Source organism: Salvelinus fontinalis, chromosome 18, assembly GCF_029448725.1.
Source record: "Salvelinus fontinalis isolate EN_2023a chromosome 18, ASM2944872v1, whole genome shotgun sequence".
Lineage (NCBI taxonomy): Eukaryota > Metazoa > Chordata > Actinopteri > Salmoniformes > Salmonidae > Salvelinus > Salvelinus fontinalis.
The window spans coordinates 32,560,330-32,632,418 of record NC_074682.1 but is presented as its reverse complement, the minus strand read 5'-3'; positions in this window follow the sequence as shown (position 1 = coordinate 32,632,418).

The following is a 72,089-nucleotide window of genomic DNA, read 5'->3' as shown; positions in this document are numbered from 1 at the left end:
GACAAAGAAGCTAAGAAGGCCAATGTGAGAGAAGATACAGTATGAGCCTCAAATCAGTTGAATTAAAGCTAAAGTGTCCTCTTAATGCTGCCCTTCATTCATGTGATCAGCACCTGTATAGCATTTTAGAGTATCTGGAAAACCTGATAATCACATGCTGTGTCACATGAACTACTCATAACATCTCAAGGTTAAGGACAATCATAACACTGATATGAATTACAGAATATCATTCTCAGTATCTTGCTTCATGACACAATATTCCTAAAGACATTGTAGAAATGCCCTTACAGTCCCTCTCCTGAACAGTAACTAACAGCCTTCTCTAACTCTTGGAACAAGTAGCCTAACTTCCCCCAACTCTGCCTGACTCCATCACCCTGCAGAGAGCAGAGGCGGGTGATGGGTACTCACTGTTTGTGGCAGGTAGTCTAGCGGTTAGTGTTGGGCGAGTAACTGAATGGTTACTGTCAATTGTGCTACCTCTTCGGCCTCTAGGTCACCAGGCTGCTCGATATGGCATACACCTGTCACCATCGTTACGCGCACTTGCGCGTCATCAGACTCACCTGGACTCCATCACTTCCCTGATTACCTTCCCTATCTATGTTACTCCCTTTGGTTCCTTCCACAGGCCTTATTGTTCCTGTTCCGGTGTTAAGGCTGTGCGTTGCTCGTGTTTTGTTGTAGGTTGCGTATATTTATTAAAACACTCACTCCCTGAACTTGCTTCCCGACTCTCAGCGTACATCATTACAGTTACTGGTTTGAATCCCTGAGCCGACAAGGTGAAAAAATGTATAAACAATCTGTCAATATGCCCTTGAGCAAGACATGTAACTCTAATTGCTCCAGGGGCGCTGTTCATAATGGCTACCCTGGTTGTGACCCCACTCTCCAAGGTTGTCTCAGGTAGAATCGGACATGAAAAATATACATTTCCAATTCACACATGCGTATAATTACACACTTGTACATGTGTGAAATAGGACAAGTATAATCACCCATATAAATTGTAGATTTTTGATTACAGGCAACTCTGTTTGAGCCTCTGGAACTCTCCAGTTACATTCCACCCCCAATGTCCTCTGACTGTGACAATTGAACGCTCATCACCACCTTTGACCCTCCCTACCTGTATCTCTTCAGGGCATCCGTCCAATAGTTAGGTGGGCCCGGGACAAATACAAGAGCACAGTCCAGTCCAGTCTGGGTTCAGTTCTCAGCAAGCAGTTGCAGAGTGAGGAGTGCTCATAAACCTCTGCCCTGCACACTCACAGCTGGGCCACAATCCATGGACCTTCCTCCTGCAGCCCTGAGGGGTATCCTACAATGCAAGCTAGATCTTACTCAAGGTTTTTCTAAAGGTAAACAGCTTCAGATATCTTCACATTCCACCTCAGGCTTCATCCATACTACGATGGTGGATATTGCTAGTCCGCTTGCTGCTAACTCTAGCAGGCTTGTAATTGCGCGTATGTCACACATGGCTAGTCGAACACCGAACTCTTCATTGAGACAATGCTGAAACATCAATCCATGGACAAGTCAGTGACACATTTTAATTTGTGACAAAATCAAGTCTGGCTTTTTATGGCTGTTTTGGAGCAGTGGCTTCTTCCTTGCTGAGCTGCCTTTCAGGTTATATCAGTATAGGACTCATTTTACTGTGGATATAGATACTTTTGTACCCGTTTCCTCCAGCATCTTCCCAGGGTCCTTTGCTGTTGTTCTGGGATTGATTTGCACTTTTCGCATCAAAGTACGTTCATCTCTAGGAGACAGAACGTGTCTCCTACCTGAGCGGTATGAGGCTGCGTGGGCCCATGGTGTTTATACTTGCGTACTATTGTTTGTACAGATGGTACAGTTTGTACGTGGTACTTTCAGGCGTTTGGAAATTGCTCCCAAGGATGAACCAGACTTGTGGAGGTCTACAATTTTTTTTCTGAGGTCTTGGCTGATTTATTTAGATTTTCCCATGGTGTCAAGAAAAGAGGGACTGAGTTTGAAGGTAGGCCTTGAAATACATCCACAGGTACACCTCCCATTGACTCAAATTATGTCAATTAGCCTCTCCGAAGCTTCCAAAGCCATGACAACATTTTTGGGAATTATCCTAGCTGTTTATAAAGGCACAGTCAACTTAGTGTATGTAAACTTCTGACCCACTGGAATTGTGATACAGTGAATTATAAGTGAAATAATCTGTCTGTAAACAATTGTTGGAAAATTACTTGTCATGCACAAAGTAGATGTCGTAACCGACTTGCCAAAGTTTTAATGACTCCAACCTACGTGTATGTAAACTTCTGACTTCAAATATATCACATTGCACATTTAGTAATTTCAGAATGCCTTTTAAACTTCACACAACGTAACACTTTCGTGTGACTTAATAATGAAGGCGGAGGTAGCGGTCCTGCTGCTGGGTTGTTGCCCTCCTACGGCCTCCTCCACGTCTCCTGGTAGCGCCTCCATGAGATGTACTGGCCTGTCTCCTGGTAGCGCCTCCATGCTCTGGACACTACGCTGACAGACACAGCAAACCTTCTTGCCACAGCTCCCATTGATGTGCCATCCTGGATGAGCTGCACTACCTGAGCCACTTGTGTGGGTTGTAGACTCCGTCTCATGCTACCACTAGAGTGATAGCACCGATAGCATTCAAAAGTGACCAAAACATCAGCCAGGAAGCATAGGAACTGAGAAGTGGTCTGTGGTCACCACCTGCAGAACCACTCCTTTATTGGGGGTGTCTTGCTAATTGCCTATAATTTCCACCTTTTGTCTATTCCATTTGCACAACAGCATGTGCAATTTATTGTCAATCAGTGTTCCTTCCTAAGTGGACAGTTTTATTTCACAGAAGTGTGATTGACTTGGAGTTACATTGTGTTGTTTAAGTGTTCCCTTTATTTTTTTGAGCAGTGTATAATAGTACATAGTTTGTCTTCACTATTATTCTTCAATGTTGAAAATAGTAAAAAATGGAATGAGTGGGTGTCCAAATGTTTGACTGGTACTGTACATTTTATACACACACATTTTACAGACAATGCATTTACAATAGTTATGTTTTTAATCCTATCCTTCAGATATCCTCAACGCCTCTCTGAAGACCATCCCGTTTGAATTATATATGCCAACTGTGGTGTGTCAGAAACCTATATTCTGGTTCACTAGCAGATTAGTTACAATATCTCATCCCATGTTCAAGAATGAATTTTTTTTCCAGATTACAACCTCACTTTCGGGTACAGTAATCCCTCGTTTATCGCGGGGGTTACGTTCCGAAAATGACCCGCGATAAGTGAAATCCGCGAAATAGAAAACTTTTTTTTTTTTTTACAATTAGCAACTATTACATGTATACAAATACAGTGACTCACGTGTAGGCCGTTTCACTGCTCTTCAGACTGGGCCGCTGCATCCTGACTGCGCTCTGCAGTGTTCTCTTCTTCTGAAGCCCGCGGTGCAGGTGTGTTTGTTCGGGAGAAGAACATAGTGATAGGCAGCTGTTGTCGCTCTTTTTTCTTCTTTGCAAAAAGATCCTTGTACACCGACATGCCACCATCGATTACGTTGGAGAACTGTAATGAACGGCTCATCAAAGGGTCCCATTCCTCAGCTACTCGCTTAAGTTCAGTGGCCATTCGCACCATGGTTGCTAAGCGACCAAGCGTTAGTCCTTCCTCCTCATCTCTCGTGTCCAATTCGTAGCATGTTTTGATACAAGAAGCGGGAGTGAGTTTTTAGCGAATCAGAATGCAGAGCACAATCCACCAAAAAAAAAAAAAAATGCATTATGAAAATCCGCGAAATAGCGAATCCGCGATAAGTGAACCGCGAAGTGGCGAGGGATCACTGTATTGGAAAATATCAAAAAAGTATCACTATTTATTAAAAAAAAGATAAATTGGTTGCACTTTCAGTTTAATCCACCAGAACAGACAGAACAGATAATACAACAAGGTGTTAAAATCAAATATACTAACTGAAAAAAAAAGTTTGGATTTCAGTATAACTTTATGACTGAAGCCTTTAGTGAAAGGTTGAATGCTTTGATATTTAATCATTTCTGCCCTCCCAATTCATTATATAAATCTCTGTACTTTCCCGCTCATCTTTCCCTCGATCCTAACTAGTCTCTGTCCCTGCCGCTGAAAAACATGTTGCCACCACCATGCTTCACCGTAGGGATGGGGCTAGGTTTCATCCAGACGTGACACTTGGCAATCAGGCCAAAGAGTTCAATCTTGGTTTCATCAGACCAGAGAATCTTGTTTCTCATGGTCTGAGAGTCCTTTAGTTGCCTTTTAATGAGGAGTGGCTTCCATCTGGCCACTCTACCATAAAGGCCTGATTGGTTGAGTGCTGCAGAGATGGTTGTCCTTCTGGAAGGTTCTCTCGTCTGTCAGAGTGACCGTGTTCTTGGTAAATTCCCTGACCAAGGCCCTTCTACCTCGATTGCTCAGTTTGATTGGGCAGGCCAGTGGTTCCAAACTTCTTCCATTTAAAAATTATAGAGGCCACTGTATTCTTGGGGACCTTCAATGCTGCAGAAATATCTTTGTACCCAGATCTGTGCCTCAACACAGACTCCTGTCTCGGAGTTCTACAGACAATTCCTTTGACATCATGGCTTGGTTTATGCTCTGATGTGCACTGTCAACTGTGAGACCTTATATAGACAGGTGTGTGCCTTTCCAAATCATGTCCAATCAATTGAATTCACCAAAGGTGGACTCCAATCAAGTTGTTGAAACATCTCAAGGATCATCAATGGAAACAGGATGTACCTGAGCTCAATTTGAGTCTCATAGCAAAGGTTCTGAATATTTATTTAAATAAGGTATTTCTGTTTTTTAATTCTAATTCTATTAAAAACCTGTTTTCGCTTTGTCCTTATGGGGTATTGTGTGTAGATGGATGAGGAAAAATATGTATTTAATTGGGGTGGCAGGTAGCCTAGTCGTTAGAGCATTGGGCCAATAATCAAAAGGTTGCTAGATTGAATCCCCAAGCTGACAATATAAAAATCTGTTGTTCTGCCCCTGAACAAGACAGTTATTAACCTACTGTTCCTAGGCCTTCATTGTAAATCAGAATTTGTTCTTAACTGACTTGCCTAGTTAAATAAAAGAATAAATTTTAGAATAAGGCTGTAACGTAACAAAATGTTGAAAAAGTGAATGGGTCTGAATACTTTCCGAATGCACCGTAATATAGTACACTTATCATAATTTGGTTGTATTCCAGAGAGGTTAGAAGAAGTATCTAGATCCTCTGAGGTGTAGAGGGATCCACATTTTATTTAATAGAAAACATGAATCATCGGCGTACAATGACACCTTTGTTTTTAAGAAATGGATATCTATCACCTTCATGTTTTTGTTGAATCTGATTTTAATTGCTAACATTTCGATGGCCATAATACATAGATATGCCGATAGTGAACCACCTTGTTTTAATCCTCTTGACCATTTAATACTTTCTGAGAAGTAGCTAGTATTTACTATTTTACACCTAGGGTTACTATACATAACTTTAAACCATTGTATAAGAGATTCTCCAAAATTGAAATATTCCAGGCATTTATATATAAAATCCAGTAGTACTGGATGTGTTCTACGGTTTCCAGTACTTGTCTTATGTTATCTCCAATGTATGATCCATGTAAAAAACCTGTCTGATTAGGATAAATAATATCCGACAATACCTTTTATATTATATGCACTATGCATTTTGCTAGAATTTTTGCATCACAACACTGAAGTGTAAGTGGCCTGCAGGGATTGTAGCTTGTACTGACAATACAATGCAACGATAATCCAATGGTATGTATACAGCTATTGAAATGTGTTGATAGTTTATGAAGGTTTATGTTCATTCTAAATACAACCACTATAACAACAAATTACAGAATGATATGCGGTTGTTTGTTTGCTGTGTTATTTGTAATTTTTCTGTTGCAAAGATTAATTGCCAAGACCATAGGAAACGAGTAACAGGGCGGCGAACCCGGGTCCTTGGTTTGAGCAACCCGGCGAACCTGGGTCCTTAGTTTGTGTGTGGTATATGGCCAATATACCACAGCTAAGGGCTGTTCCAATGTAATTAGAGTAGTATTAACCCAAAGAAACCGATTGGAAGACAACAAGTAACGACCTCATCGTCTTGAAATCTAGCTGGGTAGATTGCTCATTGGCTGAGGTAATTGGCAATATGTAATGTTTCTGTGTTGGAAGACCAACCCATGTAGTGAACTCCGGCGTAAAGACGGTCATTCGCCATTGAAGAATCATACTGGAAGGAGCCAAGCTCGTTACGCACAGCACTTTTTCGGTAACACGCATCTTCAGCTGTTTATATATCGAACATCATGGCGAATAAGTAAGGGAAAGCTAAATCTAAGACTAGAAATATGAATGTAGACAAAATTGTAGAGGAAATTGATCGTGAAAGTGAAACATATGCTTTTGGAAGACGACTCAGTTAGCGACCATGACTCAAATGGAAGCATATTTTTTTGAACGGAGAGGACATTGTTTTGGACTGGTAAGTTCTTCTCATGCTAATGCCGTTGTTTGAAATTAATAATATAAAATATTATTTGTGATTGTTTTTACATTTTATTTGCAATATATAAAAATGTAATGAAATCTGTAAAGTACACATTGGCTATACTTCCTCCAGCGGCATGCTTCCTCCACTCAGTCTACATATTATGGATTAGTGGGAGCATGGTCGAGATGCGTGTGTCTGCCGCTCCACCCCACCCCCACATGAAATAGCCTATTTGAGGCAGGCCCACAACAATGGCCAAAGTGAAATGGAACAGCACTTTATGTTCCCTGTACTCTATATATCTGTTTATTATAGCTGTTGATACAGGGCTCATATGTGATACAGAAACTGTTCTAACTGAGCATTTTCTTTCACAGTGACACTGACTCCGACTGGGAGCCCCCAGTGCCAACGTGTCCATCCCCCTCTGAGCTGGTTCATCCAGCAGGACCCCTGGTGTCTCTGGCTCCACACCTCCCGGCCACTGTGATTATTAGTGTCTGACCCTGCTGGTCATCTATGAACGTTTGAAAATCTGTTCTGTTATAATCTCCACCCGGCACAGCCAGAAGAGGACTTACCACCCCTCATAGCCTGGTTCCTCTCTAGGTTTCGGCCTTTCTAGGGAATTTTTCCTAGCCACCGTGCTTCTACACCTGCATTGCTTGCTGTTTAGGGTTTTAGGCTGGGTTTCTGTACAGCACTTTGAGATATTATCTGATGTACGAAGGGCTATATAAATAGATTTGATTTGATAGAGGACTGAGGGTCTTCCAAATATTGAAAGTGTGTAAATAGTTACCCATGTTATTTTGTAAATGTATATATATTTTTTCAATATTTTTTCCCCCATTTTTCCCCTCCATTTTTTGCGGGGGTGTGTTAGAATACCATTTTGGTATTTTGTATATAGTTATTTGTTTCAAAATGTATACCTTCACCAATTTGGCCACTTGGGTACATTTGGGCTACTTGTGTGGGACACCTGGGTGACTTCATGATAAATGTCATGTAGCACACTCATTTTGGAAGATATCATTCTGAAACTTTGCTACTGTTGCCCTCTTATGTTTTTCACTGAAATTGTCCCCATATTCATATCTGAATGTTTGTTTTATCTTGTTCATTTTAAAGATGATGATACAACAATTGAAAAGATAAAACGTATGTTTTTTTCATTGCATTATCTAAACCAGATCTATTGTGTTATATTCTCCTACATTCAATTCACATTTACACAAACGTCAGATTGTTTTCTTTCAAATGGTACCAAGAATATGCATATCCTTGCTTCTGGGCCTGAGCTAGAGGCAGTTAGATTTGGGTATGTCTTCAGGCAGAAATTGAAAGAAGGGGGGGTAGCTGTAAAAGGTTTTAATTGGGAGTTGCTCAGATCCCCACCAAACCAACACCACCACCCCTCTCCACCCTCCCCCACCACCACCATTCTCTTGACCACCCCACCTTTACCTACCCCGCTCCACCCCAACTCGCTCTGTTCCACCCCGCTCCATCCACACTCCCTGCCCTGTCTGTGTGCTGCAGCCTCCTGATGACTCAGCAGTTATGCTATAGTGGGCCTTAATAATAGGGCCGTGGAGGAACAGAGGAGATCTACAGTATTTAGCACTTAAACTGGCACCCAGCTCACCAACAAGAGAGAGTGAGTGTGTGAGAGCGAGAGGGGTGGAGGGAGGGGGGGAGAGGAGAGGGGAGGGGAGTCTGACATGGTGATGTCATATGCTGCTTGAAGTGATGTATAACCTTACACGCAGAGACGGTCACCCACACAAGGACCACAAGAACACAATCACACACATAGCCATCCACCCACGCTCAGAGTTCTCATCTGGCATTAAAGCACTTCTTTGGCTCTGATGTCTTGTCACTTATCTTAGTCACTGGAGGGATGTGTGCTGGGGATGGAGGGATGAGGAGGAGGATGGGAGGAGGGGGCTGGATGACAGAGATCCAAGCTCCATTTTGCTGACTGCTCAACTTTAGGCATCGGTGAGGGAAGATTAACAATGACGGCATGTGCTAACATCAATTCCATGTGAGGAATGAATTATTTTCACCACGTTATGAGTATATTTATAATCATCTAAAGTTAAGAGTATCTCAAAAACTAATACAGTAAATGGGCCCTTATATCACCTAAATATTTAGGTGATTAGTCTTAAATCTTATTTTATTGACTGTCTGCATCCTTTAAAAAAACGTAGTTTACTAAGCTGGTTCCAAGACACACTTCATAATGGAACAGCTTGTCTCGGATACTATTTTAAAATCTCTGTTCCACGACCAAAACATTCCTTCACTCCAACATCCCAGCAGTCTTGTACCATTGTCTTGTATCATTGTCATTCACGCTGAGTTCTATTACGGCATCCATATTAGGAAGTGTCTCAGTTAACAGATAAAACTCCCTCAGTTGTCAGTTGACAACTTCCGTCTGACAACTAAGGGACTTCCTACAATGGATGCCGTATTCCAGGCATCCTTTCGGCTCCTTGTCCTTGTTCATTTCCTCTGAACTACCTCATTCCCAGGTCTTAAAATATTTACTCCCACCCACATCTCAATTTCAAATCACTCTTGTTGTTCATTTCCTTTGAACCCGTTTCAGTGTGAGATGTTTTCTTCCCTCTTTTCTTTCTTTCCCTCTCTGTCTGTTCTCCCCGTTGTCTATGTTTACCTAGAGAGAGAAGAGGTCTATTTTAATAAGCAATGCTGTGCCATGCATCAACCACCCACACAGTGCGGGGAGAAATTGGTACATCTCATGCATTTCAGGAGGAGGGTTTCAACCCCCCCCCACCGCCCTTCTCTTAGTCCATCCTTACTACCACCTTCAATAGCACAGTCCATCAAAAGCAAAGGTTCAGCTAGCCTAGCGGTTAAGAACGTTGGGCCAGTAACCAAACGTTTGCTGGTTGGAATCCATGAGCAAACTAGGTGAAAAATCTGTTGATGTGCCCTTGACAAGGCACTTAACCCTAATTGCTCTTGTAAGTCGCTCTGGATAAGAGCGTCTGCTAAATGACTCAAATTGAAAAATGTGCACTGTCTGCAAAAGTTTATCGAATGCGCTGTATCTGAAAGCAGAATTTGTATCTCGCTGCTGGAGTCTGCAATGTTGTGAGATTGGGGTCTGGCGGTGTCTCCTTGAAATGCCATTGAGCACAGAGACATTGAGGAAGAAATTAAGCAACTCTGATTCTGCATAGCCAAATTATTATTTGTCTGTTTTCTCAATTATTAGTAAATGGTGAATATCTAGGTGCCTGAATTGTGATACGATAAGCTATAGTGCTTGTGGAAATGCTAATTATACCTTGCCGGTAGAAATCATCTCAGAAAATGTGTTGTTAAGCTAAGCTTAGTCTGAAGCCTTGCAGTATTGCACAGTGTGTGCTGCGCAAAGTAAAGTTATTGATTCAGCATGGATTGCACATGAATTCAAGTAGTCTTTGAAAAACACAATACAAATATTGACGTTTTACACAGAGTGGAACCAGGATGTTTATTGACATGTTTGTCAACATACAGTATGTGTGCAATATGTACTGTACCAGTCAAAAGTTTGTACACGCCTACTCATTCAAGGGTTTTTCTTAATTTTTTACAACTATTTTCTACATTGTAGAATAATAGTGAAATCATCCAAACTATGAAATAACCCATATGAATCATGTAGTAACCAAAAAAGTGTTTAAAAAAATCTAAATATATTTTATATTTGAGACTCTTCAAAGTAGTCATCCTTTGCCTTGATGACAGCTTTGCACACTCTTGGCATTCTCTCAACCAGCTTCATGAGGTAGTCACTTGGAAGGTATTTCAATTAACAGGTGTACTTTGATAAAAGTTAATTTGTGGAATTTCTTTCCTTCTTAATGTGTTTAAGCCAATCAGTTGTATTGTGACAAGGTAGTGGTGGTATACAGAACATAGCCCTATTTGGTAGAAAACCAAGTCCATATTATGTCAAGAACAGCTCAAATAAGCAATGACAAATGACGGTCAAATTATTTTAAGACATGAAGGTCAGTCAATCCAGAAAATGTCAAGAACTTTGAAAGTTTCTTCAAGTGCAGTCGCAAAAACCAACAAGCGCTATGATGAAACTGGCTCTCACGAGGACGGGTGGAAATCTGTCCTTTGGTCTGATGAGTGCAAATGTTAGATTTTTGGTTTTAACCGCCGTGTCTTTGGGAGATGCCGTGTAGGTGAATGGATGATATCTGCATGTGTGGTTCCCACCATGAAGCATGGAGGAGGAGGTGTGATGATGTGGGGGTGCTTTGCTGGTGACACCGTCTGTGATTTATTTACAATTCAAGCCACACTTTACCAGCATGGCTACCACAGCATTCTGCAGTGATACGCCATCCCATCTGGTTTGTGATTTGTCCCACTATCCTTTATTTTTCAACAGAACAATGACCCAATACACCTCTAGGCTATGTAAGGGCTATTTGACCAAGAATAAGATTGATGAAGTGCTGCATCAGATGACCTGGCCTCCACAATCACCTGACCTCAACCCAATTTTATATTTGTATTTTTTATGGATCCTCGTTAGCTGCTGCTGCTACATTCGCAAATTTCACAACACACTGTGTGCCTTCAGGCACCTACTTCACCACTACCACATATCTACAGTACTAAATCAATGTGTATGTGTGTGTATAGTGCGTATGTTATCGTGTGTGTGTGTGTGTGTATGCATGTGTCTGTGCCAATGTTTGTGTTGCTTCACAGTCCCCGCTGTTCCATAAGGTGTTTCTAATCTGTTTTTTAAATCTAATTGTACTGCTTGCATCAGTTACTTGATGTGGAATATAGTTCCTTGATGTCATGGCTCTATGTGTGCCTCCCATAGCCTGTTCTGTACTTGGGGACTGTGAAGAGACGTCTTGTGGCATGTCTTGTGGGGTTTGCATGGGTGTCCGAGCTGTGTGCCAGTAGTTTAGACAGACAGCTCGGTGCAATTAAGATGGGTTGGAATGAGTTGGACTGCAGAGTGAAGGAAAAGCAGCCAACAAGTGCTCAGCATATGTGGGAACTCCTTCAAGACTCTTTGTAAAGCATTCCAGGTGAAGCTGGTTGAGAGAATGCCAAGAGTGTGCAAAGCTGTCATCAAGGCAAGGCATTTGTTTAATTAACACTTTTTGGTTACCTCATGATTCCATATGTGTTATTTCATAGTGTTGATGTCTTCACTCTTATAATAAAATAAAAAATAAATGAGTAGGTGTGTCCTAACTATTGACTGGTACTGTATGTATATATGAGTACACCCTCGTATGTGACTTGTATGTGACTTGTATGTGTGAACGATGTGTGTGTGTGTGTGTGTGTGTGTGTGTGTGTGTGTGTGTGTGTGTGTGTGTGTGTGTGTGTGTGTGTGTGTGTGCATGCGATAATGTGTATTTGGCTGTTCATCACCTTATTTTTCTCCCCTCCTCTCAGAGAGACGAGTGTGGGATGACTCGTGGGACGAGCAGGCACTGGGCACACGCTGAGCTCAGGTAATGAGAAATGATGTTCATGTCAGTGGCAGAATTGTCTAAATCATTCCCAAGCTGAGTTACATAATGCGAATATCATTCCACCACTCTGCCTGCCCTTTATCCCTTATCTTCACCTTATCCTCTGGCTCCTTCCATCTTTCCTCACTCCCATTTCAAATATATATTTTTTCCCATATTCTCCTCCGAGGGGGGAGTGCAGGGATTTGAACAGGGCTTAAGTAACCCATCGGAGCAGAGCATGCTGGGTAAAAAGGCCCTTCGGTAAAAAGAAGAAGGGAAGAGAAAAATAAGAAATTCATATACGTGTCATTGTACCCAATCTGAGACCTGTTCACAATGATCATCTTCTTGGAGGTGGGTTTGATATTAAATGCTTCTGAACACAGTGATAGACAGCATAACTATATTGTTACTGACAGGTTGGAGTTCATATAGGAAATCTTTGAAAAGGTCTTGTTTATTTTCACAGTGCTAAGTCTTTCACAAACAATGCATCGATGTGGTGTCTACACGTTTGATCTAGTCTGACCTAGAGAGCTATTGGTGGTCAGCTGTTTCAAACGGAAATGGAGTTCACAATTGGTTTTTGGAATTTGAATGGAACTTTCTCGGCGGTCCGAGTCGGAATTGGAACCAGATTGAACCGAGATGCAGTTGGAATATGAACAGAGATGAAGTTGACCTCAACCTTTTCTTTTTTGTCCCTCCCCTTCCCACCACACCCTTCCCCTCCCCACACCACCCCATCCCAATCTAACAGCCACTTCTATGGCAGAGAAGAAAATGTACTTAACTGTGGAAAACTTTTCCTCACATCTTTCTTGTTATTCACACCCACTCATCTTTCCTGCAACTTTCTTTCACTCTATCTCTCAATGTCCAAATCTCTGATGGCTTGGCAGGCCTTATACCGTCTCTACTGACATTTGGAGGCTGGAGATATGGAGGGGTGTGTGGACTGGAGATATAGAGGAGTGTGTGGACTGGAGATGTAGAGGAGTGTGTGTGGACTGGATATATACAGGAGTGTGTATGGACTGGATATATACAGGAGTGTGTGGACTGGATATATACAGGAGTGTTTGTGTACTGGATATATACAGGAGTGTGTGTGGACTGGATATATACAGGAGTGTGTGGACTGGAGATATTGAGGAGTGTGTGACCGGAGATTTGAAGAGTGTATGGACTAGATATATACAGGAGTCTGTGGACTAGATGTATACAGGAGTCTGTGGACTGGATGTATACAGGAGTGTGTGGGCTGGATATATACAGGAGTGTGTGTGGACTGGATATATACAGGAGTGTGTGGACTGGAGATATTGAGGAGTGTGTGACCGGAGATTTGAAGAGTGTATGGACTAGATATATACAGGAGTCTGTGGACTGGATATATACAGGAGTGTGTGGACTGGATATATACAGGAGTGTGTGTACTGGAGATATAGAGGAGTGTGTGTACTGGAGATACAGAGGAGTATGTGGAGGGGTGGGTATGAGTGTGTGTTGAGGCGTAAAGGACCCTCTGCGCCCCTGGACAGGCCCCGTCCGTCCAACGGTAGTCCAGACGGTGTGATTCAGCTCTTCTGAAGCCCAGCCAACTCTCACTCACTCTCTCTGCCCCTCGCACACACACTCTCCCTATCTCTCTTTCCCCTATCACTCATTAATTCACTCACTCTGCCCTTCTATCCATCTCTCTCGTCACCCCAGTGAGACCACACAGGAGGAGGGCAGGGTGGTCTGTAGTGGTGGAGATGGTGTATGTGTGTCGGGGGGGCTCTCTGGTGCTCAAACCCGGGGCAAGGTGACCTTAGCCTGGCATATACCATCCAGGAGGGCCATGGGAAGGTGTGTGAAGGGGAAGGGGTGGTGAGCGTAGAGGGCGAGGGGCGGGGATTAAGGGTTATTCGTACTCCTGTCAAACTTCACAGGAAAAGGGGTTGTTCCTTCAGGGTCAAGTTCTATATTGAGATATGTGTACGTAACTCCAACCTTTTTAAACATATGCATGCATGATTTATGCAAGAGTCGTGGTCATGTATAAGTACAAAATTACAACCTTGGTGTTGTATGTGATGGAGGCCTATTAGGAAATCTGCGTATTGCAGTAATGCAGCAAACCGGTATAAATCGTAATTCCAATCTAACAATGTGTCCCAAGACTACAATTTCAGTGTGATTACATACCAATGTTATTGCTGTCTGTAGCATAACATCAATACTAAGTTGGTAACCTTCTGTGTACAGGATTCAATTTCAGATTGAGCTGACATCTGCAGCATTTTACTGTGAATGCTTTCGCTGCGAATGTGGTAATATTGCCTTTAAAAGCTGCATTGCTGTCAACCCGCAATAAGATTGAATCCTGGCCTAAATCTTGCAACAGGAAACATAATTGAAGAATACTTTGATGAAATACTACAAGTATTAGCTACTTTGACAACATGATGTTGATCTAGCAGTAGGTCATGTCCATCTTATGTCCTCACAAGGCATGACATCATGGTATGTGAACTACATAACCTTCTACAGTTGGCCTCATTGTGTCCAGGTAAGTTAGCATCTCCATGAGGTATAGGTTATGACAGACACCTGGGGTGACCTCCAGACATACTCTGCGTTCATGTCCCTCTACGCTGGCGTGTCCCTCTAAGGCACCTGCATTGAACAGACCATGTGAATCCTGACCTGTCATTTGCTCCTCGGTGGCATGTGAGGTCACATGCAAACAGGTCAACTGTTCTGAACTTTGACTGCGTGTGCGTGTGTGTGTCAGTGAAAGCTTCTCCGAGGGGGAAGGGCAGGACCATCCTACTCAGTGAATTTCAGAAAAATACTAAATAATGAAAGGTTAAAAAGTTATCCCTTTTAGATAAAACTATACAAAATACAGTATGTTCACATATCACCAAATTGTCACGTTCCTGACCTGTTTTCTGTTAGTTTTGTATGTGTTAGTTGGTCAGGACGTGAGTTTGGGTGGGCAGTCTATGTTTTCTGTTTCTATGTTTCTATTTATGTTTTCTATGTTTTCCGGCTCAACGTCTGGTCTCCAGTGCGTCTCCTCGGGCCGGCATGCATGGCACCAGCCTTACGCATGGTGTCCCCGGTTCGCCTACATAGCCCGGTGCGGGTTATTCCACCTCCCCGCACTGGTCGGGCGACTGGGAGCATTCAACCAGGTAAGGTTGGGCAGGCTCAATGCTCAAGGGAGCCAGTACGCTTACATGGTCCGGTATTTCCTGCGCTACCTCCCCGCCCCAGCCCAGTACCACCAGTGCCTACACCATGCACCAGGCTTCCAGTGCGTATTCAGAGCCCTGTTCCTCCTCCACGCACTCTCCCTATGGTGCGTGTCTCCAGCCCAGTGCCTCCAGTTCCGGCACCACGCACTAAGCCACCTGTGCGTCTCCAGAGCCCTGTACACACTGTTCCTTCTCCCCGTACTCGTCCTGATGTGCGTGCCCTCAGCCCGGTGCCACCAGTGAGGTCAGTGTGCCCTGTCCCTGCTCCCCGCACTAGGCTTGAAGTGCGTGTCTCCAGTCCGGTGCCTCCAGTTTCGGCACCACGCACCAGGCCTACAGTGCGTCTCAGCCGGCCAGAGTCTGCCGTCTGCCCAACGGCGCCTGAACTGTCCGTCTGCCAAGCGCCGCATGAACTGCCCGTCTGTATTGAGCCTTCAAAGCCGCCCGTCTGCCATGAGCCTGCAAAGCCGCCCGTCTGCCATGAGCCTACAGAGCCTTCCGCCAGACAGGAGCCGCTAGAGCCTTCCGCCAGACAGGAGCCGCTAGAGCCTTCCGCCAGACAGGAGCAGCCAAAGCCTTCCGCCAGACAGGATCAGTCTGAGCCATCCGTCTCCGCAGCGCCATCTGAGCCATCCGTCTCCCCAGCGCCATCTGAGCCATCCGTCTCCCCAGCGCCGTCTGAGCCATCCGTCTCCCCAGCGCCGTCTGAGCCATCCGTCTGTCCCGAGCCATTAGAGCCGCCCGTCTGTCCCGAGCCGTCAGAGCCGTTAGTCAGTCAGGAGCCGCTAGAGCCATTCGTCAGTCAGGATCTGCCAGAGCCGCCAACCAGACAGGATCTGCCGAAGCCGCCAACCAGACAGGATCTGCCAGAGCCGCCAACCAGACAGGATCTGCCAGAGCCGCCAACCAGACAGGATCTGCCAGAGCCGCCAACCAGACAGGGTCTGCCAGAGCCGCCAACCAGACAGGGTCTGCCAGAGCCGTCAGCGAGCCATGAGCGTCCAGAGCCGTCAGCCAGCCATGAGCGTCCAGAGCCGTCAGCCAACCATGAGCTGTCCCTCAGTCCGGAGCTGCCATGTATCCAGAACTGCCCCTCAGTCCAGAGCTGTCTCTCTGTCCGGAGCTGCCCTTCAGTCCGGAGTTGCCCCTCTATCCTGAGCTACCTCTCTATCCTGAGCTACCTCTCTATCCTGAGCTACCTCTCTATCCTGAACTACCTATCTGTCCTGAGCTACCTTGTCCCGGAGCTGTCCCTTATTTTGATGTTACCCGGTATATTAGGTGGGTGGAGTAAGAGGGTGGTCATTCTGAGGGAGAGACGTAAGCTGGGATTGACTATGGTGGGGTGGGGACCTCGCCCAGAGCCTGAGCCACCACCGTGGTCAGATTTCCACCCTGACCCTCCCCTAGACTTTGTGCTGGTGCGCCCGGAGTTCGCACCTTAAGGGGGGGGGGGGGTTATGTCACGTTCCTGACCTGTTTTCTGTTAGTTTTGTATGTGTTAGTTGGTCAGGACGTGAGTTTGGGTGGGCAGTCTATGTTTTCTGTTTCTATGTTGGTTTAAAGGGTGACCTAATATGGCTCTCAATTAGAGGCGGGTGTTTTTCATTTCCTCTGATTGAGAGTCATATTAAGGTAGGTGTTTTCACACTGTTTGTTTGTGGGTGGTTGTCTCCTGTGTTAGTGTTTGTGGCAACATACGGGACTGTTTCGTGCGTTCTTCGTTTTATGTAGTCATTTTTCCTGTTGTGCGTTCTTCGTGTTTTATGTAAGTTCGTATGTTCAGGTTTGTCTACATTCGTTTCGTTATTTTGTTAATTATTTCAAGTGGTTTCGTTTCGTGTTTTTCCCGTCTTGTTTAATTAAAATTATGTCATTTCAAAACGCTGCGCCTTGGTTCAATCCATGCTCCTCCTCTTCGGATGAAGAGGAGGAGGAACACCGTTACACAAATGCCTGATTAAAACCCACTGTTTTGCAATGGTCTACAGTAGTCTCAACAGTGGAAGAATCTCAATTGCATACTCCTCGCGTCCTCTCTCCTCACCTCCTTCTCAGAACCAATTGGAGGAGATGGTCAGAGGGAAGGGAGGTGAGGAGAGAGGACGAGAGCAGTATGGAATTTACATTCTCCTATTGACTTCAATACAAAACCTAGGAGGCTTGTGCTCCTCACCCCTTCCATAGGCCTACATGATAATTATGACGACTTCCAGATGAACCAATCAAAGCTTTTGCAGTATGAACTGACGTTGTCCATCCAATCAAAGGATCAGAGAATGAATCTAGTACTTCGCATGTGTGATTTAGAAGATTGGTGAGTTGGTGACATTGTTGGATAGATTGAGATTGAGATAGTGAATAGTGATTGCATTTTTGGGATATTGTTCAATTCTTCAAACTCGTTTCTTCAAAGTACAGGAGATGGAGGAGGTAGATTATATGTTTTCTTGCTTTTAGAACTTTATTTTTGTATTGAGTTAATGCATTTTATTTTAATTTGCCTTGCTAACTTTAGAAGCAAGTAACTAACCAGAGAGCAGTTTTTCTGCCAGAATGGATAGCTAACGCTAACGACAATGTAGTGCATTTTTGTTGAAGAACCCCTTTCACTGCCCATATCAGATTCAAGCTTCTGGAAAAAAGCTACATTGATCATGTAATGGATGAAGGTCTATGTATTCAAAATGCGTAACACAATGAGAAGGTCATGAAAAACAGAGATGTTCTTAAGCAGCTTATCTACAGTACTGCATTTTTGGGCATGTACGTTGGCTTTGTTGGCTTTTAGGAGGTACGATGAGAGGGAAAGTTTCACTAACAAGGGCTTCCAGAGGTAATTGCACGTTACAATGCTTACTTGCTATGCATATGGAAGTTTCTACTGCCTTCTCTGTGATCATCATTTCAGAGTGATTTGAGAGCTTCCATCGCATCAATTAAAATTTGACTAAAAGAGACGTTGACGCAGCACATTCTTCCTCATGGCAAATGGATGAAACCACAGACATCAGCTGTCGCTCACAGTTGAGTAGCCCTGTCAATGTTCTCTCATTACCGTCTGTAGAGTCAAACACAAATCAAATAACATTTTATTTGTCACATGCGCAGAATACAACTGATGCAGACCTTTCTGTGTAATGCTTGCTTACGAGCCCTTTCCAATGATGCAAAGCTTCAAAATATTAATACAACTAAAATAGTAACACGAGGAATAAAATAAAATACACAAGAATGGAGCTATATATAGGGAGAACCATTACCAGATGAATGTGCAGAGGTAAGAGGTATTTAAGGGTAGATACTGTACGTATATGAAGGCAGGGTAAAGTGACTATATACAGTACCAGTCAAAAGCTTGGACAAACCTTTTTCTTTATTTTTACTATGTTCTATATTGTAGAATAATGGTGAAGTCATCAAAACTTTGAAATAACACATTTGAAATCATGTACTAACCAAAAAAGTGTAAAACAAATCCAAATATATTTTATATTTGAGATACTTCAAAGTAACTGTCCTTTGCCTTGATGATAACTTTGCACACTCTTGGCATTCTCTCAACCAGCTTCATGACGTAGTCACCTAGAATGCATTTCAATTAACAGGTGTGCCTTGTTAATGCGTTTTAGCCAATCAGTTGTGTTGTGACAAGGTAGGGGTGGTATACAGAATATAGCCCTATTTGGTAAAAGACCAAGTCCATATTATGGCAAGAATAGCTCAAATAAGCAAAGACAAATTACAGTCCGTCATTACTTTAAAAGACACAAAGGTCAGTCAATCCAGAAAATTTCTTCAAGTGCAGTCGCAAAAACCATCAATCTCTATGATGAAACTGGCTCTCGTGAGGACCGCCACAGGAAAGGAAGACCCAGAGTTACCTCTGCTGCAGAGGATAAATTAATAACTTCACCTCAGCTTGCAGCCCAAATAAATGCTTCACAGTTCAAGTTAGACACATCTCAACATCAACTGTTCAGAGGAGACTGCGTGAATCAGGCCTTCATGGTCAATCAGGCCTTCATGGTTGTGCAAAGAAACCAATACTAAAGGACACCAATAATTTGAAGAGACTTGCTTGGGTCAAGAAATATGAGCCATGGACATTAGACCGACGGAAAACTGTTTTTTGGTCTGATGAGTCCAAATTGAGATTTTTGGTTCCAACCACCGTGCCTTTGGGAGATGCAGAGTAGGTGAACGGATTCCAGGTTCCCTCTGTGGAGCATGGAGGAGGAGGTGTGATGGTGTGGGGGTGCTTTGCTGGTGGCACTGTCTGTGATTTATTTAGAATTCAAGGCACACTTAACCAGCATGGCTACCACAGCATTCTTCCGAGATGTGCATTCCTGTGTTGTTTGCACTATCATTTGTTTTTCAACAGGACAATGACCTAACACACCTCCAGGATGTGCAAGGGCTATTTGATTAAGAAGGAGAGTGATGGAGTGCTGCATCAGATGACCTGGCCTCCAGAATGCCCCGACCTCAACCCAATTGAGATGGTTTGGGATGAGTTGGACCGCAGAGTGAAGGAAAAGCAAGCCAGCAAGTGCTCAGCATATGTGGTAACTCCTTCAAGACTGTTGGAAAAGCATACTGGGTGAAGCTGGTTGAGAGAATGCCAAGAGTGTGCAAAGATGTCATCAAGGCAAAAGGTGTCTACTTTGAAGAATCTCAAATAGATAATATATTTTGGTTCATGTAATGCTTTTTTGGTTACTACATGATTCCATGTGTTATTTCATAGATTTGATGTCTTCACAATTTTTCTGCAATGTAGAAAATAGTCAAATAAAGATAAACCCTTGAATGAGTAGGTGTGTCCAAACCTTTGACTTGTATTGTATATAGTCTAGTGAGTGTGGCTAGGGTCAGTGCAAGATATAGTCAGTGCAGATAGTTGTGATACCATTTATTGCCGATTTAGCTGTCTGGCTATTTAGCAGTCTAATGGCTTGGGGTAGAAGCTGTCTCAGAGCCTGTTGGTCCGAGAGCCGATGTTCCAGTAACTCTTTCTGGACAGAAGCAGAGTGAGCAGTCTATGGCTTGGGTGGCTGGAGTCTTTGGCAACTTATGGGGCATTCCTCTGACACCGCTTGATATAGAGGTCCTGGATCGCAGGGAGCTCCGCCTCAGTAATGTACTGGGCTGTCCGCACCGCCCTCTGTAGCGCTTTGCTGTCAAGGGCGGTGCATTTGCCATACCAAGCGGTGATCCAGCCAGTCAAGATGCTCTCGATGATACTGTTCTATAACTTTTTGAGGAGACACATTTCCACATTATTCAAATTATTACACATCAATGTGATTTTAATCCTTGCTTGGACTAACTCATTCTGTCTAACTGTGTTGTGCTATTGTTTTCCCAGTTCGATCCTGTCCTACCCTCAGTAGAAGAGTTGAGCTCTTCTCCAACACCATCCATCTATGATGAGCCTGACAGGCTGACTACACGCTCGTGTTGCAAAACACATTTAGAAATCTATATTATTCAATTATTGCACCCACATTGCTCCAATGAGCGTCTGCGTTGCCACGGGCTAAAATAGAAGACAGTTCTATTCGTGACGCAGATAGCGCTGCAAGTCCTGCCTCTCCCATCTCCTCATTGGTTTATAGAAGCAGGTACCCACGTGTCATCTCCTCATTGGTTATACCCACGTGGGGGACTGAAAGACGAACGAGGTCAGTGGCGGTAATGCACCTAATTTGGCAACTTTCATAATCGCAATAAAAAGTCAAGAGAAGAAAAAGCCTAGAAGGAGGAGAGATGACTAGAAACGATTCGGTTGACCGTTTTATGTGTGGATTCATTGTCGGAGTAGAGGACCCTGTGCATTTCAGGTAAAATAACAACTCAATGTTTATATCCCAGGACAAATTAGCTAGCAACAGCAAGCTAGCCAAATAGGACAAATTAGATAGCAAGTGCAAGCTATCATGCTAAATTGCCATAAATGTTTCATTCCTTTCGACCTGTCCCCAAATTAATGTAATTGGTTCAGAGTTTGTTTTGATATTTTAAAACATGTGTCGTATCCGGGTTTGGTGTGGGGGGACAAAATAAATTAATGCACGATGGTGCACACGCGCAGCCGGTTTGTGTTCTGTGTGACCTGCAGTGAAGCCTCTGAACACCTCAATCCCTGTTCTGCATGGAATTCAAGCCTCTGAACACCTCAACTCATGCCTTACACCCTCATTCAATCACTGCTGTGATCCCTTCCCTACACTGTGTAAGTAGCCCCCTCATTCCCATTACCCATAAGACTTTATTAAATGTTTTAGGCAAAAATTATTTGTCTTGATGATTTTTGAAACACGCTTTGTAGACTCCATGCTGTCCACGTCTGTACCGTGGGTCTCCCATCCTCCGGTGTGTGTATGTTTATTCCACGACATTGTGCTTGTTTGTGCCATGGTGTGTGAAAACCTGAGAGTAATGCATGCAAGACCAGAGAGAGAGAGCACGAGAGAGAGAGAGCAAAAGAGAAAATAAAACAAGAGCGGGACAAGACAGGAAGGAGGAGTGTGACAAGCACCATAACGTCCTCTGAGATGCATTTGGACAGAGAGAGCATCTGTCAAAACACGCCAGCCTCAACGGCCGCCTCGCTAATGGCCACAAATGTGAACGAAGGAGGAGGAGAGAGAGAGAGAGTAGGGCTCCACACATGCTATTCCCTTATTTTGCTTCTGCACAACCACTCTCGCAACAAATCATTCGTCTCAATTTCTATAAAAAAGGTACATTGTAACGTTAATGGCTATTGAAATATTTTTTTTTTTCCACTTTGCTGATTTTGTGATTGTTTGTGTCTGTGTGCGAGTGTGTGAATGGGTGTCTATTTTCCAATGTTTTCTCATTTTGATGAATTGGCCCCACTGTCAATCATTCATCTGTATAGTTTTTTGAGGCAATTTGGATCAAGTAGTTTTATTTCTTCTTTGGGAGCACAACCATCAGCAATCATCCTTAGCTTTAAATCATGTCATCGCAGGGAAGGCAGGCTCACTGCTAAAAGTGCTAAGTTGAACAATTACAAAGCAAAGACATATTTGAAAACATTGCAAGATATTTTTTGTTTAAACATTGTTAATCACATTTTCCTCTCATAAAAACATTCACTTTTCTTGTGGGGGGTGGGGTAGATCTGCTTAAATACTGCAGATGTCAATGTAATCTCCATTTTCCTATATATTCTTTGGTATATACAGTACATATTGTAGATAGTATGTTGATTCTAACAATGTAATTTCCAATTCCCCATATATTATTTGGTATATACAGTACCAGTCAAAGTTTGAACACTGATTCAATTTTATATATTTTTTTTTTTACTTTTTCTACATTGTGGAATGATAGTAGAGACATCAAAACTATTAAATGAAACATATTGAATCATGTAGTAACCCAAATATTGTTAAACAAATCAAAATATATTTTAGATTTTAGATTCTTCAAAGTATCTCAATTGGGTTGAGTTTGGTAGAATGTGGAGGCCAGGTCATCTGATGCAGCACTCCATCACTGTACTTATTGGTCAAATAGCCCTTACACAGCCTGGAGGTGTGTTTGGTCAATGTCCTGTTGAAAAACAAATGATAGTCCCACAAAGTGCAAACCAGATGGGATGGCGTATGGATGTGGTAGCCATGCTGGTTTAGTGTGCCTTGAATTCTATATAAATCACTGACAGTGTCACCAGCAAAGCACCCCACACCATGACATCTCCTCCTCCATGCTTCATGGTGGGAACCACACATGCGGAGATCATCCATTCACCTACTCTGCGTCTTACAAAGACACAGCGGTTGGAACCAAAAATCGCAAGTTTTGACTCAGACCAAAGGACAGATTTCCACCCGTCTAATGTCTATTGCTTGTGTTTCTTGGCCCAAGCAAGTCTTGTCTTCTTTTAGTAGTGGTTCCTTTGCGTGAATCAGGCCTTCATGGTCGAATTTCTGCTGTCTCTGAACAGTTGACGTTGAAACATGTCTGTTACTTGAACTCTGTGAAGCATTTACTTGGGCTGCAATTTCTGAGACTAAATGTAATTAACTTTGTTTTTATTTAACTGGGCAAGTCAGTTAACCTGTTGGGGATGGGGGCGCTGTTTAGACTACTTATGCTAATTTGGCTAATTTTTTAAACGGCTTCCCACAAAATCCTTGATCGTACAATATGCATATTATTATTATTATTGGATAGAAAACAGTCTATAGTTTCTATAGGAGTTGAAATTTTGTCTCTAAGTGGAACAGAGCCCATTCTACAGCAATTTCCCTGACATGGAGTCAGATTTGAGAAATGTTGGCCACTGTTCTGAAGTCATTTAAAAGGGCACTGTCGTTGCTATGACTATACGGACACTTCTTACGTCTTCCCCTGGATGCCTTTACGTGATGACGATTCCAACGGGGTCGATTGCGCGTTCACAGGCCCTACAAATGAAAAAACCCTGAAGCTAGTCATTCTTTGGGAGCTGCGTCATGAGCCAAGAGGACACCGGCGCGCACTTGTTCCAAGCGTTAGTTTAGCCTGTTATATTTCTCCGGTCATCTTTTCACTCGTTATAGGAGTTAAAAACATCATAAGGTAGTTAATTTAAAGCGTTTTATAGCAATTTATATCCGTTTAGTGCGATTTTGGGACATTTATTTTTGCAACGATGTGAAAAGTTGGGCACGCTTTTCAGTTCATCCCGAACGCAGTTGACATTTCCACATGGCAAGAGGACAGCTTTCCACCAAAAGACGATTTCTCCCAAGAAAGGATCCTTTGCCCAAGATACTGATGGAAGAACAGCTCAAGGTAGGACATTTTTATTATGATAAATCGTGTTTCTGTCGAAACATTTTAGTGGCTTAGGACGCCATGTTTTTTGACGTAGCTTCGCTTGGCGCAAACTGTATTGAAAAGTAAGGATAAATTAAAAAATGTAATAACGCAATTGTATTAAGAATTAAATTGTCTATCAATCCCTGTCCACCCTGTATTTTTTAGTCACGTTTATGAGTATTTATGTATAAGAGTAGATCACTGTCTAAGTGGCGCAAGGACATTTTCTGACCAACTGAGCTACATTTCACATTGTCTAACCATGATTTTGGGGGCTAAATATAAACATTTTCGATCAAACTGTATATGCATGTTGTAATGTGATGTTACAGGAGTGTCATCGGAAGAATTCTGAGAAGGTTAGTGAAAAAATTAATATCTTTTGGCGATGTTGACTTTTATCGCTCACTTTGGCTAGAATCAATGCTGGGCTGCTAATTGCTATGTGCTAAGCTAATATAACGATTTATTGTGTTTTCGCTGTAAGACACTTAGAAAATCTGAAATATTGTCTGTATTCACAGGATCTGTGTCTTTCGATTCGTGTATGCTGTGTATTTTTACGAAATGTTTGATGATTAGTAGTTAGGTAAACACGTTGCTCATTGTAATTATTCTAGTCCATTTGTGATGGTGGGTGCAATTGTAAACTATGCCATCTACCTGAAATATGCACTTTTTTCTAACAAAACCTATCCCATACCATAAATATGTTATCAGACTGTCATCTAATGAGTTTTTTTGTTGGTTAGGGGCTATAAATATCTTAGTTTAGCCGAATTGGTGATGGCTACTGGTGTTGGTGGACAAATAAAAGATGGTGGATTATGCTAATGTGTTTTTAGGTAATAGATGTACATCTTTACATATTGTGTCTTCCCTGTAAAACATTTTAAAAATCGGAAATGTTGACTGGATTCACAAGATCTGTGTCTTTCATTAGCTGTATTGGACTTTAATGTGTGAAAGTTAAATATTTAAAAAAAATATTTTTTTTGAATTTCGCGGCACTGGTTTTTCAGTGGGGGGGGGGGGGGGGGTGTGCCGCTAGCGCCACGCTGATCCTAGACAGGTTAAGAATCTTTACTGCTCCAGCGTTCCGCCAGCGGAACTCCTCCCACATTCCACTGAAAAGGCAGAGCGCGAAATTCAAAATATATTTTTTAGAAATATTTTACTTTCACACATTAACAAGTCCAATACAGCAAATGAAAGGTACACATCTTGTGAATCCAGCCAACATGTCCGATTTTTTTAAATGTTTTACAGCGAAAACAGCACGTATATTTATGTTAGCTCACCACCAAATACAAAAAAGGACAGACATTTTTCACAGCACGGGTAGCATGCACAAAGCCAACCTAACTAACCAAGAACCAACAAAACTAACCAACAAACAACTTCATCAGATGACAGTCTTATAACATGTTATTCATAAATCTATGTTTTGTTCGAAAAATGTGCATATTTCAGGTATAAATCATAGTTTACATGCAGCTACAATCAGAAATTGCACCGAAAGCAGACAGAATAATTACAGACACCAACGCCAAATACCTAAATACTCATCATAAAACATTTCTGAAAAATACATAGTGTCCAGCAAATGAAAGACATGCATCTTGTGATTCCAGCCAATATTTACGATTTATTAAGTGTTTTACAGCGAAAACACAATATAGCGTTATATTAGCTTACCACAATAGCCAGAAACACAAGCCATTTCCCAGCAGTAAAAGTTAGCGATCGTGACACACCAGCAAAATATATATAATTTTTGACTAACCTTGATAAGGTTCATCAGATGACAGTCCTATAACATCAGGTTATACATACACTTATGTTTTGTTCAAAAATGTGCATATTTAGAGCTGAAATCAGTGGTTATACATTGTGGTAACGCAGCTATTTTGTCCCACAACGTCCGGATTTTTTTCGGACACTTTTTCTGACACACATATTCTGACCAAATAGCTATTCATAAACATAACTAAAAAATACATTTTGTATAGGAAGTGATAGATACACTAGTTCTTAACTTTTACTGCCTCTGAAACCCGGATCCGGGATCCCCCCCCACCCCCCCCACCCCCCCCACACTGATTAGCATCGCTAGCATAGCGTCACATTTAAATAGTAGCATCTAAATATCATTAAATCACAAGTCCAAGACACCTAATGAAAGATACAGATCTTGTGAATCAAGTCACCATTTCAGATTTTTTAAATGTTTTACAGGGAAGACAAAATATGTAAATCTATTAGCTAACCATGTTAGCAAAAGACACCCTTTTTCTTTGTCCACCATTTTTTCTCAACACCAGTAGCTATCACCAATTCGGCTAAAATAAGATATTGATAGCCACTAACCAAGAAAAAAGCTCATCAGATGACAGTCTGATAACATATTTATGGTATAGGATAGGTTTTGTTAGAAAAATGTGCATATTTCAGGTATAAATCATAGTTTGCCATTGCAGCCAGCATCACAAATCTCACCAAAGCTCCTAGAATTACTACAGACAGCAACGTGTATTACCAATTTACTCATCATAAAACATTTCTTAAAAATACACAGCACATAGCAATGGAAAGACACAGATCTTGTGAATTCAGACAACATTTCAGATTTTCTAAGTGTTTTACGGCGAAAACACAATGAATCGTTATATTAGCATACCACATATGTAAACGTTACCAGAGCATTGATTCTAGCCAAAGAGAGCGATAACTCAACATCGCCAAAATATATAAATTTTTTCACTAACCTTCTCAGAATTCTTCAGATGACACTCCTGTAACATCATATTACACAATCCATATAGAGTTTGATCGAAAATGTGCATATTTAGCGGCACAAATCGTGCTTACACAATGGAAATAGTGTTCAACTACTCAAGCAATCTGGCCGGCGCCATTTTGAAAATACAAATATTTTTATCAAAAACTATTCATAAACTTGACTAAAAAAATACAGGTTGGACATGAAATGAAAGATGTATTAGTTATTAATGCAACCGCAGAGTTAGATTTTTAAAATTAACGTTACTAGACATACAGTGTGCGTTACAGCCAGACTAGTGACGCAATAACGGCGTCACTAATCCCCATTATTGAGTTTACATTTTTCCACATAAAAACGGAATAACATCATAAATAGCTCTTACTTTTCGACGAGCTTCCATCAGAATCTTGCCATGGTGGTGCTTTGTCCAAAAGAATCGTTGCTTGGTTGTAAAACGTTGCATTCAACTTCTGATACAGCAGCTAACACTAGCTAGCCATAGCTATTTTGCCATAACGTGTCCAAATCCTCAAGGCGCAATACTGAGGAAATTCCGAAAAATAGCAATATACTCGCATAATCTGATATAACTCGGTTTAAAATAGCTTCGTTATGATGCTTCTAACACCTATGTCTAATTAAATTACAGATGGATACATCTAACGTTTAAAATTGAGCGTTTGAAAATGGCATCCTGAGGTCCCTCTCTGCGCAATGCTCAGCGTGGAAAGGAAGGCTCCTCTCGCTCCTTGGCCTTTTATAACCTCTGAGAGCCACGCAGCAAGCCCATTCCACTTCTCATTGGTTACTGACATCCAGGGGAAGGCGGGTGCAGTTCATGTCGTTCCATAGGATATACAGAGACTTTCAAAACTGATCTGAAATCAGAGCTTCGCTCTCAGACCATCGCAGTACCTGTCATGGATTTTGCTGTAGAAAGAGTTCTGGGTCACCCACAGACAAAATTCCAACGTCTATAGAAACTAGAAAGTGTTTTCTATCCAATAGAATTAATAATATGCATATTGTACGATCAAGAATTGAGCACGAGGCAGTTTAATTTGGTGACACTCAGAAAAAAAAAATGCTAATTGCGCCACCTATTGGCAAAAGGTTAATGCAATCGCCGTGTTAGAATTTTAAAAATAACTTCATTATCACATAAGGCTTACGTTATGTTGACCGAGTGCCCAAAACCTGGGCGCAAAACTAATAGTACACAGTTCGACAGATATATGAAATAACATCATAAAATGGGTCCTACTTTTGCTGATCTTCCATCAGAATGTTGTACAAGGTGTCCTTTGTCAAGAACAATCGTTGTTTGGATTTAGAACGTCCATTTTCCCTCTTGATTTAGCAAGCGCACTAGCCAAGTGGCGCGAAGCTCTCCTTTCTGAACAAAGGCACACAACGCAACACGCCTAACGTCCCGAATAAATTTCAAAAATCTAATAAAACTATATTGAAAAAACATACTTTACGATGATATTGTCAGATGTATCAAATAAAATCAAAGCCGGAGATAGTAGTCGTCTATAACGACAGCTATTCAGAAGGCAAATCCAGGTCCAACTTCGCGCCTTCCTGAAAACAGAAAATGGGTGACACGTCATTCCAAGAGGACGTATTCCATCTCAGACCAAGATAAACACTCCATTTCTTCTCTCACTGCATCTTGACATCCAGGGGAAGGTGTATGACGTGCATGTATACAAATAGGTATCATGCCCATTTATAGGCAGGACCCAGAAGAGAGCATCGATTTCAGATTTTCCACTTCCTTGTCAGGAAGTTTGTGCCAAATGAGTTATGTTTGACTTACAGATATAATTCAAACGGTTTAAGAAACTAGAGAGTGTTTTCTATCCAATAGTAATAATAATATGCATATTGTACGAGCAAGAATTGAGTACGAGGCCGTTTAAATTGGGCACGTTTTTCCCCCAAAGTGACAACAGCGCCCTCTGTCCTCATCAGGTTAAGAATAAATTCTTATTGAGAGCTAGTTTCATCATAGAGCTTGATGGTTTTTGCGACTTCACTTGAAGAAATTTGTAAAGTTCTTGACATTTTCTGGATAGACTAACCTTCAGGTCTTAACACTTTTTTGGAAACACCATGATTCCATATGTGTTATTTCATAGTTTGATGTCTTCACTATTAATCTACAAAACCGTTGAATGAGTAGGTGTGTCCAAACTTTGGACTGGTGCTGTGTAGAATCCTGGCCAAAAGGTTTGAGAATGACACACATATTAATTTTCACAAAGTCTGCTGCCTCAGTTTGTATGATGGCAATTTGCTTATACTCCATAATGTTATGAAGAGTGATCAGATTAATTGCAACGTCCCTCTTTGCAATGAAAATTAACTGAATCCCCCAAAAACATTTACAAGGCATTTCAGCCCTGCCACAAAAGGACCAGCTGACATCATGTCAGTGATTATCTCGTCAACACAGGTGTGAGTGTTGACGAGGACAAGACTGGAGATTACTCTGTCATACTGATTGAGTTCGAATAACAGACTGGAAGCTTCAAAAGGAGAACTTCAAGGAGAGCGGTTCAATTGTTGTGAAGAAGGCTTCAGGCCGCCCAAGAAAATCCAGCAAGCGCCAGGACCGTCTCCAAACGTTGATTCAGCTGCGGGATCAGGGCACCACCAGTACAGAGCTTGCTCAGGAATGGCAGCAGGCAGGTGTCAGTGCATCTGCACGCACAGTGAGGCGAGGACTTTTGAAAGATGGCCTGGTGTCAAGAAGGGCAGCAAAGAAGCCACTTCTCTCCAGGAAAAACATCAGGGACAGACTGATATTCTGCAAAAGATACAGGGATTGGACTGCTGAGGGCTGGGGTAAAGTAATTTTCTCTGATGAATCCCCTTTCCGATTGTTTGGGGCATCCGTAAAAAAGCTTATCCGGAGAAGACAAGGTGAGCGCTACCATCAGTCCTGTGTCATGCCAACAGTAAAGCATCCTGAGACCATTTATGTGTGGGGTTGCTTCTCAGCCAAGGGAGTGGGCTCACTCACAATTTTGCCTAAGAACACAGCCATGAATAAAGAATGGTACCAACACATCCTCAAAGAGCAACTTCTCCCAACCACCCAGGAACAGTTTGGTGACAAACAATGCCTTTTCCAGCATGATGGCGAACCTTGCCATAAGGCAAAAGTGATAACTAAGTGGCTCGGGGAAGAAAACATTGATATTTTGGGTCCATGGCCAGGAAACTCCCCAGACCTTAACCTGTCTAGGATCAGCGTGGCGCTAGCGGCACACCCCCCCCCCCCCCACTGAAAAACCAGTGCCGCGAAATTCAAATTCAAATTTTTTTCAAATATTTAACTTTCACACATTAAAGTCCAATACAGCTAATGAAAGACACAGATCTTGTGAATCCAGTCAACATTTCCGATTTTTTAAATGTTTTACAGGGAAGACACAATATGTAAAGATGTACATCTATTACCTAAAAACACATTAGCATAATCCACCATCTTTTATTTGTCCACCAACACCAGTAGCCATCACCAATTCGGCTAAACTAAGATATTTATAGCCCCTAACCAACAAAAAAACTCATTAGATGACAGTCTGATAACATATTTATGGTATGGGATAGGTTTTGTTAGAAAAAAGTGCATATTTCAGGTAGATGGCATAGTTTACAATTGCACCCACCATCACAAATGGACTAGAATAATTACAATGAGCAACGTGTTTACCTAACTACTAATCATCAAACATTTCGTAAAAATACACAGCATACACGAATCGAAAGACACAGATCCTGTGAATACAGACAATATTTCAGATTTTCTAAGTGTCTTACAGCGAAAACACAATAAATCGTTATATTAGCTTAGCACATAGCAATTAGCAGCCCAGCATTGATTCTAGCCAAAGTGAGCGATAAAAGTCAACATCGCCAAAAGATATTAATTTTTTCACTAACCTTCTCAGAATTCTTCCGATGACACTCCTGTAACATCACATTACAACATGCATATACAGTTTGATCGAAAATGTTTATATTTAGCCACCAAAATCATGGTTAGACAATGTGAAATGTAGACAAGCTGGTAAAGAAAAAGTCCTTGCGCCACTTAGACAGTGATCTACTCTTATACATAAATACTCATAAACGTGACTAAAAAATATAGGGTGGACAGGGATTGATAGACAATTTAATTCTTAATACAATTGCGTTATTACATTTTTTAATTTATCCTTACTTTTCAATACAGTTTGCGCCAAGCGAAGCTACGTCAAAAAACATGGCGTCCTAAGCCACTAAAATGTTTCGACAGAAACACGATTTATCATAATAAAAATGTCCTACCTTGAGCTGTTCTTCCATCAGTATCTTGGGCAAAGGATCCTTTCTTGGGAGAAATCGTCTTTTGGTGGAAAGCTGTCCTCTTGCCATGTGGAAATGTCAACTGCGTTCGGGATGAACTGAAAAGCGTGCCCAACTTTTCACATCGTTGCAAAAATAAATGTCCCAAAATCGCACTAAACGGATATAAATTGCTATAAAACGCTTTAAATTAACTACCTTATGATGTTTTTAACTCCTATAACGAGTGAAAAGATGACCGGAGAAATATAACAGGCTAAACTAACGCTTGGAACAGGTGCGCGCCGGTGTCCTCTAGGCTCATGACGCAGCTCCCAAAGAATGACTAGCTTCAGGGTTTTTTCATTTGTAGGGCCTGTGAACGCGCAATCGACCCCGTTGGAATCGTCATCACGTAAAGGCATCCAGGGGAAGACGTAAGAAGTGTCCGTATAGTCATAGCAACGACAGTGCCCTTATAACTGACTTCAGAAGAGTGGCCAACATTTCTCAAATCTGACTCCATGTCAGGGAAATTGCTGTAGAATGGGCTCTGTTCCACTTAGAGACAAAATTTCAACTCCTATAGAAACTATAGACTGTTTTCTATCCAATAATAATAATAATATGCATATTGTACGATCAAGGATTTTGTGGGAAGCCGTTTAAAAAATTAGCCAAATTAGCATAAATAGTCTAAACAGCGCCCCCATCCCCAACAGGTTAATCCCAATGAGAACTTGTGGTCAATCCTCAAGAGGCGAGTGGACAAACAAAAACCCACAAATCAGCCAAGACCTCATAAAAACAATTGTAGACCTCCAAAAGTCTGGTTCATCTTTGGGAGCAATTTTCAAATGGCTGAAGGTACCACGTTCATCTGTACAAACAATAGTATGCAAGTAAAAACACCACGGGACCACGCAGCCGCCATACCACGTCCTGTCTCCCAGAGATGAGCGTACGTTGGCTCGAAAAGTGCAAATCAAAGGTGTGTGAAGATGCAGGATGAAACAGGTACAAAAGTATCTATATCTACAGTAAAAGAGTCCTATATCGACATAACCTGAAAGGCCGCTCACCAAGGAAAAAGCCACTGCTCCAAAAACGCCATAAAAAAGCCAGACTACAGTGTGAAACTGCACACAGGGATAAAGATCATACTTTTTGGAGAAATGTGCTCTGGTCTGATGAAACAAAAATATAACTGTTTGGCCATAATGACCATCGTTATGTTTGGAGGAAAAAGGGGAACGCTTGCAAGCCGAAGAACACCGTCCCAACCGTGAAACACAGGGGTGGCAGCATCAAGCTGTTGGGGTGATTTGCTGCAGGAGGGACTGGTGCACTTCACAAAATAGATGGCATTATGAGATAGGAAAATTATGTGGATATATTGAAGCAACATCTCAAGACATCAGTCAAGAAGATAAAGCTTGGTCGCAAATGGGTGTTCCAAATGGACACTGTCCCCAAGCGTACTTCCAAAGTTGTGGCAAAATGGCTTAACCTGTCTAGGATCAGCGTGGCGCTAGCGGCACACCCCCCCCCCCCACTGAAAAACCAGTGCCGCGAAATTCAAAAAAAATATATTTTTAAAATATTTAACTTTCACACATTAAAGTCCAATACAGCTAATGAAAGACACAGATCTTGTGAATCCAGTCAACATTTCCGATTTTTAAAATGTTTTACAGGGAAGACACTATGTAAAGATGTACATCTATTACCTAAAAACACATTAGCATAATCCACCATCTTTTATTTGTCCACCAACACCAGTAGCCATCACCAATTCGGCTAAACTAAGATATTTATAGCCCCTAACCAACAAAAAAACTCATTAGATGACAGTCTGATAACATATTTATGGTATGGGATAGGTTTTGTTAGAAAAAAGTGCATATTTCAGGTAGATGGCATAGTTTACAATTGCACCCACCATCACAAATGGACTAGAATAATTACAATGAGCAACGTGTTTACCTAACTACTAATCATCAAACATTTCGTAAAAATACACAGCATACACGAATCGAAAGACACAGATCCTGTGAATACAGACAATATTTCAGATTTTCTAAGTGTCTTACAGCGAAAACACAATAAATCGTTATATTAGCTTAGCACATAGCAATTAGCAGCCCAGCATTGATTCTAGCCAAAGTGAGCGATAAAAGTCAACATCGCCAAAAGATATTAATTTTTTCACTAACCTTCTCAGAATTCTTCCGATGACACTCCTGTAACATCACATTACAACATGCATATACAGTTTGATCGAAAATGTTTATATTTAGCCACCAAAATCATGGTTAGACAATGTGAAATGTAGACAAGCTGGTAAAGAAAAAGTCCTTGCGCCACTTAGACAGTGATCTACTCTTATACATAAATACTCATAAACGTGACTAAAAAATATAGGGTGGACAGGGATTGATAGACAATTTAATTCTTAATACAATTGCGTTATTACATTTTTTAATTTATCCTTACTTTTCAATACAGTTTGCGCCAAGCGAAGCTACGTCAAAAAACATGGCGTCCTAAGCCACTAAAATGTTTCGACAGAAACACGATTTATCATAATAAAAATGTCCTACCTTGAGCTGTTCTTCCATCAGTATCTTGGGCAAAGGATCCTTTCTTGGGAGAAATCGTCTTTTGGTGGAAAGCTGTCCTCTTGCCATGTGGAAATGTCAACTACGTTCGGGATGAACTGAAAAGCGTGCCCAACTTTTCACATCGTTGCAAAAATAAATGTCCCAAAATCGCACTAAACGGATATAAATTGCTATAAAACGCTTTAAATTAACTACTTTATGATGTTTGTAACTCCTATAACGAGTGAAAAGATGACCGGAGAAATATAACAGGCTAAACTAACGCTTGGAACAGGAGCGGGTCGGTGTCCAGCACGCGCGTTACGCAGCTCCAAAAGAATGACTAGCTTCAGGGTTTTTTCATTTGTAGGGCCTGTGAACGAGCAATCGAGCCCGTTGGAATCGTCATCACGTAAAGGCATCCAGGGGAAGACGTAAGAAGTGTCCGTATAGTCATAGCAACGACAGTGCCCTTTTAACTGACTTCAGAAAAGTGGCCAACATTTCTCAAATCTGACTCCATGTCAGGGAAATTGCTGTAGAATGGGCTCTGTTCCACTTAGAGACAAAATTTCAACTCCTATAGAAACTATAGACTGTTTTCTATCCAATAATAATAATAATATGCATATTGTACGATCAAGGATTTTGTGGGAAGCCGTTTAAAAAATTAGCCACATTAGCATAAATAGTCTAAACAGCGCCCCCATCCCCAACAGGTTAAGGACAACAAAGTCAAGGTATTGGAGTGGCCGTCACAAAGCCCTGATCTCAATCCCATAGACAATTTGTGGGCAGAACTAAAAAAAGTGTGTGCGAGCATGGAGGCCTACAGACCCGACTCATTTACACCAGCTCTGTCAGGAGGAATGGGCCAAAATTCACCCAACTTATTGTGGAAAGCTTGTGGAAGGCTACCCGAAAGGTTTGACCCAGGTTAATCAATTGAAAGGCAATGCCACCAAATACTAATTGAGTGTATATGAACTTTTGACCCACTGGGAATGTGATGAATGAAATAAAAACTAAAATTAATAATTCTCTATTATTCTGACATTTCACATTCTTAAAATGAAGTGGTGATCCTAAATGGAATTTTTACTAGGATTAAATGTCAGTAGTTGTGAAAAACTGAGTTTAAATGTATTTGGCTAAGGTGTATGTAAACTTCTGACTTCAACTGTATATACAGTGGGGAGAACAAGTATGACACACTGCCGATTTTGCAGGTTTTCCTACTTACAAAGCATGTAGAGGTCTGTAATTTTTATCATAGGTACACTTCAACTGTGAGAGACGGAATCTAAAACAAAAATCCAGAAAATCACATTGTATGATTTTTAAGTAATTAATTTGCATTTTATTGCATGACATAAGTATTTGATCACCTACCAACCAGTAAGAATTCCGGCTCTCACAGACATGATGGGCTTCTTAAAGAAGCCCTCCTGTTCTCCACTCATTACCTGTATTATCTGCACCTGTTTGAACTCGTTACCTGTATAAAAGACACCTGTCCACACTCTCAATCAAACAGACTCCAACCTCTCCACAAAGGCCAAGACCAGAGAGCTGTTTAAGGACACCAGGGATAAAATTGTAGACCTGCACAAGGCTGGGATGGGCTACAGGACAATAGGCAAGCAGCTTGGTGAGAAGGCAACAACTGTTGACGCAATTATTAGAAAATGGAAAAATTTCAAGATGACGGTCAATCACCCTCGGTCAGGGATTCCATGCAAGATCTCACCTCATGGGGTATCAATGTTCATGAGGAAGGTGAGGGATCAGCCCAGAACTACACGGCAGGACCTGGTCAATGACCTGAAGAGATCTGGGACCACAGTCTCAAAGAAAACCAATAGTAACACACTACGCCGTCATGGATTAAAATCCTGCAGCGCACGCAAGGTCCCCCTGCTCAAGCCAGCGCATCTCCAGGCCCGTCTGAAGTTTGCCAATGACCATCTGGATGATCCAGAGGAGGAATGGGAGAAGGCCATGTGGTCTGATGAGACAAAATTAGAGCTTTTTGGTCTAAACTCCACTCGCTGTGTTTGGAGGAAGAAGAAGGATGAGTACAACCCCAAGAACACCATCCCAACCGTGAAGCATGGAGATGGATACATCATTCTTTGGGGATGCTTTTCTGCAAAGGGGACAGGACGACTGCACCGTATTGAGGGGAGGATGGATGGGGCCATGTATCGCGAGATCTTGGCCAACAACCTCCTTCCCTTAGTAAGAGCATTGAAGATGGGTTGTGAGTGGGTCTTCCAGCATGACAACGACCCGAAACACACAGCCAGGGCAACTAAGGAGTGCCTCCGTAAGAAGCATCTCAAGGTCCTGGAGTGGTCTAGCCAGTCTCCAGACCTCAACCCAATAGAAAATCTTTGGAGGTAGCTGAAAGTCCGTATTGCCCAGCGACAGCTCCGAAACCTGAAGGATCTGGAGAAGGTCTGTATGGAGGAGTGGGCCAAAATCCCTGCTGCAGTGTGTGCAAACCTGGTCAAGAACTACAGGAAATGTATGATCTCTGTAATTGCAAACAAAGGTTTCTGTACCAAATATTAAGTTCTGCTTTTCTGATGTATCAAATACTTATGTCATGCAATAAAATGCAAATTAATTGCTTAAAAATCATACAATGTGATTTTCTGGATTTTTGTTTTAGATTCCGTCTCTCACAGTTGAAGTGTACCTATGATACAAATTACAGACTTCTACATGCTTTGTAAGTAGGACAACCTGCAAAATCGGCAGTATACCAAATACTTGTTCTCCCCACTGTATATATACACTGCTCAAAAAAATAAAGGGAACACTTAAACAACACAATGTAACTCCAAGTCAATCACACTTCTGTGAAATAAAACTGTCCACTTAGGAAGCAACACTGATTGACAATAAATTTCACATGCTGTTGTGCAAATGGAATAGACAAAAGGTGGAAATTATAGGCAATTAGCAAGACACCCCCAATAAAAAAATGGTTCTGCAGGTGGTGACCACAGACCACTTCTCAGTTCCTATGCTTCCTGGCTGATGTTTTGGTCACTTTTGAGTGCTGGCGGTGCTTTCACTCTAGTGGTAGCATGAGACGGAGTCTACAACCCACACAAGTGGCTCAGGTAGTGCAGTTCATCCAGGATGGCACATCAATGGGAGCTGTGACAATAAGGTTTGCTGTGTCTGTCAGCGTAGTGTCCAGAGCATGGAGGCGCTACCAGGAGACAGGCCAGTACATCAGGAGATGTGGAGGAGGCCGTAGGAGGGCAACAACCCAGCAGCAGGACCGCTACCTCCGCCTTTGTGCAAGGAGGTGCACTGCCAGAGCCCTGCAAAATGACCTCCAGCAGGCCACAAATGTGCATGTGTCAGCCAACAACAGCATTGATTCAAGCCAACAATAGCGATAACGAATAAACCAGCAAAATATATACATTTTTTCACTAACCTTCTCAAACTTCTTCAGATGACAGTCCTATAACATCATATTACACAATACATATAGAGTTTGTGAAAATGTGAAATTGAAAATGTGCATATTTAGCGGCACAAATTGTGGTTATACAATGAGAATAGTAGCCAAGCTGCCAACAAAATGTCGGGAGAAATCTTGGGAGAGGCACCTAATCTAATCAGTAACTAATCATAAACTTGACTAAAAAAATACAGGTTGGACAGCAAATGAAAGATACATTAGTTCTTAATGCAACCGCTGTGTTAGATTTTTAAAATTAACGTTACTACGACATACAGCGTGCGTTAAAGCGAGACCGCACCAAAATTAATGGCGGAATAGTATTTTTAAATTTTCCAACAGAACAACGAATTAACATCATAAATACTTATTACTTTTTGATGAGCTCCCATCAGAATCTTGGGCAAGTTGTCCTTTGTCCAGAGGAATTGTTGCTCGGTTGTAGATTGTCGCCTTCAACTTTGGAATTAGCAGTAAACATTAGCCATGTGGCGAAGACGTGTCCAACTCACTATAACGCAGCACTAAGAAATATCCGAAAATCGCAATATACTGATATAAACTGATATAACTCGGTTTAAAATAACAACATTATGATGTCTTTAACACCTATATCGAATAAAATCAGAGCCAGATATATCTAAGGCCTCTAACGGGAGCTTTCCAGAACGCAATCCTGAGGTCTGTCTGTCTCTTTTCTTCATGGCGAATGAAGAAAAGACTGGACCCCACGTTCCCACACCCTTTATATGGCCTCAAATCTGCCTAGCAACTCCATTCCAATTCTCACTATTTGCTGACATCTAGGGGAAGGCGTATGCAGTGCATCTCGACCAATAGAAGACATGCAAATTAATAAACTGACCTCAGAACAGCCTGCCTGATTTCAGATTTCTCACTTCCTCACAGGAAAATTGCTCCAACTTGAGTTCTGTTTTACTCACATATATAATTCAAACGGTTTTAGAAACTAGAGAGTGTTTTCTATCCAATAGTAATAATAATTTGCATATTGTAAGAGCAAGAATTGAGTACGAGGCAGTTTAATTTGGGAACGAAATTTTTACAAAGTGAAAACAGCACCCCCTATTGAGAAAAGGTTAAACAATTGCAACATGATGCAATTGCTACCTCTAGAATTCGTAACTCACCTTGGATAATGTACTATTTCTTCTAGCCTTTAAATGTTATTTTGTGTAACAATTCTTCACTGTGTCGGGTGTTATGCACAAGGAAAATGTCCCCTTTTGTCGCCATCTGCTATCGTTGGTTAGAATGTAAAGCTTTTGGACAGGTGTTGGTGTAACAGATTGTAAGAGACTTTTCAGTGGTGACACTGGTTGGTACACTGTAAAGCAGGTGGTCACATGTGTTTGCGATCAGAGGACCTCTTGTCACGTTCCTGACCTTATTTCCTTTGTTTTGTCTTTGTTTAGTATTGTCAGGGCGTGAGTTGGGGTGGGCAGTCTATGTTATTTGTTTCTATGTTTAGGGTGGTTAACTAGCCTGATATGGTTCTCAATCAGGGGCAGGTGTTTTACATTTCCTCTGATTGAGAACCATATTTAGGTAGGCTGTTCACACTGTTTGTTTGTGGGTGATTGTTCCTGTGTCAGTGTTTGTGCCACACGAGAATGTTTTCGTTCATTTCGTTATTTCATTCGTTTGTTCCTTCCTGTTCGTGCGTTCATGTTATATGTTCTCAATTTCAGGTCTGTTAAAGTCGTTTATTGTTTTGTAGTTTATCAAGTGTTTTTACGTGTTCGTCTTTCTTTAACAAAACAAGTATGTATTCTACCCATGCTGCGTTTTGGTCCGATCCATGCTCCTCTTCAGACGAGGAGGAGGACGAGCGTTACACCTCTGGTTTGAGTCCAGTAAAGGGATAGGGACAGTAGAGAAAGTGATAATGTTAGCAGCTTAGTGACACCAGTTACATTTTTCCCCTTTCCCTTTACATTGAAAAACCTGTATTTTAATTCAATATAATAATTGTTTGATCATATGAGGCATGCATTTAATGGGAAATACATTTAAATACAATTTATAATATTCCTTCTGACCCCCCCCCCCCCCCCCCCCAAAAAAAAAAATTATGTTATGTTCCTACAAAGTTTGTCTGCTTCCAATAGCCCAAGGAAAATCCAACTGTGTTCACAGCTGGCTTACAACCAAAAAGACCAAGTACCATTATAAATGCAAAGTAAATTACCCTACACTGTAAAGTATTAATTCAATCCTCCAAACTTTTATTGTTTATCTTCAAACAGCCAGCTCTATCTTCTCTATCTTTGGCTGTGCGTTGTAGCTCTCCTCCTGACCCTAAACTGCTCCTATCTGAGTTCAAGGTTCTTAGAACCATGTATACGTCTCAAGAATAATGTTGATCTGTATTGTGAATGCCATGGAAGAGAAACACAAAAGGTCTGGCATAAGGCACTCAAGGTTTTCATGATAATGACATACATGCAACTGTCATAGTCAGCTTATGATTAAAGATATGACACTGTCGGGACACTGAAGGGAAATTGTGTCGAGAGAGAGATCAGAGCAACAGACATGGCTAATATATTGTATGTCTCCCAAATGGCACCCTATTCCCTTTATAATTCACTATACAGTGCATTTGGAAAGTATTCAGAACCCCCTGACAGCCTTATTCCAAAATTGATAAAATATAACAAATTCCTCAATCTACACACAATACCCCATATTGACAAAGCGAAAATAGGTTTAAAAAATTTAGCAAATATATTACAAATAAAAAACTTAAATATCTTATTTACATAAGTATTCAGACCCTTTGCTATAAAACTCGAAATTGAGCTCAGGTGCATCCTGTTTAGATTTATCATATTTGAGATGTTTCTACAACTTGATTGGAGTGGTAAATTAAACTGATTGGACATTATTTGGAAAGGCACACCTGTCTATATAAGGTCCCACAGTTGACAGTGCTTATCAGAGCATAAACCAAGCCATGAGGTTGAAGGAATTGTCTGTAGAGCTCTGAGACAGGATTGTGTTGAGGCACAGATCTAGGGAAGGGTAACAAAACAATTATGCAGCATTGAAGGTCCCCAAGAACACAGTGGCCTCCATCAATCTTAAATGGAAGAAGTTTGGAACCACCAAGACTCCTCCGAGAGCTGGCCGGCCGGCCAAACTGACCCATCGGAGGAGAAGGGCCTTGGTAAAGGAGGTGACCAAGAACCCGATGGTCACTGTGACAGAGCTCCAGAGTTCCTCTGTGGAGATGGGAGAACCTTCCAGAAGGACATACATCTCTGCAGCACTCCACCAATTAGGCCTTTGTGATAGAGTGGCCAGACGGAAGCCACCCCTCAGTAAAAGGCACATGACAGTCCGCTTGGAGATTGCCAAAAGGCACCTAATGACTCTCAGACCATGAGAAAGAAGATTTTCCAGTCTGATGAAAGATTGAACTCTTTGGCCTGAATGCCAAACGTCACGTCTGGAGGAAACCGGGCGCCATCCCTATGGTTAAGCATTGTGGTAATACTTAGATATTTCTGTTTTCATAAATTTGCTAAAAAAAAGTAGTGCACTATAAAGGGAATAGAGAGTCTCTCTCTCAAGTGCAGCTGTTTGCCTGTAAGCTGAACTTGGCTGAGAGACTGTATATTCCAATGACACCCCGTGTACTATATAGGGATTAGGTCACCATTTGGGACACAGCAAGACTCGGAGGGAGCTAACAATGGGCTGTCACCCTCAATTTGGGTTCCACCTCCAAATACAAATACTCAGAACGGATTGCTTAGCGCCTTTCAAAAGCATTCTAACAACAGGAGGCTATATGTGTGGACACACACATGCATTTGAATATTTGTAAGTACACATACACACACCTAGATAACAAAAAAGGGTGATTGGTTAAAGAATGAACCATTCAATGTAACAGAGACTGTCTATGTTCACCATTCACTGCCTGTGAAATAAACACACACACACACAAAGAAAGCAATACAACACACAAAAGACATGCACATTGTATAAAAACACACAGTCACAAAGGTAGATATGTTGTGATGCACACACACATATCATGGTATGGGGTATTTTTTGTTTCGATTTTGACAAACAACAACTGTGACCTTTCAGTCCACAGAAGCAGCAGGGCTCTGATCACAGGAATGGAGACAGAGCCAAAGTGAAATGTCAACCATCCCTGTGGTTTCAGCACTGACGCAAAACTGACTGCCAGGGAGCTATGACAAGTGGAAGGGCTGTGTGTGTGTATGTGTGTGTGTGTGTGCGCACACTCGTTTTACTATACTTGTGAGTACCAGAAGTCCTCACAAAAATTGTAAACCAACTAAAATTCAGAGAAGTGAGGATATTTTGCAGGTCCTCACTTGTTAAAGGATATTTTAGGCTTAAGGGATAGGTTTAGGGTTAGAATTGGGGTTAAAATAAGGGATTAGCGAAAGGAGTTAGGTTTAGGTTAAATGTCACTACAGTATGTTGACATATTCTGATGAGATCATGTCGGTCTAATAAAAAGGGTGTTGACTGTTACGTCCTCAGACACCGAAACACATTGAGACATTATTTTACTGTAATAGAGTAGAACTTAACCTTTGTAACATGATTGTGGGAAAATAATACTCAGTTTCTGTTGCGGGTGGCATTGCTGCACCACGTACCGCTAGCAGCATTTTAGCCACAGACAGTTATGTGCTAGCTATCTAGTCTGTGATTTATAAATGTACAATGAGCATAAAAATACACATTTACAGTGCCTTCAGAAATTATTCTGACCCCTTTACTTTTTACACATTGTTAAAATGCATTACATTGTTTCCTCAATCTACTCACACTACCCCATGATGACAAAGCAAGAACAGGGTTTTAGAAATGTTTGCTAATTTATTTAAAAAAATAGAAAAAGGAAATATTACATTTACAAAAGCATTCAGACCCTTTACTCAGTATTTTGTTGAAGCACCTTTGGCAGCGATTACAGCCTTGAGTCTTTTTGGGTATGACACTACAAGCTTGGCAGACTTCTATTTGGGGAGTTTCTACCATTCTTCTCTGCAGATCCTCTCAGGCTCTGTCAGGTTGGATGGGGAGCGTTGCTTCACAGCTATTTTCAGGTCTCTCCAGATATGTTAGATTGGGTTCAAGTCTGGGCTCTGGCTGGGCCATTCAAGGACATTGAGACTTGTCCCAAAGCCACTCCTGCGTTGTCTTGGCTGTGTGCTAAGGGTCGTTATCATGTTGGAAGGTGAACCTTCACCCCAGTTTGAGGTCCTGGGTGCTCTGCAGCAGGTTTTCATCAAGTATCTCTCTGTACTTTGCGCCGTTCATCTTTGCCTCGATCCTGACTAGTCTCCCAGTCCCTGCCGCTGAAAAACATACCCACAGCATGATGCTGCCACCACCATGCTTCACCGTATGGATGGTGCCAGGTTTCCTTCAGACGTGACGCTTGGCATTGAGGCCAAAGAGTTCAATCTTGGTCTCATCAGACTGGAGAACCTTGTTTATCATGGTCTGAGAGTCTTTAGATGCCTTTTGCAAACTCCAAGCAGGCTGTCATGTGCCTTTTACTGAGAAATTGCTTCTGTCTGGCCACTCTACCACAAAGGCCTGATTGGTGGAGTGCTGCATAGATGGTTGTCCTTCTGGAAGGTTCTCCCATCTCCACAGATGAACTCTAGAGCTCTGTCAGAGTGACTATTGGGTTCTTGGTCACCTCCTTTACCAAGGCCCTTCTCCCCCGATGGGTCAGTTTGGCTGGGCGGACAGCTCTTGGAAGAGTCTTGGTGGTTCCAAACTTCTTCCATTTAAGATTTATGGAGGCCACTGTGTTCTTGGGGTCTTTCAATGGTGCAGGATCGTTTTGGTACATTTCCCCAGATCTGTGCCTTGACACAACCCTGTCTCAGAGCTCTACGGACAATTCCTCCGACCTCATGGTTTGGTTTTTGCTCTGACATGCACTGTCAACTGTGGGACCTTATATAGACAGGTGTGCCTTTCCAAATCATGTCCAATTAATTGAATTTACCACAAGTGGAGTCCAATCAAGTTGTAGAAACATCTCAAGGATGATTAATGGAAACAGGATCCTGTAACGGCGGTCCTCCTCCTCTTCGACCGAAAAGGAGGAGTATTGAGGGAACCAAGGCGCAGCGAAGTTTGAACACATATTTATTTAAACGAAAACACGAACTTGATTAAACTAACAAAACAACAAACGGTGTAGACAGACCTAAACGACGAACTTACATAAAACAAGTAGAACGCATGAATAGGACAATTAGACTACACAAACCGAACAAACCGTAACAGTCCCGTATGGTGCAAACAATTACACAGACACGGAAAACAATCACCCACAACGAACACTGTGACAACGCCTACCTAAATAGGACTCTTAATTAGAGGAACGCCAAACACCTGCCTCTAATTAAGAGCCATACCAGGCAACCCAAAACCAACACAGAAACAGAAAACATAGAATGCCCACCCAACCTCACGTCCTGACCAACTAACACACATAACAAACTAACATAAATAGGTCAGGAACGTGACAGATCCACCTGAGCTAAATTTGAAGTCGCTTAGCAAAGGGTCTGATTACCTATGTAAATCAGGTTGTTCTGTTTTTTAGTTTTAATACATTTGCAAAAATTCCTAAAAACCTATTTTCACTTTGTCAATATGGGGTATTGTGTGTAGATTGCTGAATAACTGTTTTTAGAAGTCCATCAATTTTACAACAAGGCTGTAATGTAACAAAATGTCTAAAAAGTCAAGGGGTCTGAAAACTTTCCGAAGGCACTGTATATAAGGAAATGGTAACTAGTTTTCATTCTGAGAAATATCCAGAATGTTCTTATCCAGGTAGGCCACTTGATTTCATCAACTAAACAAAGTGAACAGGCTATGTTGTTCAAACATTTGGAGACGGACAGGAGGGTGTACTCATAACTGTTCTACCTTTTTTAATTTGTATAATATTTTTTGCCCTTTAATTTAAAAAAAATCCATATTCAAACCTATACATACGAACAACAACTTACAGACGCACATAAACAATGACTACATCTCATCTGCCCAGACCCGCATGCTCACAACCCCATCCCTAGTGCCTGCATTATTGTTTGCTACATGGCCTTAAATTGTATTAATTTGTTTCTCGGTTGCCAATGCTATTTCAATGTTTCAATAATATATCATTTGATTTTTCCATTGTGTTAATGATGATTGATTTTCAAGATGAGTGATGCCAAGAGTGTGCAAAGCTGTCATCAAGGCAAAGGCTACTTTGAAGAATCTCAAATATAAAATATATTTGGATTTGTTTAACTAAACAGTCTCCATATATACACTACATGACCATGTTCGTCGAACATCTCATTCTAATATAGAGTTGGTCCCCCCTTTGCTGCTATAACAGCCTCCACTCTTCTGCGAAGGCTTTCCACTAGATGTTGGAACATTGCTGCAGGGACTTGCTTCTATTCAGCTGCAAGAACATTAGTGAGTTCAGGCACTGATGTTGGGTGATTAGGCCTGGTTTGCAGTTGGCGTTCCAATTCATCCCAAAGGTGTTCGATGGGGTTGAGGTCAGGGCTCTGTGCGGGCCAGTCAAGTTCTTCCACACCAACCTCAACAAACCATTTCTGTATGAACCTCGTTTTGTGCACAGGGACATTGTCATGCTGAAACAAGAACGGGCACAAAATTATCTAGAATGTCATTGTATGCTGGAACTAACGGGCCTTGCCCGAACCATGAAAAACAGCCAAAGACCATTATTCCTCCGCCACCAAACTTTACAGTTAGCACTATGCATTTGGGCAGGTAGCGTACCCCCTGGCACCCGCCAAACCCAGATTCATACTTTGGACTGCCAGATGGTGAAGCTTGATTCATCACTCCAGAGAACGTGTTTCCACTGCTCTAGAGTCTAATGGTGGCGAGCTTTACACCACTCCAGCCGACGCTTGGCATTGCGCATTGTGATCTTAGGCTTTTTTCACGAAGCTCCAGACAAACAGTTCTTGTGCTGAAGTTGCTTCCAGAGGCAGTTTGCAACTCGGTAGCTTTAGTGTGTATGACTGACAATGTGTGTAGATGTTTTGTGTGTGCGTGCGACTGTGTGTCTGTAGACATATCGCTTTGAAAAACAACCCCTATTAGCCAGAGTTCTCATTAAGATGTGTTTCAGACTCTTCCTCATTTCATTTCGTATCATTATCACTATATCATTGTGTTTACTTGACAGCTACCTACACAAATAGCTAGCTAGAACAAAGTGTTAATAAGATTTTTTTTAAAGATTTAAAAGATTTAAAAGCAATACAAATACAACCGAGGACAGACGATTTTTACGCGCTACGCGCTTCAGCACTCGGCGGTCCCATTCTGTGAGGTTGTGTGGCCTACCACTTCGCGGCTGAGCCGTTTTTGCTCCTAGACATTTCCACTTCACAATAACAGGACTTACAGATGACCGGGGGAGCTCCAGCGAAATTTGGCGTCAGTTTGTCAATGTTTGTCTAAGGAGATTGCATGGCTGTGTGCTCGATTTTATACACCTCTCAGCAATGGGTGTAGCTGAAATAGCCGAATCCACTCATTTGAAGGGGCGTCCACAAACTTTTGTATATATTATGTAGCTGCCGCTGTGTGGCGTCAGGTAGCTTACCAATTCCACCTAGCTGCCACTGTGTGTTGTCAGCTTGGCTTAACAAATGGTGGCCATTTGTGCATGTTTCGCATAAATAAGCCAACGTTTAAACAAGATATCTCTCCTACTCCCGCCCTATGGTCATTGCTAGGCTCACCTGGAAATATTTTGCAGAATCCACTAATTTGAAGGCGTGTCCACATACTAGTCCACATATTAGTGTACTTCCATCCACTTTTTCAGCTGGTACCCAGGGGACCTTCAGACGAGTGATGTCTGTGGGTGTTCGTGAGAGTCTCGCTTTTCCACGGAGAGGTCATATCAGTGTGTAGTCCAAAGTGTACAAACGCTACAGACAGAAGTTGGCAGATCGGCTGTATCGACTTCAGACGAGTCCGAAGACGCTTGTGAGGGTTGTAGAGCAAAATGGAGAACACCATCGTGTTCATGCCCGTTCGGACGCTACAGACAATTTTGTGAGAAGACCGATTTTTGGCATGTCTCATGGTCTGACAAACACCACTCTAGCTCTGTCATCTTTCACCACAGATGTGGAAGCTCAACATAGGCGCATGCAGTAGATTGAGACACATACAATGCAAAAAAACAGATATCTCTAGCTTCAACTGACAGATTTGTGTGGGGATATTTTGTATTATGCTAATTCAATTTATGCGTGGACGTCGACCTTAGGGGATTAATTGTGCAACAAAGCTTATTCAGAGAACTTTAAAAAAAAAATCTAGATATATATCGTGAATCGCCCTTAAATAAATAAAAATCTAGATATGATTTTTTGGCCATTTTGCCCAGCCCTACGTGGAGACCATTGACGGGAATGCTGAGTAACATCATATTTTTAGCAGAAGAAACGCCTTGTGATCCACTCCCCAACTCCCCCACTCCTCACACCTCTCAACACCTCTCAACATTCCTCACACAAAATTTTGAACAAAAGTGTCCACATAATCCCTGAATACCGAAAGGGAGAACACACGCGCACCTACACACACACAAGCACACCCTCGCCACAGACACATTAAAACACATTATACCCTTCTTGCATCCATATACCTTTCACACTTAGTATCCTCAAACTCATTATTTGAAGTTTTAAATCATAAAAGTTCACTGAGACTGTTGAAGGAAGAGACCCTATAATGCATTCTTATTTGGACACCAAACCCACCACTGGTGTGCGTGGCCAAATGTTCATGTCATCTGAACAAAGCACCGGATCCAGTCCAAGTGCCAATGCCGTTTAGCACACTCCAGGCGTTTACATTTCTTGGCCGACATGAAAATAAAGCTCTTTGGCCACACACATCAGTGGTGGGTTTGGCGTCCATGAGAATGCTTGAGCAGAAAATAACCTTATACCTACTGTTATATTTGGTGGTGGATCTTTGATGTTATGAGGCTATTTTGCTTCCACTAGTCCTGTGGCCTTTGTTAAGATCAATGGCATCATGAACTTTAAGCCAGTACCAGGATATCTTTACAAAAACCTGTTTGCCTCTGCCAGGAGGCTGAAACTTGGCCGCAAGTGGATCTTACACCAAGACAATAACCCCAAGCACATATCGAAATCCACAAAGAAATTGTTAAATTGGCCACCAAATCAACATTTTGAAATGGCCATCTCCATCTCCGGACTTGAAACCCATTGAAAACCTGTGCTTTGAATTGAAGACGGCAGTCCAGAAGTGCAGATGAAGGATATCATGGATTCTGTATGGAGGAATGGTTTAATATCCCTCCTAATGTGTTCTCAAACTCATAAAACACATTTTAGTAAAAGGCTCAGTGCCATTTTACTCGCAAGGTGAGGTATTTAAAGGTATTGAAAACAGGAGTTCTTTCCTTTTTATAAAAAAATATATTACATGTTAACCTCAAATATATTTCTCTGAGCAATTGTATTAGTATAAAATAATTCAATTTCCCAAATTTTTGGAGCATACGATATAGCTCAGTATTTGAATTATTTATTTAATACGGTCATTTTTGTTCATCTTTAACAAGGTTGTCAATAACAATCACACAAAATTATTCCAAAGTCTCATACTGCAATGACTTGAATAGTGATGCATGATATAGTTTTTTCTCCACTATCCATGTTATTCGAACCAACCCTCTTTTGATATTTCTAATTGTATGATCTGCGTCGCATGTTGGCAAGGGACTCGTATCCCACGCAAAAACGCCATTTCATTTGAATGCATGCTTGGAAAATCTATTTAATCTAAATAAGAAAATCGAAGGAACATGTTGCACCAGGTATACTTGACATTCGTACAAAAAAATAGAGAATTGTCATCATCCCAGGCCTACTCATTTTATTATGTAAACTGATAATGAAATTGTTTTTGCGCTTATGAACCGAAACAAACATAAGTGTGAAGCTTTGAAGATGAAATATATATATATTTTTTTATGGATTTGGAAGAGATAGGAAACGGAGCACAGACATAGCTGGGGATTTGTTTGGTAGCAACCTTGTGTTTGCAACACAGGTTGTGTTTGCTCGCCAAGGATGATGTTACCCTTAAAAGTACACACACTTTCTTTTCTTTCTTAAAAGAAAAGTGTTTGGGAACTCTGGAGTTTAAAATAGGTGACATTGCTCACTTGCAGGTGCGGTTAACAACACCAGGTGTTTCAAAAAGCCTTATCACTGGTTTATTTTGGGTGTTCAAGGGGTACAAAACCCTTAGTCCCAAACCCCTATTTAAAAACTCTTCCAACGCTGCTTCCAGAGATGTTACATTTAGAGTGGTCTGAAAGACATTATTTCACCAGTGTAGCATGAAGATGAGTGTTAGTGCAGGAGGTGTGATGGGGTAGTGGGGTTAAGGGGGATCCAAAGATAGGTGGGCCACGATTGATAGGGGGGCGTCAGTGTTTCTTATGTATGAGTGTAGTGTGTGTGTACGTGCATGTGTGGGTGTGCATCTGAGCTGTATTGCTCTATTGGGATTTTGAAGCCTGATTGACAGGGGAGAAGTCTATTAGCAGAGATTGTTAACTCGGGGGCACGGGCCAGCCTGTTATCGGCTCCAGACAGGCATGAAAGGGAACGGCTGATTCACAAGGAAGCCATTGTGAATTTCAAAGGTGTTGTCTGAGTGATTTTGGGCCTAGGCCAATACCACAACGAGTGACTGGAGCGTGTGCTGGAATCCACCGTGATCAATGAGCTTTCAGGAGCTCTCTCTCCATCTCTCGCTCTCTTTTACCTCTGAAAGATTCTTTCAATCGTTCTTTCTCTTCTTGTTTTCTGTTTCTAGTTTAACCAGCTTTCTGAATCTGGTATATCTCGTCTTCTCTTTCATTCTCTCTCCGTCTGAATCTGTTTCTCTTTCTTCTATTCTCTTTTTTACAGTGTGTCGTTTCTTCTTTGCTTTGAGTTTCTCTAAAGAAAGGTTAGACTGGTGCAAAGAACTGGAAAAATACTGGGAGGGTGTATCCAAATAGCATGACTGGTAAAATTGCAGGTCGCATATTGAAGAAGCACCAAGACTACCAAAAAACACCCTGTGACCCTGATTCAGCCCACTGCAGTAAAAGGTTAATTAAGTACCTGACTGTGATTGTTTTCAATTAAAATTGTAAAAAAATAAAATAAATGTGCTTCTTAGCAAAGAGCAATTTCTCAAGCAAGAATTTTGCTAGGACTGTCTGGGAGTGGTTGGAATTGGCAGGGGAAAACTGAAAACCAGCCATTATTGGCAGAGAGGTTTGGAACTCTCTTTCTTATTGGTCTACTAACTAATTTTCACCAGGCAGGCCAAAACTCCATCCCACTAAAACAGCCGCAAATTTCAAGCAGTCATTTCAAGCAGCTCTTACACTAAAAGGGCATTATCTTAATTTTTTAAATTTCACAGTACTATTCCAAACTCATAATGTGGAAATATATATAAAACACAGGAAAATCTACTTTTTGACAGCACTGGGTCTGTAAGAAAACAACTCACGTTACACTGGCTCAGTTTTGATCTAATACATTTTTACTGAGAGACTGTGTGCTCAGACCAACCTTAAATGAAAAAAATGGACTGTGTACGCACGCATGTGTTAGTGTACTTGGGTTTGTGTCCGTGTAATGTGTATTAATGCTGAACTCTTTCTAACCTTGGGTTAGATACAAAATGATTGCCAAGCGTGTTAAATTAATGTGTATCTGTGTGTATAAACATTTGTATGTGATTGTGCACATGTGTGTGTCTGCTTGTGTGTGTGACTGTGCATGTTTGTGTGTGCCTATGCACGTCTGTGTGTGTGTGCACATCTGGGATCTTGTGCATGTGTGTGTATTTGTGCATGTGTGTGTACACATTCACACGCAAGGTTATCCAGTGGCTAAGACAAATTAGAAATAATATTCTGGCTCCACACCCTGTCCGTCCCGTCGGCTCATTGACAAAGCCCCTATGTCTAGTAGTGATGTTCGTGAAAATCGATACAGTGACATATCGGGATATTATTTTTGATGATCATATAATTTTGGTCAATATTGCAATACTATTTTTGCACTAGTTGGCTGTGGCTGTACCAAAACTTTTTTCTTCATCTTCTTTTTAAAAAGGCAACCAATTTGTTTTCAGCACTTTTATTTCCATGACTGATCAAAATGTGCTTTCTCATGGCTCTCCCTTGTCCCTCTACAGCAGACACATGGTGAGCAATATGTTTGGAACATCAATAAAATCACAGTATTGACTTGCAATACTTATAGAATCATGAGAATGGCAAAACATATCGTATAGGCACCAAAGTATCATGATAATATCGGAAGGTCCCTGGCAATTCCCAGCCCCCTCTGAGCCACAGGGCAGACCATAGCCCCTCATTGGCCACAATTCTGAAATGTGATTAAGCAGTTCAGCGAGAGGTGAATGAGATGGACCTGTTCCCTGCAGGCTAACAGGAGCATTACTCGAAAGAGATTCTACTTCACTGGTCCACGAATTGTTTTAACAGAGGCTAGACTTGGATGTTGTCCAATGTTTTTACATTATTGTTTGGTGGGTTTTACTGAGTGCATAGTCTAGGTGACTTAAACTATCAAATGCCGTGAGCAATGAGAGGAATTGCATTTGTAGTCAAAGGCTTTTAGTATTTTAGAAAAAACGTTTGTATTGGTTTAGAATACTAAAGAGAATCATGGTGGAGTGGTACATGTTATGGTTGCAATCTTACCATAAATTCCATATTTGAGCTCACAAAATATGGGTAGCTACCTGAAGAAATCACACTTAGAAAGGTACATATTAAGGTTAGGTACTTTTTCAAAATAAATATTAATCAATATCAACACAAGCAAACTCCTACTGTTGGTGAGCCTTTGCCATTTCAATTTCCACTGGTATAGTCTCTTACCTGTAGTATCATGAGGATGCCAAATCAAATCTAATCAAATGTATCATTTGTGAAGACAAATCAAATCATCTGTTATTGTGCTCACAATCACTACAACAGCAATTTCTCGCCCTGTCCCAAATCACGACCAAAGAGAGCTTGTATCTACTGTTCAATTGTTCTCCCCCTACTTCATTCAATGGCTACCATCCCAGTCATGTATTTTCATGTTTGCATAGTGTATTAGGTGTGTGCATCTGCAACATCTTCAAACTACCAGTTTGACCCTAATGGTAACATGACATGGGTATTTCTAACAGTATTCTCAAAAACCGCCCCTAGCATCCATCATCAATCCGACTACAAAATCTTGACTTGTGCATATCATGCACATCACTATAATGAAAATGTACAGCTGCACTAGAGGCAGGACTACTCAATACGACCCCGCTAAGCATCAGAACAAAGCTTTCAAAGAGATGCAGGGAGGAATGGCTGCTGGACATTGTATATGTTCAATTATACAGTGAGTAACAACAACGCAATCTGTAACAACACTATTATGTGCATGGTATGTTCATGGTTTCTGCAATGTTATACAGACAATAGGACATTCTGTTGACAAAGCTGGGCTGCTCAGAATCTTGATCAATGACATCATGAAAATAGGTAGTTTCCTCCAACTAAATATCCTATTTAAACACACAATGACTACTTAGGTGTACAAACACCTGTAGCAATTGGATTCTGTAACTATGACAACCGATGCATATGATGGACTGTGCTACAAAACCCTACGAGGACCAACTGAGTGTGTGGATCTGGTCAAAGCAAGTCAACATCTCAGAAAATGTCAATAGCAGGGCCCGGAATGACATTCACATGATGGTAAATGTGTCTCCCTGACCCACACGTGTGAAATGAACCACTGGAGGAAAGCAGTAACTGGAGATAAGCCAATGCCTTTGAGGACCATCCCTCACATGTGGCCGATACATTATTGACTCAAAGCGTAGGTATGTTACCCAGCTAGCAGATGCCTTTTTGGCTGCGTCCCCAATTGCACTCTAATCCATATATAGTGAGTGGGCTCTGGTCAAAGAAGTGCATTAATAAATAGGGAATAACGTGCCATTTGGGACGCAGACTTTTACTTTTTCCCTCTTCTGTCCGGTACCCCTTCCTGGACAACTCATCCTCCTCCTGCTCTTATCTGGACCCAAGTCCTCTTTGTCATATCTCCCATCTCTCCCAGGCCCGGGTAATCCACTCCTCCAAGTAAATCTGATGCCTGCTCTACTCAGCAGCTGCCTGGATTATCCCCAACCCTGTCGCTGCTGTCACCCACTGCTGGGGAACCATCACAGACTCCTGCCTACCAGGGCCCCTAGCACTGCTCTTCTCTACTTAGAGCTCCCTTTCCCTTCACACACTCCCTTGAGAATGTGTGTGTGTGTATATGTGTGTGTTCTTCCATCCTAATGGGGACCTAAAATCCCCAAAAGGTTAGTAAAACAAGGACAATTATCCATCGGGACATTTCTCACATCCACATGAGGACAAAGGCTATTTTAAGCTTAGGTGTAAGGTTAAGGGTTAGGGTTTCAATTAGAATAAGGATTAGGGTAAGGGGTTAGGAGTTAGGTTTAGGGTTACGGGTTAGGGTTAAGGTTATGGTAAGGATTAGGTTTAGGTGAAAATAGGATTTTGAAAGGAAATTAATTTCAGGTCCACATGAGGATTAAAGAGCATAGCGTATGTGTGTGTGTGTTAGATGTGTACTCTCTTTGTCACATCCTGATCTGTTACACCTGTCTTTGTGATTATCCCCTGTGGATTTATGCTTGTGTTCTGTTTGTCTGTTACCAGTTCGTTTTGTTTCGTCAAGCCTACCAGTGTTTTTCCATCTGCTCCTGTCTCTCCATTGTTCCTGTTTCCTAGCCTGCCTGCCTTTGCCTGTACCTTTGCCCCACCTTTCTGGATTACTGAACTTTGCCTCCCTGACCCTGAGCCTGCCTGCCGTCCTGTACCTTTGCCCCACCTATCTGGATTACCGACCTCTGCCTGCCCTGGACCTGCTTTTTGCCTGCCCCTGTTTGATTAATAAACTGTTGTTACTTCGACGTTGTCTGCATCTGGGTCTTACCTGAAACGTGATACTCTTAGGAGTTTTGTGTGTGTGTGTGTTAATGTGTATATGGCCTCGTGCACACTCATCGTTTGTGTGTGTGCATGCGTGTCTTACTCATTCAAGAGCTGTACACGTATGCACACATTTCTTTTCTCTGTTAAGCTTTCAGAAGACAATTCCAGAGGACAATTCTCCCAGCAAATTAGATCTGTCCTTACAAGTACAGTGCATTGGTTTCTAGGCGAGACGATAGATTGTTCTGTCTTTGAGGTCAGTTGAAATGGAAACAACCTGGAAAGTCATAATGTTGTCCATTGCCCTGTAGAACACAGTGATTTAGCCCCCCAGGCCTTTCCAGTTTTTGGTCATGAATCCCACATGCCCAAAGAAGACTTGTAGAACCTTGAAAGTTTGAGGTACAGCAATGGGTGTCATAATGATACTGAATCCTGCTAGTTGTCAAGTATCAAGAAGCATTTATCCCAGTTGATATGGGCTGAAGCAGCCTTCTAGTATGCAAAGAGGGAGGGGAATATGGCCAACAGTATATTCTATGAGGGTTTGATTGATGAGTTGTGACACAACGGCTTGAGCTAAGATCCATCACTATACTGTGAGTTCTGTAGACAACCTTTGAGTGGCAGGGCCAATTAGCTGAGCTACAGTGCCTTCAGAAAGTATTCATAACCCTTGACTTATTCCACATTTTGTTGTGTTACAGCATGAATTCAAAATTGATTAAATATATATGTTTTTTTCTCTCACATCTACACACAATACTCCATAATGACAGTGACAAAATGTTTTTCGAAATGTCTACAAATGTAATACAGAAATATGTCATTTACATACAGTGGGAAGAAAAAGTATGTGAACCCTTTAGAATTATCTGGATTTCTGCATAAATTGGTCATAAAATGTGGTCTGATCTTCTTCTAAGTCACAACAATAGACAAACACAGTCTGCTTAAACTAATAACACACAAACAATTATAGTTTTTCATGTCTTTATTGAACACACCATGTAAACGTTCACATTGCAGGGTAGAAGTATGTGAACCCTTGGATTTAATAACAAGTTCACCCTCCTTTGGCAGCAATAACCTCAACCAAACATTTTCTGTAGTTGCGGATCATGCCTGCGCAACGATCAGGAGGACCAGTCGTCTTTACAAAACTGTTTCAGTTCCAAAATATTATTGGGATGTCTGGTGTGAACCGCTCTCTTAAGATCATGCCACAGCATCTCAATCTGGTTGAGGTCAGGACTGACTGGGCCACTCCAAAAGGTGTATTTTCTTCTGTTCAAGCCATTCTGTTGTTGATTTACTTCTGTATTTTTTGGTCGTTGTCCTGTTGAAGCTCAACAGAAGTTAGGTGATGCAATTGGCAGATAGATATCCTTACATTCTCCTGCAAAATGTTTTGATAAACTTGGGAATTCATTTTTCCGTCGATGATGGCAAGCTGTCCAAGCCCTGAGTAAGCAAAGCAGCCCCAAACCATGATGCCACCTCCATCATAGTTTACAGTTACGATGAGGGTTTGATGTTGGTGTGCTGCGCCTTTTTTTCTTCACACAGTGTTGTGTGTTGCTTCCAAACAACTCAACTTTAGTTCAATCTGTCCACAGAATATTTTGCCAGTAGCGCTGTGGAACATCCAGGTGCTCTATTGCGAACTTCAGACATGCAGCAATGTTTTTTTGGACAGCAGTGGCTTCTTCCATGGTGTCCTCCCATGAACACCATTCTTGTTTAGTGTTTTACGTATCGTAGACTCGTCAACAGAGATGTTAGCATCTTCCAGAGATTTCTTTAAGTCTTTAGCTGACATTCTAGGATTCTTCTTAACCTCATTGAGCATTCTGAACTGCTACTCTCCACTCCTAGGGAGAGTAGCACCAGTGCTGACATTTCTCAATTTATAGACAAATTGTCTTACCGTGGACAGACTTTTAGAAATACTTTTGTAACCCTTTCCAGCTTCATGCAAAGCAACAAGTCTTAATCTTAAGTCTTCTGAGATGTCTTTTGTTCGAGGCATGGTTCACATCTGGCAATGCTTCTTGTGAATAGCAAACTCAAATTTTGTGAGTATTTTTTAATAGGGCAGGGCAGCTCTAACAAAAATCTCCAATCTCGTCTCATTGATTGGACTTCGGGTTAGCTGACTCCTGACTCCAATTAGCTTTTAGAGAAGTCATTAGCTCACATACTTTTTCCAACCTACACTGTGACTGTTTAAATGATGTATTTAATATTGTCAAGAAAAATACAATAATTGTGTGTTATTAGTTTAAGCACACTGTTTGTCTATTGTTGTGACTTAAAATTTGATCTGATCTTCATCTATGTCAAATTTATGCAGAAATCCAGGTAATTCCAAAGGGTTCACATACTTTTTCTTGCCACTGTAAGTATGCACACCACTGAATCGATACATGTTAGAATAACTTTATACAGCTATTACAGCTGTGAGTATTTTGGGGTAAGAGCTTTGCACACCTAGATTGTACATTTACACATTATTATCCTGTTGAGGATGGGGGCGCTGTTGAGACTATTTATGCTAATCGTGTAATTTTTGAAACGGCTTCCCACAAAATCCTTGATCGTACAATATGCATATTATTATTATTATTGGATAGAAAACAGTCTATAGTTTCTATAGGAGTTGAAATTTTGTCTCTAAGTGGAACAGAGCCCATTCTACAGCAATTTCCCTGACATGGAGTCAGATTTCAGAAATTTTGGCCACTGTTCTGGAGTCAGTTAAAAGGGCACTGTTATTGCTATGACTATACGGACACTGCTTACGTCTTCCCCTGGATGCCTTTACGTGATGACGATTTCAATGGGGTCGATTGCGCGTTCACAGGCCCTATAAATAAAAAAACCCTGTAGGTAGGAGCTCCTTTGCAGCTGCGTAATGCGCGTGGAGGACATCGACCTGCTATTTTTCCAAGCGTTAGTTTAGCCTGTTATATTTTTCCGGTCATGTTTTTACTCGTTATAGGAGTTAAAAACATCATAAGGTAGTTAATTTAAAGCGTTTTATAGCAATTTATATCCGTTTAGTGCGATTTTGGGACATTTATTTCTTTAACGCTGTGAATAGCTGGGCACGCTTCCAGTTCATCCCGAACGCAGTTGGCATTTCCACATGGCAAGAGGACAGCTTTCCACCAAAAGACGATTACTCCCAAGAAAGGATCCTTTGCCCAAGATACTGATGGAAGAACAGCTCAAAGTAGGACATTTTTATTATGATAAATCGTGTTTCTGTGGAAAAATTTTAGTGGCTTAGGACGCCATGTTTTTTGACGTAGCTTCGCTTGGCGCAAACTGTATTGAAAAGTAAGGATAAATTAAAAAATGTAATTCCGCAATTGTATTAAGAATTAAATTGTCTATCAATCCCTGTCCACCCTATATTTTTTAGTCACGTTTATGAGTATTTATGTATAAGAGTAGATCACTGTCTAAGTGGCGCAAGGACATTTTCTGACCAGCTGAGCTACATTTCACATTGTCTAACCATGATTTTGGTGGCTAAATATAAACATTTTCGATCAAACTCTATATGGATTGTGTAATTTGATGTTACAGGAGTGTCATCTGAAGAATTCTGAGAAGGTTAGTGAAAAAATTAATATATTTTGGCGATGTTGACTTTTATCGCTCACTTTGGCTAGAATCAATGCTGGGCTGCTATGTGCTATGTGCTATGCTAATATAACGATTTATTGTGTTTTCGCTGTAAGACACTTAGAAAATCTGAAATATTGTCTGTATTCACAGGATCTGTGTCTTTCGATTCGTGTATGCTGTGTATTTTTACGAAATGTTTGATGATTAGTAAGTAGGTAAACACGTTGCTCTAAGTAGTTTTTCTATTCCATTTGTGACGGTGGGTGCAATTGTAACCTATGCCATCTACCTGAAATATGCACTTTTTTCTAACAAAACCTATCCCATACCATAAATATGTTATCAGACTGTCATCTAATGAGTTTTTTTCTTGGTTAGGGGCTATAAATATCTTAGTTTAGCCGAATTGGTGATAGCTACTGGTGTTGGTGGACAAATAAAAGATGGTGGATTATGCTAATGTGTTTTTAGGTAATAGATGTACATCTTTACATATTGTGTCTTCCCTGTAAAACATTTTAAAAATCGGACATGTTGACTGGATTCACAAGATCTGTGTCTTTCATTAGCTGTATTGGACTTTAATGTGTGAAAGTTAAATATTTTAAAAAAATATTTTTTTTGAATTTCGCGGCACTGGTTTTTCAGTGGGGGGGGGGGGGGAGTGCCGCTAGCGGCACACTCATCCTAGACAGGTTATTTACAAAAATTCTTCAAGCTGTGTCAAGTTGGTTGTTGATCATTGCTAGACAGCCATTTTCAAGTCTTTTTGTATGGTTTGTATGGTTGTGAGGAATTGTTTGTTTTTGACTCCCAAACGGTGTTTGACCATTGCCTGCCTGTGATCACGATTCCCCCATTCTGCCGTGCTCTGCGTGGGAATCTACACATTTTTATCCCTGAATATTCATTACAGCTGAAAGGTGAATTTGTCTCCACGTGTCTGTTGAAAATCAGACCTAAACCAGGTTTTCTGCTAGGATTTTGCCTGTGCTTATCCCTATTCCATTATTTTGATCCCCCAAAAAACTCCATAGTCCTTGCTGATGACAAACATACTCATAACATGATGCAGACACCACAATGTTTGAAAATATGAAGAGTGGTACTCAGTGATGTGGTGTGTTGGATTTGCTGTCACGTTCCTGACCTGTTTTCTGTTGTTTTGTATGTGTTTAGTTGGTCAGGACGTGAGCTGGGTGGGAATTCTATGTTGTGTGTCTAGTTTGTCTGTTTCTATGTCACCCTAGTGTGGGTTCTCAATCAGAGACAGATGGTAGTCGTTGTCTCTGATTGAGACTCATATATAGGAGGCTTGTTTTGTGTTGGGATTTTGTGGGTGTTTGTTTCCTGTCTCTGTGATTGTCTGCACCAGATAGGTCTGTCTCGGTTTCTGCACATTTTGTTATGTTGTTTGTAGTGTTTCACTTGTTATTTTATTAAACATGTTGAACACTAGCCGCGCTGCACTTTGGTCCAATCCTTGCTACTCCTCTTCGGATGAAGAGATGGAAGAAGCCCGTTACAGAAACACCCACCAAACCCGGACCAAGCAGCGTGGCAACGGGCAGCAGCAACAGTAGCAGCGGTACCAGGAGGAATGATCATGGGAGGAAATCATAAACGGAAAAGGACCCTGGGCAAAGGTGGGAGAGAATCGCCGCTCTCGGGAGGAGAAGGAGGCAGCCACAGCCCAGGAGCGGTGGATTGATTGAGGAGGCAGCACGTAAGAGAGGCTGGAAGCCCGAGAGGCTCACCCAAAAATTTCTAATTTCTAATTGCTAAAGGGGCGTGTGGCGAAGCCGGGTTGGATACCTGAGCCAACTCCCCGGGCTTACCGTGGAGTGAGAGGGCGTCGTACTGGTCAGACACCGTGTTATGCGGTAAAGCGCACGGTGTCCCCAGTATGCGTGCTTAGCCCAGTGCGGGCTATTCCACCTTGCCGCACTGGGAGGGCTAGGTTGGGCATCGAGCTGGATGTCATGAAGCCGGCCCAACGTATCTGGCCTCCAGTACGTCTCCTCGGGCCGGCGTACATGGCACCAGCCTTACAGGTGGTGTCCCCGGTTCGCCTGCATAGCCCAGGGCGGGTTGTTCCACCTCGCCGCACTGGCAGGGCTACGGGGACCATTCAACCTGGTAAGGTTGGAGAGGCTCGGTGCTCAAGAGCGCGTGTCCTCCTTCTCGGTCCGGTATATCCGGCGCCACCTTCCCGCCCCAGCCCAGTACCACCAGTGCCTACACCACGCACCAGGCTTCCAGTGCATCTCCAGAGCCCTGTTCCTCCTCCCCGCACTCGACCTGAGGTGCGTGCCCTCAGCCCGGTACCTCCAGTTCCGGCACCACGCATCAGGCCTATAGTGCGTCTCAGCCGGCCAGAGTCTGCCGTCTGCCCAGCGGTGCTTGAACTGCCCGTCTGCCCAGCAGTGCCTGAACTGTCCGTCTGCCCAACGCCGCCTGAACCGTCCGTCTGCCCAACGCCGCCTGAACCGTCCGTCTGCCCAACGCCGTCTGAACCGTCCGTCTGCCCAACGCCGTCTGAACCGTCCGTCTGCCCAACGCCGTCTGAGCCGTCCGTCTGCCCAACGCCGTCTGAGCCGTCCGTCTGCCCAGCGCCGTCTGAGCCGTCCGTCTGCCCAGCGCCGTCTGAGCCGTCCGTCTGCCCAGCGCCGTCTGAGCCGTCCGTCTGCCCAGCGCCGTCTGAGCCGTCCGTCTGCCCAGCGCCGTCTGAGCCGTCCGTCTGCCCAGCGCCGTCTGAGCCGTCCGTCTGCCCAGCGCCGTCTGAGCCGTCCGTCTGCCCAGCGCCGTCTGAGCCGTCCGTCTGCCCAGCGCCGTCTGAGCCATCTGTCTGCCCAGCGCCATTAGAGCCGCCCGTCTGTCCCGAGCCATTAGAGCCGCCCGTCTGTCCCGAGCCATTAGAGCCGTCCGTCAGTCAGGAGCCGCTAGAGCCGTTCGTCAGTCAGGAGCTGCCAGAGCCGCCAGCCAGTCAGGAGCTGCCAGAGCCGCCAGCCAGTCAGGAGCTGCCAGAGCCGCCAGCCAGTCAGGAGCTGCCAGAGCCGCCAGCCAGTCAGGAGCTGCCAGAGCCGCCAGCCAGTCAGGAGCTGCCAGTACCGCCAACCAGTCAGGAGCTGCCAGAGCCGCCAGCCAGTCAGGAGCTGCCAGAGCCGCCAGCCAGTCAGGAGCTGCCAGAGCCGCCAGCCAGTCAGGAGCTGCCAGAGCCGCCAGCCAGTCAGGAGCTGCCAGAGCCGCCAGCCAGTCAGGAGCTGCCAGAGCCGCCAGCCAGTCAGGAGCTGCCAGAGCTGCCCTCCAGTCATGAGCTGCCCTCCAGTCATGAGCTGCCCTCCAGTCATGAGCTGCCCTCCAGTCATGAGCTGCCCTCCAGTCATGAGCTGCCCTCCAGTCATGAGCTGCCCTCCAGTCATGAGCTGCCTTCCAGTCATGAGCTGCCTTCCAGTCATGAGCTGCCTTCCAGTCATGAGCTGCCTTCCAGTCATGAGCTGCCTTCCAGTCATGAGCTGCCTTCCAGTCATGAGCTGCCACTCAGTCCGGAGCTGCCACTCAGTCCGGAGCTGCCACTCAGTCCGGAGCTGCCACTCAGTCCGGAGCTGCCACTAGTCCGGAGTTGTCCCTCTGTCCTGAGCTACCTCTTTGTCCTGAACTACCTCTCTGTGCTGAGTTGTCTCCTCTATTGTAGAGGGGAGTTGGTGAAGGTTCCTGGACCATGGTCGGGGGCGAGGGTCGCCACTCAAGGGACGCTAAGGAGGTGGACAAAGACAATGGTGGAGTGGTGCCCTCGTCCACCGCCGGAGCCGCCACCGCGGACAGATGCCCACCCAGACCCTCCCCTTGAGTTTTTAGGGGTGCGCCCGGAGTTCGCACCGTGAGGGGGGGGGGGGGGGGTTCAGTCACGTTCCTGACCTGTTTTCTGTTTTGTATGTGTTTAGTTGGTCAGGACGTGAGCTGGGTGGGAATTCTATGTTGTGTGTCTAGTTTGTCTGTTTCTATGTCCCCCTAGTGTGGGTTTTCAATCAGAGACAGATGGTAGATATATAGGAGGCTTGTTTTGTGTTGGGATTTTGTGGGTGTTTGTTTCCTGTCTCTGTGATTGTCTGCACCAGATAGGTCTGTCTCGGTTTCTGCACATTTTGTTATTTTGTATGTTGTTTGTAGTGTTTCACTTGTTATTTTATTAAACATGTTGAACACTAGCCGCGCTGCACTTTGGTCCAATCCTTGCTACTCCTCTTCGGATGAAGAGATGGAAGAAGCCCGTTACATTTGCCCCAAACATAATGTATTCAGGACATAAAGTTCCTTTCTTTGCCACATGTTTTACAGTTATACTTTAGTGTCTTATTGCAAACAGGATGCATGTTTTGGAATATTTAATTCTGAACAAGCTTCCTTCTTTTCACTCTGTCATTTAGGTTAGTATTGTGGAGTAACAGTAATGTTGTTGATCCTCAGTTTTCTCCTACAACTGTTTTAAAGACATCATTGACCTCATGGTGAAATCCCTGAGCGGTTTTCTTCCTCTGAGTTAGAAAGGGGTTATTGTTACGGCTCTCGTCGAAAGGAGTGGACCAAAGCGCAGCGTGGAAAGTGTTCATGATATTTATTTTCAAAAAACACTCAAACAAAATAACCAAAGTGAAAACGAAAGCACACAGTTCTGTCAGGTACAGACAGAAAACAAGATCCCACAAAACCGAAACGGAAAATGACAACTTATATATGATCCCCAATCAGAGACAACGATAGACAGCTGCCTCTGATTGGGAACCACATTCGGCCAAAACAAAGAAATAGAAAACATAGACTTTCCCACCCGAGTCACACCCTGATCTAACCAAACATAGAAAATAATAGGGATCTCTAAGGTCAGGGTGTGACAGTTATGGTGAAATCCCTGAGCAGTTCTTTCTTCCTGAGTTAGGAATGACACCTGTATCTTTTCAGTGACAGTGTATTAACATAGTGTAATTAATAACTTCACCATGCTCAAAGGGATGTTCAATGTCTGCTTTTTGAATTTTTACCCATCTACCAATAGGTGCTATTGTTTGCGAGGCATTAGAAAACCTCCCTGGTCTTTTGTAGTTGAATCTGTGTCACTGCTCGACAGAGGGACCTTAGAGGTAATTGTACGTGTGTGGTACATAGATGATGGTAAACACTATTATTGCATACAGAGTGAGTCCATGCAACTTAATATGTGACTTGTTATTAATAACTTCACCATGCTCAAAGGGATGTTCATTGTCTGCTTTTTGAATTTTTACCCATCTACCAATAGGTGCTATTGTTTGCGAGGCATTAGAAAACCTCCCTGGTCTTTGTAGTTGAATCTGTGTTACTGCTCCACAGAGGGACCTTACAGGTAATTGTACGTGTGTGGTACATAGATGATGGTAAACACTATTATTGCATACAGAGTGAGTCCATGCAACTTAATATGTGACTTGTTATTAAGCACATTTTTACACCTGAACTTATTTTGGCTTGCCATAACAAAGGTGTTGAATACATACACATTTCAGCTTTTCATTTTTATTAATTACCATTTTAATAGTTATAGAGATAACAGACTCATTCTGCTAGTATATACTGTACTTTCTGTAAATCAATTGTAGGCCAAAATCGGTTTTTATAATAATCTCATGTGTATTTAGATGAAATATCATACAATATGATACATTATTGGTCAGCAAATATTTATCAGCATTTCAAAAATGTATGGTTTGCTTAGTAAAATCTAATTTTATTTGATATATTTTCACCTCACCCGTAAACCAACATGCCAAGCATAAACATTGTGCATGTCACCTCTGTAATATGCCTATTGCATTGCAAAACAGTGCTCCTGCATTTTTATACCATTTCATTTTATGTAACCATAAATGATAGCGCCATAGATTCAGCCTAAATGGTTAAGCATGTGAATTATGGTTGTAATCATCATGAGATTGTATAATGTTATGTGCGATACCATAGGTTCTGAAGTGAAAGGAGAAATGCTACCCGGCACAGTCTTCATTCTCATTGCCAGGACCAGGTTCAGAGACAATTTTGCTGTCTATCTGATTTCAAATCAGTATCTCCCACCATGCTCCATTTTCTTATTCAACCCCTCTCCCATCCAATTTTCTCTCTTTCACTCCCATCCATTCCTTTCTTCCCCCTCTTGCGCTGTAGAGTTTAGACTCTGGGATAGAAAGCTTCATAAACAATTTTCGAGCCCTGCCATTGAGACAGTATTACTGAGGCGGTGTGTGAACGCTATGCCAATTTCCTGAATCCATACTTCAACCCCCCCCTCTCCTCTCGCTGTCTCTCAGCTCTCTCTGTCCATCGAAACAATGTCCACGTCAAGACAATTATGCCCACTCTCTGGCGCGGACTAACTCTGTGTGTTTACCTCCGTAGGGCTGGTGGCGGCAAAGCAATTTCCTCCCACTGCGCTGCAGCTGTATTCCCCCCGAAACCCCCACTCCCACAGACATCTGATCTCATAAGCAATATATCTCTTGTTAAGACCAGTAGCATCTCCTCACACACGGCCACCGGCTCTTGCCAGGACTGGTTATTTCTTTGGGGAGGCAGTGGAGGTGTGACAGCACCGAGCGGCAGTGCCCAGGCAGGCGGAGGCTCGGTGTGGGAGATTAGAACCACTACCCGAGGCCCTCCTCACTTCCCTCTCTGTCTCAGTGGGAGGCCCGCCATTTTGGCTCACCACTTTCTCATGGACTGCCTCCCAGATGGCACCCTCTTCCCTATATAGTGCACCTATTTTTGACCAGAGCTCTATGGACCCTGGTCAAAAGTAGTGCACTAGGGAATAATAGGTTGCCATTTGGGATGCATACATGGAGACATTCATTTCCCTTCCTCTCTGGCCTGGGTGGAGAGAATTGTCCAAGTCACAACATCATGACTGGGTCCATCACGCTGTAGCACCATGTCTTTCAGGGCCACCCTGAGACTGAGGAGTGTGTGGGCAAACATGAACATGTGATTTGGGGTGGAAGAAAGTGAATAAATAACTATGATATAAAAAAGTAAACTAAGCCAGGAGCAGAAACCATTCCTCTGTGCATTAAAAGATGCATTAGAATACATAGTGTACATACACAGGGCCCAAATTACAGAGAGGAACGAGAGAGAACACACAGATAGCGCATCCTGATGATCGTTCTGATGAGGAAAGGCAAACATGGGGGTTTTGGCAGTGTGTTAGTTGAGTGGCAGGGCCAAGGGACCCCTGGGTAGCCTAACAAAGATGGCTTTTCCCTGCACTGCACATATACACACATACACAAACATACACAAACACACACAGATGCACACACACACACCTTCCCCCCTCTACCAAGCCCGCTCTACATAACACCATGCAGAGCTCCCTTCCATATAATTAGTGCCAACAGCGTCCCCCGGGTGAAGTGGTTACTCATCCTTAAGGACAAGAGAAGGGGGGGAAGGTGTACAGAAATGTGTGCATGTATGTGTGTTGTGGTTAGCATGCAGGCGGCTGCATGGGCAGGTCAATAAGGTCAAAAATAATAGGGTTGAAGAGCTGAGATACATAGTAAACTACTGTGATTCCTAAAATCAAAACAAAGGGCTTAGATTCCATATTTCTGTGTGATCTTAATAGCGTTACTGTCGCTTTGTATACAGTGCAATACTTGTTAACACTAGAACCGCCATGGTGTGATAACACAGTTAATTATTTATCTACAGGTGACGATCAACAGCATTCTCTTGATTTTAAAAGATAGGTTGAGAAGCCAAGCGGTTCTAGGGTTAAAAACACAAATAAACATGGTGCTCACTTGATTTTACAAAGACAATTCCATTCTATTGTAATTCTATTTATTTTATTTTTTTTACCCCTATTTTGGTAGTTACAGTCTTGTCCCATCACTGCAACTCCCGTACGGACTCAGGAGAGACAAAGGCCAAGAGCCATGCGTCCTACAAAACACAACCCTGCCAAGATGCACTGCTTCTTGACACACTGCTCGCTTAACCCGGATGCCAGCCGCACCAATGTGTCGGAAGAAATATCGTACAACTGGTGACTGAAGTCAGCTTGCAGGTGCCCGGCCCGGCATAAGGAGTCGCTAGAGCATCCCAGCCGGCCAAACCCTCCCCTAACCCAGACGATGCTGGGACAATTGTGCCCCGCCTCATGGGTTTCCCGGTCAAGGCCGGCTGTCACACAGCCTGGGATCGAACCCAGGTCTGACGTGTGGCTTCAAGCACTGCGACAAAGTGCCTTAAAACGCTGCACTCGGAAGGCCCTCTGTTTTAGCATCTTAACCAGGTTAGAGTTAACCTCAACCTTTTCCAAACCTATAAAAATAAATACAAATACAATATTTATGGAATTTTTATCGAGAAATATAAAATACCACCCATGTTCGGCACTTGATCATGTACTGACATACTGACATACAGTGCAGTTGCCCACACATTGCGACATGTTCTGCCAATATCACGCTACATTGCATATTTTCAGTGATCGAAACTGTACCTTTTAAAACAACTTAAGAGACAAACATGGTAAAAGAAACTCAGTCTCTGGGATGGTTTTGTCCCTTGGAGGTTTTTCTCCTTATTTCCAGAGTGTTTACATGTGGAAGCTGTTGGGCCGCGAATGAGTTTGATCCCAAATGACAGCTACTGAGAATTCCTCTAGGACTGGTCACACACATTCTCCTCTGGGGCATCCCTCTCTTCAGGAGGACATATTTGTTATCCAGGATTTTAATTCCCCTTTCACTGATGCCATATTAACACTGAATAGGATGCAATATATTGGATTGCTGTCTTGCTTTCTCCCTCTATACCTCTAAGTCTGCCTTGCTGAAAGATTTGTTGGCTCCTGTTTCTCAGTCTCATTAGTGGGGTATGTTGAGCCATTTATAACATTCAGCAACACTCCGTCAAGGGAAATATAGTATTCTTTCTAACAAAGATATCTACATATATTTCAAGATGTTGTGTATCCCTGGAAATAATCTGAATTAATGTAAACAGAAACATAGCTTGTCCAAAAAAACGGTGATCTTCTTGGCACAACTTACCCCGGGTATGGGGTAAAGCATAGGGACAGGGTAAGTTGAGCCGCCTCGGGGTAAGAGGCATTTTGAGGCTACTAGCCCATGAAACTGGGCCGCAAGATTATTGTTATCGTATGTTTAGCAAGCTCAGACTCCATGTCATTAGACTTGGCCTTGTGTGCCTCTGCTACTCTATCATAGACTCTCTTTCACACAGGTACATGTTTATTTTATGGCAATGTTTCTTCAGTGTCATTCAGTCTACTTTTCCATCCCTTGCTGCTGCTAAAATTCACTTTTCCCTTCTCTCACTTTATTGGCAGCTCTTTGAGGAACCTGACAGGGGGCTAGACCCTGCTTGTATTGTGTTTGTTAACACAGGGCATGATGATGTCTGCTTTGTAATAATAAAAATGCATCTTGAGTTCATATACATGACCAATTGCAAAAATACTATACATATTGTGCATAGAACAGACAAAATGTAATCATCATTTGTATGGGTATATTGAGCCATTCCCTCAACTTGCCCCTGGCCAAATGGCACAATTTACCCCAAAGCAACCATTTTGACTATATTAGCTCACACAGCTACAATAAATGTACTTTCATGCTAGGTTTGGACCTAATATTGCAGCTAATAGAGACCCCAACTGATGAATTAAATGGTCTTAAAACTATCTACTTTGGTTTAGGTACAAGCATCATGAAAAATACAACAAAATACATTTTTTTTAACTTAACTTGCTTACCACTTTTCTGTGTGGTTTCTTCCTTCACAGACTCCATGAAATGATTACCTCTTAAATATCTTGTGACATGATTCATTTTGTGTATAGTGTCCAATAAACAAGGGGTGGTTCAACTAACCCATTGACACGACTTACCCCACTCTCCCATATCGTAAAGGTGACTTGAAAGCAGTCATTACCAATCCTGTTCCTATATCAATACAGGGTGTGCAGTTTTTTTTTACAGACCAACATGTATGCACCTGGGACCATGCAGGCCGGTTCTACTTAAACTCTGTATCCCCCTAATATTGAAAAAAAAGTATCAAATTCCCAGTTTATGCTACAAAGCCAACTTCATAAGTGGTTTTAAAAATAGGCTATATTTTCTTAACATTCCATGATGTACACTAAGGCATTGTTAGCAGAATATATGGATGCAGTTTAATGCATGATTAATATAATTCACCAATACATTTCTTGGTAGTCCAGAAAAATATTGCTTTCAGGTTGTAAATCACAGCTGTCCTGGTACGTTGTTTGCTGCTTCCATTCGGGATGCACTGTTTCAGTTTCAATGACTCAATATTCTGAACAAAAATGGACAAATGTAACTAATGCTGGGAATGTCAATACAATCAAACTAGCAAGGTCAATCATCAAAAGTCATAATGTGGCTAATAGGCTAGTGTATCTATTTATATGTAGCAAGCTAAAAACACAGAGCCTAACTTTTGCTAGATACCTAGCTAGCTAGATGCTAGGAGGATGTCATGTCATTGGAGGAGTGGGTGAGTGACTGACTTTTCCCCCTCATATCGTTTTTCGGTGGCCACACTGTACACAAGCTAGAGATGCTGGTGTCATTTGGTTAGCTAGCAAGAACTTGAACGACGGTTATCTAGTTAGCATATCGCTTGTGGTTGCATATTCACTGCACTGGCTATCTACTCCGTTTTCCGAGCACGCTCGTCTGTGTGCCAGAGAGCAGAATAACTGATGAATTTACTAACGCGCAACTCCCACTGAATATGACCGACCAGTATCAGTAAATGTAGGCAAAGAAAGTAACAGTTAGTCACGAACTCTCTAGATAATGTAAACAGCATAACCAGCTCTACTAGGGCAAGAAAAATGGTCAGAATAAGGTGTTCTCTCATTTAGCCAGTTTGCTTTGGGTGTTTAGTTGGGACAAGCAGGCAAGCTGCAGAAGGGCAAGCAGGCTACAATTCCCCATCGTTTATCAGTGCAATCTTGACGGCCAACTAGCTGAAAAAGTTTGAGAGGTTTTATCTAATGTTTCTTCGTTAGATTTTAGCTCATCTTTCTCTGGCTGGCATTAGTTGTTGGTCTTGTTGTTGTTGATGTGCATAACTGAGGGAGAGAGCCTACCTTTTCATGGTTGTTTGATCAATAGGACTGTGAAGTTCCCAAATGAATGAGGACTCCCATGGTATTTACATATTTGCAGAAATCCATTCAGGTATTTAGGTATTTTGTGGCTTTTGGCGAATGCGTTCTAATGATCTAAAGTTGCGCTGTTGCAACTGCCTGTAAACACACAGTCCAGTTCAAAGTGAATGACGGAAGGCCGGTGTGACAAATAAAGACCTACTGTAGCTCTGATTGGCTATGGCTCACCGGTCGGCATAAAATCTGGTCCTGGACGAGACAGATGTTTTTATTAGGTTTTATTAACTGCAGTTAATTGTCCAAACGCATGGCAGCTTTCCCACTATATTTCGATACAATTTTCACAAATGCTTTAGTATACGTAATTCCAAAATTTTCGAAGTATTTATGAAAATGTGAAAATGTCCATATCTAAGTGCTCTATCTAAGTGCAGAAATTGTTTTAAAAGGTGTTATATTCTTCCTGGGGGTGTATATGAACATATTTTAATAAGATTTCATGTTGCTAAAATGCTGTCAATTCCACTTTAAGGTAAGCAAGTATTTCCTATGACCACATGCCACTGTACTATTGTGTAGTGACCATGCGTTCAAAAGCACGAACAGTGTATCAACTTCCTTAATTAAGAGAGCTAGCTTTGTTGATGCTGTTGATAGTGTGAAGGACTCCTGACCAGAACTTTGTAGGTTCGATTCTACCCTTTGGTGAGCTCACTCGCCCTCCTCTTTCATTACAATAGTTTTTCTTTTGAATTCTTCTCACAGGATGTCTGTAAGGGGTGTATGGCCAAACTTATGACATAAAGAAGCCATTGTCTCCTCTCTCTTCGCCTCATTCTCCGTGGCGACTGAATGAGAAGTTTGAGAAACGGATTAAAGGATGGAGATGGAGCCATTATGGGAAAGGAGGGATGGAGGGGAGGGGAGGGGAGGAACGTCTGGACCCTGCTGGCTCCAAGGGGTCCAGTGGAGAGTGAGGCTCTGATACACTTAGACATCACCCCACTTTAATTGTGCAGAAACTGTGATTTGTGTCCCAGCTTCACTTCCTTAGGAGAGTGGTGTTCACAGCAGGGGGGATTCTGGTCGCATGAATATGTCGGCTATTCATCTTCCCAGGGACCCGTGTGTGTGTGTGTGTGTGTGTGTGTGTGTGTGTGTGTGTGTGTGTGTGTGTGTGTGTGTGTGTGTGTGTGTGTGTGTGTGTGTGTGTGTGTGTGTGTGTGTGTGTGTGTGTGTGTGTGTGTGTGTGTGTGTGTGTGTTTGCGTGCGCATTCGTGTGTGCCTGGGTACATGTCCGCATGTATGTGTATGTACTGTCCACATGTGTGTCTGTGTCCGTGTGAGTGTGTGTGTGCGCTCATCTGTGTTTGTGTGTGTGAGCATGTATTTGTGTCTGTGGGTGCGAGGGCCAATGTGTTTTGTTCAAAATTACCCACTATGTGATCAAAAAGAAACAGAAAACTATAATTGATAGGAATATGTATAGGTCAACATCATAACAATTTTATTGTTGTCAAGAACATTTTCAACATTTTATTTAAAACAACCTGGACATAAATCATGACATATTCGAGATTGAAGATCGAATATCCTACTAACGGGACATCAAAAACTGTATATCTTATGTTTCACCGAATCGTGGCTGAATGACGACATGGAAAACATTCAGCTAGCGGGATATACGCTGCACCGGCTCGACAGAACAGCACACTCCGGCAAGAGGAGGGAGGGAGGGGGGGCGGTCTGTGCATATTTGTAAACAACAGCTGGTGCATGAAATCTAAGGAAGTCTCTAGATTTTGCACGCCTGAAGTAGAGTATCTTATGATAAGCTGAAGACTTTACCATTTGCCAAGAGAGTTTTCATCAATTTTTTTCATGGTTGTTTATTTACCACCACAGACGGACGCTGGCACTAAGACCGCTCTGAGTTAGCTGTATAAGGAAATAAGCAAACAGGAAACCGCTCACCCAAAAGCGGTGCTCCTAGTGGCTGGGGACTTTAATGCAGGCAAACAAATCAGTTTTACCTAATTTCTATCATCATGTTAAATGCGCAACCTTAGAGAAAAAAGTTCTAGATCACCTTTACTCCACACATAGACACGCGTACAAAGCTCTCCCCTTCCCTCCATTTGGCAAATCTGACCATAATTCTATCCTCCTAATTCCTGCTTACAAGCAAATATTAAAGCAGGAAGCACCAGTGACTCGGTCTATAAAAAAATGGTCAGATGAAGCAGATGCTAAATTACAAGGGATGTTTTGCTAGCACAGACTAGAATATGTTTAGGGATTCTTCCGATAGCATTGAGGAGTACATCACATCAGTCACTGGCTTTATCAATAAGTGCATCGAGGACGTCGTCCCCACAGTGACTGTGGGTACATACCACCACCAGAAGCCATGGATTACAGGCAACATTTGCACTCAGCTAAAGGGTAGAGCTGCCACTTTCAAGGTGCGGGACTCTAACATGGAAGTTTATAAAAAATCCTGCTAAGCCCTCCGACGAACCATCAAACAGGCAAATCATCAATACTGGAATGAGATTGAATCGTACTACACCAGCTCCGACGCTCGTTGGATGTGGCAGGGCCTGCAAACTTATACAGACTACAAAGGGAAGCACAGCCGAGAGCTGCCCAGTGACACGAGCCTACCAGACGAGCTACATCACTTCTATGCTCGCTTCGAGGCAAGCAACACTGAGGCATGCATGAGAGCATCAGCTGTTCTGGACGACTGTGTGATCAAACTCTCCATAGCCGACGTGAGTAAGCAGGTCAACATTCATAAGGCCGCTTGGCCAGATAGATTACCAGGGCGTGTGTTCCGAGCATGTGCTGACCATCTGGCAGGTGTCTGCACTGATATTTTCATCATGTCCCTGATTGAATCTGTAATACCAACATGTTTCATGCAGACCACAATAGTCCCTGTGCCCAAGAGCACTAAGGTAACCCGCCTAAATGACTACAGAACTGTAGGACTCACGTCCGTAGCCATGTAGTACTTTGAAAGGCAGGTAATGGCTCACATCAACACCATTATCCCAGAAACCCTAGACCCACTCCAATTTGCATATCGCCAAACAGATCCACAGATGATGCAATCTCTATTGCACTCCACACTGCCCTTTTCCACCTGGACAAAAGGAACACCTATGTGAGAATGCTATTCATCGACTACAGCTCAGCGTTCAACACCTTAGTGCCCTCAAAGCTCATCACTTAAGTAAGGATCCTGGGACTAAACACCTCCCTCTGCAACTGGATCCAGGACTTCCTGACGGGCTGCCCCAGGTGGTGAGGGTTGGTAGTAACACATCTGCCATGCTGATCCTCAACACTGGAGCCTCTCACGGGTGCGTGTTCAGTCCCCTCCTGTACTCCCTGTTCACCCACGACTGCATGGCCAGGCACGACTCCAACCAACGAGACAGCCTGCGGGGAGGAGGTGAGAGCCCTGGCAGGGTGGTGCCAGAATAACAACCTCTCCCTCAACATAATCAAGACAAAGGAGATGATTGTGGACTACAGGAAAAGGATGACCCAGCATGCCCCCATTCTCATCAATGGGGCTATAGTGGAGCAGGTTGAGAGCTTCAAGTTCCTTGGTGTCCAC